Raw genomic sequence first — 72089 nt, 5'->3', positions numbered from 1 at the left:
CAGTGTGTAAGAGAACTTGTTATATAAGAACAAGTACCAGAGTTTGAATCATATTTAAAAGTATGAGCACACTATTTAGAAAAGCTAGAAACTAGATGTCCGTCAACAGAAGAACGGAGAAATGGGGTACATTTCACAATGAAATGTTAGTCATTTTTTAAAAAGTGAAATTCATAAGTAAATGAGTCAAACTAGACAAGCATCTTCTTGAGTTAGGTAACTCTGACTCAGGAAAATGAATATAACATGTATTTGTTTGTATATAGAAGTTAGCTCTTAAGTCACAGATAAGGAAGCTACAGTTCTTATCCAACAAAGGTTAGGGAGAGAATAAGGAATAAGAGGAGAGAGAGAGATCTCCCCAAGAAAAAGAAATAGAATAGTTAGGAGTCCACAAGTAAGAAGAATAGTATGGGAGGATCAAACATAGGGGAGTGAGAACACAGGGGTGAGGGAGAGAGTACAGGGAGAGACAGTTATTTGAAGAGTGGTATGGAAACTTAATAAGAAACTTCCTAATACATTTACATATATGGAAACAATTTAAAACGCTAGGCTCTTTCTTATGGAATGGATCTCAAGCTGGATCAGTCATTGGTTGAATACTCCTTCAATCTCTGCACCATCTTTATTCTTGCAAGTCCTGTAGGCAGGACATATAGTAGGTTGACAGCTTTGTGCCTGGGTTATTGTCCCAATCCCTTCATTAGAAGGCGTGTCAGGTTATGGGAGATGGTTGCTTCAGGCTTCATATTGCTAGGAGTCTTAGCTAGGCCCACTCTTATATATTTCTGGTAGTTTCTATTGCCCTAATGTTTCTAATTTGTCCCCAAGATGCCCCTGATTTCACTTCCTCCCACCTGATCCCTCCTGGTTTTGTCTCCACACCCTTCCTGATACAGCCTGCTTCCCAGTCCACCTACGATGTCTACCCTATTTCCTCTTCTCACTGAGATTCAAGCATCCTTCCTTGGGACCTTCTTGTTAATCAGCTTTATTGGGTCTACAGATTGTAGCTTGGTTATCCTTTACATCTAATATCCACTTATAAGTGAGTACATACCATGTTTGACTTTCTGGGTCTGGGTTACCTCACTCTAGATGATCTTTATAGTTTCATTCATTTGCCTACAAATTTCATTATGTTATTGTTTTTAATATCTGAATAATATTCCACCATGTAACTATACCACATTTTCATTATCTACTCTTCAGTTGAGCAACATGTAGATTATTTTTAGTTTCTGGCTATTTCAATTGTTTAGCAAGGTATGGAGCCTCCTAACAGCAGGTGCAGGGACCTTCTCTGACTTCGTTTGCCTGTCTTTGGGAATCTTTGCTTCTACTGGGCTGTCTCAATATGACAAGATGTTCCTACTCTTACTGCAACTTGATATACCAAGGCAGTTTGATACCCACTAGATGCCTTCCTTTTTCTGAAGAAAAGCCAGAATAGGAAGAGTGGGTATGAGAAGGAGTGAAGGGAGTGGAGAAGAAACTGAGATCAGGGTGCAATGTTAATTAATTAATTAATTAATTAACTTAATTTTAATTAATACAAATTGGTTACTTAATTTTAATTAATTAAAGTTAATTAATTAATTTAATTGATTAAAATTAATTCAATGTTTAGTTAATTAAAATTAATTGTTTTAATTAATTAAAAACAAGAAAATAGAAAAATGATAATTTTCTCCAAAGAAGTCTCACTGGAAAAATAAACTACTCATAAGTGTGGGCCCCATGCCTAAAAGTAAATGAACAACGAAAAACAAACTCAGTTCTATTTTTAATTAAAAAATAATTTTAAAGAAATATATAAGACAAAATATACCAAGGATAACCATAAGCACATTTATCTCCATCCCTACTGGGACTGGAGACTAGGCAACTACTGACCGTTTTCTGGTCACCAGCTTATAGCCAGATTCAGTGAGAGGACCTGTTTCAGAAGAGTAAGGTAGGTAATGATAGATTAAGAAATCTGACATGCTTCTGCCACTTATGCATGCACATGTAGACCCCCCCCACACACACATACACACACACACACAGGTACATATGTTTAGAACACACATGTGTGCATAGAAACATAAAAATTAGTATGCTAATTAATTAATATAAAAACATATTAATGGAAGATGAGATTGGCCAAAGGGCAAAAATTTTGTTTAATAATTTTGCTTTGGGTTAAATCCTCAGTATGTAGCCTATATCGACTGAAAATTCTTGCTATCATTTTGCCTAAGTCCTCCATACCCAACATATTTGGGTTAGTTAAAGATATTTTACGAATTTAAAATAGTTCTAGGGTAGTTATGAATAGACAGACCAGCATTGAAGCTGTACCAGCTATTCACCCTGTCAACACTGAGAGTTTCCTTCAGTTGTCTGTCCAAGAATTCAATAGAATTAGGGCGTCTCTCATGTCTGTGATCACTGTTCATTGAAAGAAAGAAAAAGGCTATCTACTGTTAATGAAATTTTTATAAAGAAAATGACTTAAAGAAACCTACTTCTGTCCTTTGAAGAAACACCCAATTTATAGTTTTTACATTTAATGTTTTACTGAATGTTTTAATCAATTGTTCCAAAAATAAACATTAACTATGGCCTGTCTCAGGATAATTAGAGTCAGCTCATAACCAAGTTCTTAAGATCACAAGTCCTGGGGAAACAACTTAAAAGGCATATTTGAGAATACAGAAGGAAGACTCTTAAACAACAGTGTATTTTCACATTTTATCATTCTTTAACATTCCATTTATTTCTTTCCACTAATTTCCACCCCTATCCTCATCTGCCTGCCTCATGCTGGAGATATGGCACTGAGTGTCAGACAGATGCTCTGCAATGTCAGGTGTCTTCTGTGACCCAGGCTTCATGTGTAGCCCTTGGTGTGCATACTTTCCATCTAAAAATCTATTCTGTGAGGGAAAGATATTGTGAACATATGGAAATTTCTAGAAATTTCAAGTGTTTATTCATATTTAATAGGTACATTATCCATATTGGTTAACTATGGTAATTATTGGTTTACATAGGAGAAAATGTAGCCTGAGAAGAGAAGCCGTTCACCAAATAGCACCTTGCTTCTAAGAATTTGCTTAAGTTATTGCTATTCATTTTTATTGCCAGCTCCTCCTCCAAACAGGGCCATCCTGATAGTCTCACAAACACAAGAACTTTGCAGGAATTAACACCAAAGGGAAAAAGAGGGGAGGTGACAAGAAAAGCTGACACAATTTGAAATTTGTTCCACTCCTGCTTTCTATCTAGTGTATCCCTTCCAAAACGTTCTCCATGTGTACACATGCATGTGCTCACATGCACATATACATGCACGTGTGCATGCACACGCACAAGCGCACACACACACACACACACACACACACACTAGGATTGACAGAACTGGGTTTCCTTTCAATATTCTTAAGTGGATATATATAAAGAGTGTATTATGCAAATTCTGCTTAATTTGTGTGCCTGTCCTTAAATTTATACTCATGAGAGTTTAATTACATTCTGTGCAGGAAACCTAACATCTAAGAAAAGATGTTAAAATATAGTAATTCATTTGTAAGAATTGCGGTAGCCAGAGAGCACTGGTAGGAAAGGCAGAAATATGAAACAACTGTCAAGTTAAAGAGGCAGATGTTCCACAAATGAAACTAAAATTCTTGCAAGACTCAGTGCAATTTTTTACTTATATTATTTTTTCTTAGGCATTCTGACAGACGAACAAGAACTAGTAGCGGAAAGGAAGGGAAGTTATCCAACAACCTCATTACCTGAAGGCACAATTTTCACTTGACTGACAATTAAGAATTTGAATCTAGAAAAAGCTTTGAGCATCTAGAAGGGGGTTGGGCACCTTTAGAAGATGTCAGTCAGCTGGGAGAGGTCCTCATTTGACTGGGTACAGCTGTTAAAAATGGGCATTACTTGGCTAACTGAGAGTCAGTGAAGGGAGCAGCTCAGAGCTCATTGGGAAAATTTCAAATAGATATTTATTTCTTTCACTTAAAAGACATGATATACTTGTGGGCTTAAAAATAAAATCAAGTAACATGAATTAAAGTAAATATGAAAATGAATTAACACAAAGTAACAACAGCAGTAGAGACAGAGCAATCTTCCTGAAGGATAACTGAGATGCCTATAAATGTACACCAAACTATCACTGGCATTTATAACATGTCATATTTTATTTAAGAAACCTGAAAGTTTAAAGATATAAAGTATACATTCACAAGTTGCCACAGGATCTGATACCAGAGTAGTTTCATCGCTAGAGGCAGAGATAAGGTCTCTGCATCCCTGGAAATTATAGAGTTTAGTGAGGTTCTTTCACAATGTGTATATAAAATCAGACACAGGACTTCAGGTGGGATCAGACAAATTATATCTCCTTCCATGCATCACTTCCCTATCGCAGTTCCTCTCCTTCTGATAATACTAAACCTCAGGTCACTTCCCTGTCTGATCTTATCTTTGCCTCTAGCGATGAAACTAATCTTATACAGTCATATTGTCAGGTCTTTCTTTTCCAATGTTTGTGATGCTAAGTCTACCCTCCCTTCCAAAAAAAATAAAGTTGTCTTATGTGCTATTCGTCTGTGTAAACTTTTATGTAGATATTAAAATTGGTTAATATCGTTAGCACTCTATTAAAAATGGTGATGAATAAATAAAATTCATATTGTTCAAAATATTTCAAAATCTCAAATGTCAATTTGACAGTATTGGGCAGAGTTTATGTTTCAAAGATGAACACTACAAGCAGTTGCTATTAAGCTCTAAAACTTGGATTGCAGATCTTTAGAAATGATTTCCAAGATTTGGTCATACTCCATCATCACATCCTATCTCTCTCTTGCTTCTAGTGTTTCTCTTCTGTTTTTTCTTCTTCTTTCTTTTTCTCCTTATTTTGCTATTCTAAGCCCATTTCTGTATGCTTATAGTTCTAGTCTACAATCTATACATTTATATATGTATCCGCCATTTGATAATTCAATTAATCAGTGTATATTAAATATACACGGTAAATAAAAATACACTATAAGTAAATAAATCAATGTAATTAATAGGTGAAGATACATGAATACATGGATGAATCAGACAATGATATAAAGGTGGTTAAGAAATAATTGTAATTATCATGTATTCTAGTAAATAATTGATAACACAGTGGGTATTTATCTCCCATTGTGTTTGGAGCTATCAGAAATACTTATCATGAGTTCTAGACATAGAAAGGAAGACAGACTTTGATGAGAGTAAGAAATTACCTAACTTCAGGCCAGATAACTTGTTAAAAGATTCTGATCTTTGCCTCTTTAACAATGACATAATAAATATTTCTTTAATACTCTAAGCCTAAAATTATTCCTAAAGTAGGGCTTCTTTCAGTGTATCAGTGTTGCTTTATAGCATATCAATTCACCATACCATGATTTAATTTATTGATAGCTTTGGAGCAAAACAAGACTCCCAGGTTGGTTTGATTCCTAAGAAAACACTGTTACATTCTCACTTAACCTAGAAAACCTTTAAAAATGCTACGAGCTATGTGCAATGCTCAGTTTCTTCCCACTGTGATCATTTATTTCTTGAAGCTCTTTTTTGTGTTCTTTACTGCTTTCCAAACGAATACTGTAAAAACAATTCATGGATTATTTGGAAATATATTCCCAAAATAAGTTGCAATAAACAATATTTTGAAATGCAGAATAAAGTGGACCTTAAATAAAAGCTCACACTATATTATTAAATCATTATTATTAAGATACTATTTTTGAAGTTCTGTAATGATTTACTCTCAAAACTTAAAATTCAATTAAGGTACAGTTAAAATGAGTGATAAAGTTCAATAACTTATGAAAAAAGTATGATATAAACTTGAATGCAAAATTGTAAAAAAATCAATAAATAGGTAGATAAGATAAAGACATTACAAAGTAATGTCTTTTATAAAAAGCCACTGAAGAAGAAAAATCTCATATTTGAACTTTTTCATTCATCTCAGAATCAGTGAGGATATAGACAGTTTTGTTTCCTTTCACTCTCACAAATATCAAGATTGAGAGTTAAAACAATTATCCAATACAGCTGCAGGTACTGTTACATTAAATTCTACTCAAACATAAATGCCACAGAAGAAGATGATGAGCCTATTGCCTAATGGAATTATATAATGATTACAACAGTACATTTGAGAAAATGTATATTCTTTCACACCATATTTCGTAGAGACAGTATTCTTGCTTCAGGTTTGTAAAGGGATCTTAATCTAGAAACATGGCTTCTCTTGCAAGGGATCATATTCAAAGACGAAATCTGGCCAGTATGCCATCATTTCCTGTATTACACTATGATTTGGCTATAATGTAGACACACCCTTAGTAAATACCATTAATCCCTCTGGCTGAAATACAGACATACCCTGACTATACATTTTTAATCCCTAACAATAGAGGTAAGATTAGTTTGTAGAAAGAAGCAGCCATGTTTAAAAGTGACATCAAATTGACTGGCAGACAAAGTGACAAATCAGAGAAAGCTTGGCAGAGTGAATTAGGGATAGATTATAGCCAACTCTCAGGAGAACAGGGAGGAAAAAAAGGCACCTTAAGAGAGCAGCTCAGATAGAAAGAGGGAGAGAGGGGAGAGGTAGGTTTACTGGTGTAGTTTTACAGAGAAAGGTTGCAAAGAAGACAGAATGAACCAGAGAATGAAAAGGAGTCAGAATTAGAAAAAATTCCAGTGTTACTTTAAGACTAAGCAGATCAAATCAATCAGAAGCCATGAAAAGCCAGGTTGAGTCAGTGACTTGGAACAGAGCTTGGACCAGAACAATTGAGTTCAAACAGCCAGCCATAGTTCAGAAAGAGCTAGAAAGGGTGAGTTTATTCAGCAGTAAGCCTCTGAGATGAGAATTAAATCTGCCAAATAAAAGTTACTTTTATATTACCTTATTATCTATTGGCCCAGGAACCAGTAATTATAAAATCCAACCTACTATAGCAGGCAAAAGATAAGGTAAGTCCAATATGTCTCTTATTCTTTCTTAATTACTCTCCAGTACCAAATCTCATATCTTTCAAAAACTTTACTTCTACACGTTGCTTACCTTATATGGTCATTTACTTTTTCAAAAACTTCTAGAACACATCTCTCCCAATTTATGCACAGTTTATAATACTTTCAAGCCCCCCACCCTCTGTGTGTGTGTGTGTGTGTGTGTGTGTGTGTGTGTGTGTGTACTCTTGATATAATATTTCTCAGTAGAGTTTGCTTCTTAAAAGCAGGGTCTTAGAGTCATCTAGTTTTTGGAATCTCGCTTTTCAGGCATTGCCAACATGGATTCCCTTTCATGGTTTGGTCCTCAAATTAAACCAGTCGTTCATTTGTCAATTACTCAAGATCTGAACCACCATTGTCCCTGTGCATCTTGCAGGCAGTACTGGCTATGGGTTATAGGTTTTCTTGGCTAGATTGCTGTTCCAGTGCTACTACTAGGAGCCTAGCCTGGTTATAAATTGGATATCCTCCATTACTAGGAGTCCTCACTAGGTTCAACTTCATAGGGTCAGCCTGGGAGTTTCCACTTCACTAGGTTTCCACATTATCTTCTAAATGTCCATCTATTTCAGTTGTGTCTCCAAGTATTGATGTCTTATACCTATCCTTCCTCAACCTGTTCCCTTCTATTCCCATTCCCACCCACTTCAAGTCCTCCCACAAAATCTATTCTGCTTTGTCTTCTCAGGTAGATCCATGTATCTCCTCTATATCTCTCCTATAAAGGGAGGAGCAGTAGATTTGAGGGAGAGGGGAAATAGGAGGGACATGGAGAAGGGGAAGGAGGGGAGGCTGTTGTGAGGATTTATTGAATTAGAGAAAAAAGAGAAAGAAAAAGAAAAGAAAAAAGCATGGTCAACATCTATGGAAAAAATAGTTTGTAATAGAGACAAAGTACTTCCTTCATGCATTAAATATTAGGTAAGATTTATGCATCACCAAGGTATCAAGTTTGGAAATTAGACAGGAGAGATACAAATATCAATTCAGCTATTAATTAATGTGTCAGTGGCCTTAAACAATAATAAAACTTCTTAAAGCCTTACCTCTGAAATGAGACCAAGGCATTGACTTCATGAGGATACTATGAAAATAAGCAATAATTCCTTCATAAATAAGAATGAACACTGACTATGAGGTTCATTTGACATTGACATTTTGACATTGACATTGGCATTTTTTTCTGTCAAGGCACCAAAGTTGCCTCTGTAGCTTACACGTCTCCAGGAAATCAAAGTATTGATGTGCTTAATCTTGAAGTTAAAAGATTGAGAGCCATCTCTCTCCCAGTGATGTATTGCTTAGAAAAAAAAAGCATATGAAAAAATATGGATAGCTTCAGATACATCAGCCTACCTGGTGACTATTAGTATGTATAGTGAAGATTGTTTTGCAAAATCAACAGGGGTAGTCAGATGTACACAAGAGAATTCATTCAGGCTCAAACCTGTGCTACTGTAAAAACTACTGGGAAAAGAAAATTTAAAGTTGAAGGAGAGGTCAGGTTAGAAGTCAAAGATATAGAGGTGTGAATAAAAAGGTCTGAAGAGAAGAAATTATAAACGTACCAGTTCCCTAGGTCCCCAAAGAGAGAGATGATATATACCACACAAAATTTCTACCAATATAAAAAAACAGCAAATAAATAAAGACATTGTAGTAGAAGATCTCTAGTTTATGTATTATGCCTACTATCCATGCAAAATAGTAAAGAAGTAAATTCTTCTTCTGTATCCTTTTCTTTCCTCCATCTTTTCCTCCTATTCTTGAACTATTTCTTTTTACATTCCACTTGAGAATTCCATGTCAGTCAGTAATAGATGTGAATACAGTGTTCATTTGTCAGAATACAGTGTTCATTTGTCAATGAGAAGATCAGCCCATAAATTTTCATTTTCTTAAATCTACAACACGTCTCTGGTTTAAATCATTTCTTCAAAGAAAGAGATTAAGCAAGAAACAACAAATGTGCTGAAGGCAGCAGCTATGTAAAGAATAGAAATACACAGCCAGAACAACTAGTACATAAACCAATAGAAAGTGACCCCTACTCAGGGTGGGTAGATGCAAAGCTACATGAGAGAAATGGGATCAAATCTCCCATAAGGAAAAAAGAAAGTATAAGACAAAGCATGATTAAATATACCCTTATGAAGAGGAGGAAGAATGTGAATTGAATATGAACATGAATTTGCATATGATAAAGTAGAAGCTACAATGTCAAGAAAAGCTATCTTTCTATTTCCAAAAGAAACTTGAAAATCAATAACACATAAGTATACACATAGCTGAGGGGAAATATATTTTGTTGGAAAATCCCTGGAAATGATTTTGTCAGAGACACTTCACTGAATAATGAAAGAAATAGAGAAGGGAAAGGGAGGGGAGGAGGGAAGGAGGGAAGGAAGAAAAAGAGAGAGAGAGAGAGAGAGAGAGAGAGAGAGAGAGAGAAGAGGGAGGAGGAGGAGGAGGAGGCGGAGGAGAGAGGAGAGGAGAGGAGAGGAGAGGAGAGGGAGAGGAAAAATCATGAAACAGGTACTGTGAAAAACTATATAAAGAGTTAGGATCTTATATATCCCTTTCACTGGTTACCATTTCTATGAAAAACCTGAGGCTACATGTGGAGATATCAAAGACTTTGGCCAGACTGAAAGGATTATGGTATCACTGTACTGCAGCTTCATCATTGTTCTGTGGCTCCAAAAAATACAGGTGAGGGTCAGGTTGACAGTAGACTGAGGCTTAAGACATAATTGTAGGAGGAGCTAATGTGGGAGGAGTTAGGTGAGGAAGAGGAAGGGGAGGAGTAAGGAAGAGAGGAAGAAAGGGAAGAGGAAGAGCTAGGAGGAGAGAGAGAGGGGAGATGGAGGCAGATGTTCACATGTCTATAGCAGTCAAAGGTATTTGGTATGTCTAGGTTGGGTATTGGGTTACACTTCTGATTGTATGTGTATCTTGTTACTGATCATTACCAAATATATAAGCCTTTGATTAATCCTTAAGCATTAGAGTCTCATCTTTCTACTGGGCCCACATGGATGGCTGGATGGTCTGGGCAATGCCCAGCCTTGTGGAGACAGCGTGGAAGATTGGCAGAGCCATTTCCCACGCTGGCGTCTCGTGGGTGGCAGGGCTGGTGTTTCTTTCTGACCATTTCTAGCTGTGGTACGCACATGGCCTCCGGCCGAGAAACATGGCGGCTGAGCTAGGCCGATTTTAAATATTTACTTCAACACATAAGATTCTGAGTATAAATCATTGTCTAAGTATGGAGAGACATTTAGTAGAAGGATAACAGAAATGGCATAGTTAGTTAGTAAGCTGATATTCTGAGCACAGAGAACAGGCAGTCAACAAACCATTTATATTCCAAGAATATACTGTTTTTCTTTGGGTATTTGGCATTTGCTCTTCCTAGTGAATAGTTCTTTTTTTTTTCTTTAGTCTCTGTTGAAAACAGAGAAATATGCTAGAGACCTGACTTAAAGAAGCAGTCCAAAAAATTAAGATGCTTCTCATCTTTGCATTCAAAGAGTGCCTGCCTGTTTTCCCCTTCTTTCCTTCCTTCCTTCCTTCCTTCCTTCCTTCCTTCCTTCTTTCCTTCTTTCTTTCTTCCTTTCTTTCTTTCTTTCTTTCTTTCTTTCTTTCTTTCTTTCTTTCTTTCTTTCTTTTTCTCTTTACACAATTCCTTATTCCTCCTTCCCTTTCCCTCCCTACTCATCTCAGCTCCCCCTACCATCTACAAATGTAACACTTCAGAAGCACTTCATGTAATATTTAAATGATATTTAACATCCGGAGTGCTTTTTCGTCTTTAGAGATTCTTGAAAATGAAGTGAATTTAATAAGAAGATTGCAGTGAAGGAGCACGCTCTCATCTAAAGCACCACAACGTGAATAACAAAGATTGAGAAAGTCATTGGACAAGAATACATCTTCCTACATAAATATAGCGACTTAAGTGTCCTCCACATTCAGAAAAACACTGCTTAAATGCTAAATATGTGCAGAATGAGCACAATGCACTGTGTCATTTTCATGTTGAAGGAGTTGCCCAAATGGGGAGTAAGTGGCCAACTGTGAATGCAATTAGATAAATACATAAGGAAAGGAGGGAAGGCTTTGTGTCCTGAAAACTGGAAAGAACTTTTAAATCAACTCTTTCTGTGTCATCTAACATCTTTCCAAGGTCGTGATAAAAGTTTTGATTGTCGTTCTAGGGACTGCCCAGGGGATATATTTAAAAGCCCATGAAATACAAAATCTACTAAGAGGGAGAATGGAAAAAGAGGACTTTTATACTTCAAAGTATCATTTGCCAAGTTGATGATTAATGCATAAACCAGTCACAAAATGTGTGTCTATCTGGGAGAGGACAATCTCCCAATTTAAGCAATTTTCTGAATTAGTGGAATAACCCATAACCTTAAATCTAGTGCATTCATTTTTCACACTTATGTAAAATGAATTCTTCTAGTTATCCCTGGAAAATTATTGATTAATTTTCACTTGGCAATGGGGTCTCCGAAGTTTGAAAATGGTTACATTATAATGTAAAACAAAAACATTATGTATTCCTAGGTACACATAATGATTATTTATAGCATGTAGAACTGTTAATAGCATTAATGACCACCTTGTGACCTTATGTGGTTATATATGCTATCAGTCCTCTACAGAGACTACCAAGATTGAGCAGTTGAAAATGACATCTGTGTTCTTTTCCCCAGGAGCATAAGCAGACTGTAGGGCCAGCTGAGAAGTCCCCCTGATCTCTTCCAGCTCAATGGGATTCAAGTGGGTTTATTTCCAGATCTGGTGGATGAGAAGAGACTAAACTTTTGGACTATGACTCCATGGGGCATTTTCTCTAGGATGGCTCAGGCATACTTTAATAGGGGAGCCAGAACTCTGAAGAACAGAACATGCCAGGACTTTTGAGGCTTATGTTCGAAATGGAACATTTCAAAATAGCATTCTATGTAACAAAACAAGCCTCAAGGGGTGAGGAAAAATCAACTTCTTGATGGAAAGGCTAACAAAGATGCATTTTAAGAGGCATGAATACTCTGAAATGTGAATAATTAGGCACTTTCTACATTTCATTTGCTACATATCCTTATTATACACAAGGAACTATTTGTACATTTTATATTTATAGTACATTGCATAAAATACACTCAAAACAACCCAATTAGATTTTAAAAAGAGGTGTGTAATGATTAAAATGGTTATAATATTAAAAGCCTAGTCCTCACCAAAAATTATTAGAAATAGAAGCCAATTTATATATTTGATGGTGGAAATTTATATACCCTCTACTGCATTTGGGAAATATATGTTGTTTAAGCACAGATCTTTGGTTTTTAGAAAGACAAGGTGAATTTGTAAAATATTACTCTCTAGGAATTCTTCACGTTCATATTTTGCAACTTTATTGTCTCAAAGTAAATAATGATTTATTTCTTCAAAACTCCAGAGTCGAGACAGATTTTCAGAAAGGTTCAAAAGTAGAATCCATCTCAAGAATCTTGCTGAAAGAAATCCATAAAGGGCCACTTGTGGTGGAAAAGTCTTAATGTCAAACAACCAAGCTCCTGGGGCATTTTAGAAAGACTGTGTGTGTTCAAGTTCACCAGCTTAAACAAATTTCCCAGGTCAGCCTAATTTCCTCCACTGAAAATACCCAAAGTATGTAATTTCTCTTTGATTTGTGAAATGTTACGGATTTCTCAATTTCAACTTTTCATTCTTAAACTGTGAAACTTTGAGTAGAAGTTCTCTCTGATAATTTTTGTTGACAATTTTTACATTAAAGATTACCAAAATCTGTAGAAAACAATACTTTAGCTTTGTTTTACCTGTGGTGCTAAAATTGACTACGAGTTACAAAACTCTGAAAGTACAATTTACTAAATAACAAATACTCTCTCTTTCTGTATGTGTGCTTTCCATTCTTTATGTGTTTAACACTTAACAATGATGGTCTGATAAAAGATAGTTAGCACCACATATTTAGTGGCAACAATATTTCCCCAAATTTAATTGTTTATTATGTGAGAATTTTATACATGCATAAATGTGTTTTAGTTGAATTCACATCAATTTCTTCTCTTCCTAATCTTTCCTTATCACCTCCTCCGATATTCTCTTAAACATAATGGCTTTAAACACATTGGAGCAACTTGAAACTACCTGTGTGTTCTTTGTTCTTAGGTGTTAGAACATCCATTTGTGCTGGGTAGCCTGCTCCATAAAATACAAAAGAAACAAACATACCCAAATTCTTTTAAGAAGCCTGCAATACACTGACACTGAAAACAGATAAAAAACCATCAACAAAAAGAGTTATAAACTAATCTCCATTATGAACATAGCACAAAACATCATATTGGTTGTAAATCAAGTTCAAAAATTCATCAACATGATTATCAAGCATTATCAAGTCAGTTATATCCTAGAGACGCTAAGGCAATTCCCATATGTATATCAATAAACATACTTTCTCACATAAGTAGACTCTAAGACAGATCTCTCATAATCATCTCATAAGATATGGAAAAGGTCAGCTCAAGGGAGGTCCCATAGCCTGACACTATTACTGAGGCTATGGAGCACTCATAAAAAGGGACCTATCATGCCTGTGCTCTGAAAGACTTAACAAGCAGCTGAAAGAACCAGATGCAGCTATTTGCACCCAACCAATGAATAGAAGCTGATGACCCCTGTGGTTGAATTAGGGAAAAGCTGGAAGAAAGTGAGGAGGAGGGTTACTCTCTAGGAGGACCAGCAGTCTCAATTAACCTGGACCCCTGAGATTTCTCAAACACTGGACCACCAACCAGGCAGCATACACCAGCTGATATGAGGCCTCCAACACTTATACAGCAGAAGACTGCTGGGTCTGGGACTCAGTTAGAGAAGATGCGCCTAATCCCCAAGAGGCTATAGGTTCCAGGGAGTTTAAAGGTTTGGTGAGGTGGGGGTTGGGGACATCCCTGAGGAGACAGGGGGTAGGGAGGAAGTATGGGATGTGGAACAGTCCAAGGGTAAACTGGGAAGGGAATCAAATTTGGAATTAGAGAGAGAGAGAGAGAGAGAGAGAGAGAGAGAGGAAGAAGGAAAAGAGGAAGAGGAGGAAAAGGGAAGGGAAAGGAAGGAAAGGGAAAGGGGAGGGGAGCAGAGGGAAGGGAAGGGGAGGGAAAAGGAGGGAAAGAGAAAGGGAGGGGAAGGGAAGGAGAAAGGAAAAGGAAAAGGGAAAAGGGAAAGGGTAAGGGTAAGGGTAAGGGAAGTGCGCTGAGGAAATCAAGCATGCCTTTATACTTAAATTTTTGGAGAGTCTAGGGTTGTAGGAGACTTATCTTAGCATTTATATTAAAATCAGGATACTTCTTTCTACTGTGGTGAAATAAAGTGCCTGGTGTCTTAGATAGAGCAGTGAGACAAAAGAAGTTAAAGTAGACACAAATAGGTAAAGAAGAAGTCAAATCATTCTATCTTGCAGATGTTAGAATTATGTACATGAAAGACTTTACCAAGAAACATTGCAAACTAGCAAGGTACAAAATTAACATGCAGAAATCAATAGCTTTCCTTTACTAATCACACTGAAAATGAAATCAGGCAAAAATTTTATTCATCTAGATAGACCTCAAAAATCAAATATCTTAGAAATAATTTCAAGCAAGAAAATGAATAACTTATAAAATACAAACTTTAAGACACTGCAGAAAAATAACTGAAGAAGATCTTCTCATGAAAGATCTATCACGGTTACAGATCAGGAGAAATAATATTGTAAAGTGCCACCTACCAAAAGAAGTCCACAAATTCAATCAAGATTCCAATGAATACTTCAGAAATATTAAGCAAATAAACTTACAGTTTTTTTATAAATCCAAAAAAACCCAGGATTTCCAAAACAATCTTGAACAATAAAAACAGAAGAGGCATTAACTATTACATGTTTCAAGATATACTATAGAGTTACAGTAATAAGACCACTTGTATAAAAGTAGATATACCGATGAGTGAAATAAAAATGAGAGCTCATATACAAGGTCACATCCCTAAAGCCACTTGTCTTTTGGCTATAGAAAGTAGTCATTGGCGAAAACATGCAGCATCTTCAACAACTGGGGCTGGTCAAATCAGACAGTTACATTTAGAAAGAGGAACCTATTTATTTCCCTTGCTTCTTATTGTCCAAGAACTTTATTATATGTTTTCTTAAAAGTGGAAATTCTTATATATCCATGGAATAATTACATATTTTGAAATTACTAGTATTTATTTAATACTATAATGTATAGACCTTGTTAATATTTTGCAATTGTCCCAGGAATGATCTTTATGGGGATAAAGTTAAGAACAGTACTTTAAATAAGACTGTATTTTAGAGAAAAAAAAAGAATGACACTAGATTCTTATCTCTTACTCAACAAAGAACTCTACTCCAAAATATTCATACCTCAGCATGAGACCTGATATCCTAAAACTTTTAGAGGAGAAAGTAGGGGATATACTGAACTCATTGGCACAGGAACTGACTTTCTAAACAGGATCTTACTAAGCAAAGTCAACAAGACCAACAACTGACATGAGAACTCATGGAACTAAAATGCCACACAACAAAATACACCTTGATTTTAGTGAAGACACAGACTACAGAAAGGGAAATCATCTCACAAGGTATATATACATCTGGCAGAAAATAAGTATCTAGCCTATACAAATGAATCAAAAAACTAAACATCAAAAAATTAATAACATAAGTAAGCTACTCAATTAAAAATTCAACTTTGGAACTAATGCATTCAAAGGATAAATTACAAATTGCTGAAAACTATTTTTGAATGTTCCACATCTTAAACCATGAGAGAAATCCAAATTAAAACTACTATGAAATTTCATATTACCCTGTCAGAATGTCTATAGTAAAAACATAAAAAAGAAGGACAACTAATGCTGATATTGATTCTGAGAAAAGGAAACTCTTGTCCAACTGTGGGTGGGACTACAACTGGTAGAGCTATGATGGAAATCAATGTGGAGGTTCCTTAAAAAGCTACTCCACTCCAAGGCATATTTGCAAAGTTGTCTTTGACTTACAGCAGAAATGGTTTCTGATCCATTTTCATTCCTGTTCTTTTCACAATCAACAGGAAATAGAAACAGCCTAGGTGACTAACACTCAGTTTAAATGCACTAAAATTTAGTAATTTTTCTATTCCTAACAAGCATGATCATTTAGAAACAATCTAAAAAAAACTAAATTAGAATAGTCTAACAAGAGTTGAGGAATTCTGAGAATTGTTGTACTTCTGAATGTTTGGCATCCAAATATTTATAATTCAAATAGAAAAAAAAACTGTACTATCTTGAAGATTGCTCAGTTGCTAGATATAGCTGCCTGTTCATTCTAGGATTCCTTGGCATAAAACAATATACTGAATTCTTTTTCTAAAACATACTTCATAAAAGCGTGTGTTTTCGAAATTGTGTTGGCATTTTGATGCCATCACTGTCTAGACAAAGCCAATTTTCTCCTTAGTCACTTAGAAATCCTACAAAGCTAATCAACGTCTCTGCCTCAAGAATTAAAATATATAAGGCAAACATCATAATCCTTGGGACACACGAAAGCAAAACAAACTGCATATTATTATGTGCAACTATGAAACTTAAGTAGCATTTTATCATCTCAAAGGATTTTCTCATAGAATTTATTTATTTTTTGTATGAAAATATTGTGAATATAGGCAGAGGAACCATTATAGATTTCCAAGGGTTTCCACAAGGTTAAGCTTCTTGCACAAGCATAAAGATAACACAAATTCAGAGCTTAAGTTGGAGGGTGGCTTGTAAGTTTAGGTCTGGTACTCTTCCTACTGTGTCAAAAGGTTAGCTTAAACTGCTAATTCATAGTCAATCCATCTGCATGGACTGTTACTCATAGGCCAATCAAAGTTCTCAGGCTATTACCCATAGACCAATCAAAATTCCAAATGCAAGTTTAAAAAATGAATATTAATTCATATTCCAATCTACTGAAATCTTAAGAGACAATATCAAACTCCTTAGGGTGGCATGACTGTAGATCAAAAACACAAACAAATCCAAAATCAAACAAACAAACAAACATCTCAAGAGGAAACAAGGTAATTATAAATAACATGTATTTGAAATGAGTAACCTTTCTGTATTATGTATCATAAAATAAACATAAAAACAGAATTTGACACTATACATATTTTAATTTTTTTTTTATATTTCTAATTAACTTAGATCAGTTGTTCCTTTCTCTTTCATCTCTCCAGCCTTTCCCACGCCTATTCCCTTTCCAACACTATTTCACCCCTTCTATCAAATTGATGGCCTCTGTTTTATTACTGTCTTAATTATTCATGTACACACACACAGAGAGAAAGAGAGAGAGAGAGAGACAGAGAGACAGAGAGACAGAGAGAGACAGAGACAGAGAGAGAGAGAGAGACAGACAGACAGACACACACACACACACAGGAACACACATACACACACATGGATAACAACTTGGGTCTCAAATAGGATTTCATCCAGTAAAAATGCTAATTCTTCCTCTCTTTCTCTGCAGTTATTATTTAACTGTAGTTCTTGTCTGGGTAGGACACTATTAGATTTTCCACCTTCTACATTAGCATGTTTGTTGATACTGACCTCAGAAACCAGGAGAGTATAAATGGACTAGTAGCCTTTAGAGAGAAATAGGGTAATATGAAAGAGGAAATAGAAAAATGGAGCAGGAAGCCCTGATTGGAGTTAGGGAAAATACAATAGAAAAATAGAGAAGAAGGACCTATAATATCAAAATTGTTTAGTAAAGTCTAAATTAAAATAACTGAATGAGCTGAAGTGGCTTGCTGCCCCAAGCAGGCAGCAACAATACCAACCAACCAGAGTTCCCAGGATCTAAACCACCAGTCTGGGAACATATATGGAGGGACCCATGGCTCTTTCTGGACATGTTGTGGTGGATGGTCTTGTTGAGCATCAGTGGGAGAGGAGGTCCTTTGTCCTATGAAGGTTGGATGCCACAATGTGGAAGAATTCGAGGGCAGAGAGGCCAGAGTAGGTGGATAGGTGGGGGTACACCCTCATAGAAGTAGGAGAAGGGGGATATGATAAGGGTTTTCTGGGGTTGTGGAATGGGGAAGGGGAATAACATCTGAAATGTAAATAAATAAAATATCCAGAAAAATTTAAAAAAATAATATATTATTTATTATATTAAATTTGATCTGGAGATTATATGCAGCAGAACCACGAGGACAAACTTTGCACAAGCATGAACTAACACAAATTCAAAGTTGTAGTCAGAGGAAGGTTTGTAAGTATAGGCCAGGCAGTTTTCCAGACCAGGTTCATTAGGTCAAGGTAAATTGTTCTTTCATATATATATATATATAATTTTAATAAAATCCTAAAGGTAGTTTTGCCAATGGAGCTCCCAATATTCCATATAGAGCTAAAGGAAACCCCACCAGTCACAAGAAACCACCTCTGTAGTAGTTGATTAGAGGAGTCCAAATGACTCCCAAAATGATGTAGGCTATTGCTGTTGAGCTTGGCTGCCTGTCAGAAGTTGAATGGAAGGCCTTATTTCTGAAGAGAACACACTATTAGGATATAAGACTTGGGTGATTTAAGTTCTGTCTAACCTATGGTCTATGTTTCATAATATCTGAAAGTATTATGCAAAATTCCAAGGAAAATGAGTAACTAATACACCTACCCAGCTGTAACATATATGAACCACAACAATTAGCAGAATGCATTATATCTGTATAGGTACAATAGATGCTTTGAATAATGGGTGATAAACAACTGTCTGAGCAGACTTTAGGCAATCCCACAGTAGGTGAATCATGCATGGTACTAGAAACCAAGGCATCTGTCTACCCAGGGTTGGTGAAGCCATTGACCTTAGGAAAAAAAAAAAAAAACCTACTACCAAGACTTTGCTAGAATAGTAGAACTCTTTAGTTACATTCTAAATCATAGCCATATACCCGAGATAATTAAGTATAGCTAATGCCCTTCATCAAAGAAACCTCTCTACAATAAATGGAAATTATTACAGAAAAATATAACTGGATGTAATCAGATATCATTAGAATGCATGGCACCCACCCAGGCCTGATGGAAACAAATGCTGCACAGCTCCTGCACCTATAAATCAGGGAACATCACAGAAGAAGGGTAGAAAGATGGCACGAGACAGAATATCAGGAAGTTATAAAGCAGTGTGACTTTTTCTCTTAGAATAATATAAACATTCCTTGAACAATAACAACAGTATATTTTGATAAATAAATTCAATTCTATAATTCTAATAGCTGAATAATATTCCATTGTGTAGATGTACCATATTTTCTTTGTGCATTCTTCAGTTGAGGGACATCTAGGTTGTTTACAGTTTCTGCTGTTACAAACAAAGCTGCTGTGAACAGCAAGTGTTTGTAGGATGGTGGACCATCTTCTATGCATATTCCTAAAAGTGTTATGGCTGGCTCTTGAGGTAGAACTATTCCCAGTTTTCTGAGAAACCACCAAATTGATTTCCAAAGTGGTTGTTCCTCTCTCCCAAGCCAAGGAATCCTAAAAATCCTGCTTCTGTCTGTCCTACCCAGACATTATCTGCTGGCATCTGAGCCAACTGGGGGCAGAGTCCCTCAGTGTCTTAAGTGCAGCTACTCATGTAAGAAGTTTTGGGGACATTATAACACAACATTTTAATACAAACAGCATGAGACTAAACACACTTCAAACTTCAGCTGGAAAATACCTCAATTTATTTTCTGTAGAAGTGAAAAGCATAAGAAATGTCAATATCTCTATGTATATGAATATGTGTATATATGCATGGCCTATCTCATCTGCTACAATTAATATGATCTAAAAATTTAGAAGTATGCGTTTCAAATTTTGAAGAAATAATGTACCATGATCCTCATATTTCAGTAGTGTATTAGAACTGTATCCTTAAAAAATCTCTGTTTCTTTTTAAAGAACAGTCAAAACAAAGTCATAATCTAAAAATTGTTACCACAAGCAACAGATTAAAAAGCCATCAGACAGATGGCTTATCTAAGTGAAATAAAATGTACAAAATATACAATTATAATAATTAAACATATTTTATTTGCTGAAAAGCTCATTAAACAACATTTTAGCAAACTTGCTTGTATTGTTTCTACTGGATTACATGCCAGTTAAATGAATTAAATGAATTAAATGACTTAGCAAACATATTCTTCTATTCAAAAAAAGAGCTAATTTGTTTTAAAATATTAACAGTAGTATTATTTATGAATTTATTTTCAAGAATTTCTGGAAATGATTTTGTTGGCTCATGTAATTGAAATGACTGGGAGGTACTCTCTGATAAATTGACAGAGAAAAATGTCAACACAGTAATTATGCATTCTTGTGCTAATCTTAGGTAGTGTAAACACAAACCCAAAAGTGTTATTGGTGGAGGATAAACAACCAGGTTGACTGTAACCTCAAAAGTAGCAGTTTCCTTTGTAATTAATGTTTATAATTCCCACACCAATTATGAAAAATAATTTAAAATTACTAGCACTCAAGCTATGTGCTAAACAACCAACAGGTCAGCACCCTTAATTTAATAATCTTTAAATTTTAAATATACATAGAAATTAACTTTTTTTGTAGGACTACTAAGAGAGGCTTATTTGTCTATTATTGAAGGTAAAGCTGATTTTGGTATTAAATATAAATTCTACAATTTCTCTCAAACATAGGATAACTAATATTTATTTTTATTTGTTTAGATGAATCTAACAAGCAAAATGATTCTATAAGGTTATAGATATTAACATATTCCATGTATTATTACTTAGAATAAGAGAAACTCCTTACATGTGTTACCACTGGAAACATTCACATCACATTAGCTCAGTCTTAGAGTCAACAAGAAAGCAGTCCAAACATAATATAATTTAAGCAAGACTTACAATAATCAAGTCAAAATGAAATACACAAATTAACATATTTCCTAAAGAGCATTCAGAATGTTAGATGTATCTGATTGCCTCATTCACTGTTGCTTTGGCATATGTAAGAAAACATTAAAACTAAGTTATATCATTTGAGGATTTCTAACACTATGTACAAACCACACCACACCATTACATTTTATTGACAAGTAAGAAATGAACACTTGGGTTACATTTTTTAAATTGTCTTCTTTTAGTTACCATTTATGTATAGATTTGAGATTTTATTGTTCCATTTATTTCTTCTTTTGTTTGGGGATGGACACTAGGTATTGGACCAGAGTCTTTTGTATGCTATCCAAATACTCTGGGATTGTCCTATATCTCCAATCACCTATTTTCATTTGGGGACAGCATCTTGTAAAGTTGGCCAGTTCGGCTTTGGCATCAGCCTTTAGCATGTAATTTGAATTTGTAATCCTCTTGCCTGAGATTACAAGTCTCTGCCATGAGGACTGGCTTGTATGATTTTATTATTTGCTGATTTTCTGGTTTATGTTGTTGTTGACAAAGACTTTAAATAAGCATTCCTGTTTACTTGAAGCTTGATTTTAGTAAGCTGGGTCTCACTATTGCCATTACTTTTGAATTTGTTTTCCCATCTGAACAGAAATGAAACTTCCAGATCTGCTGAGAACCAAAATCATTTTCCACATGCTTCATGGTCTGGCTTCTCTATGCTGCTAAGAGCATGGTGGTCAAGACTGCAGTTACATATTACCGGAGTGCCTATTCTATTAACGACTACTTTAACACTAAGTATCTGAACCTGTCTTAAACTCCCAGGATAAAACTATAAGTAACATTATATAGCAATAAATAACAACAATCTACAAATGTGAAAACTTTCTCTTGTGAACACTGGTCCCTATATTTTCTATGGAGACTCCCAAGTTTTCTTCTGAGTTTCATCTTTAAAGTCAGTATTATATTATCTCCAGTTAATCTTAACCTATCACTAAAGTAGTAAAAATATTGATGCAGAATATCTTAAGTTGTCAGATAAGGTATTAATCAGCTGATCTAATTATCAATGTAGCTAATCAAAATGATATTACTTGAAGTTTTTCTGACTTCTTCCCAATCACAGGACTAATATTCTGAACTGTACTATTACTATTTTAACAGTCCTGTCAAATTAATTTATAATAAAATTTCTGCTACAAGGTATTGGTTTAATGAGTTAAAGTAGATATTCATACTTGGAATAATTAATTTATACCATATTTTATTTCTATGAATTTATCCTTTGTTAAATCAATTATGTAGTTCTTAAAGAGTATAACAACCTATTAATGAATATGGAAAGAATCTTGAAAATATCTTGCAAAATCACTTTTTTACTAACCCTACTTTTATACTTACATTCTGAAAAATGAATGAGATATTTTTCCAGTACTGGGATTAAAATTTAGTATTGGAAGTCTCATCATGGTAAAAAGCACTCTCCCACTGAGAGTTCTATTTAGTCTTGGGCCATATTTACCATTTTTTAGGCTTGCTCCCACTAGATTATCCAGATTAGCATTGACCCTTACTTATTCCTGCCTCAGTCTAATAAGTAGGTGTTATTATAGGCCTGTATCATAGGGCACAGCTAAAAAGAGCTGATTTGAAACATAAGCCTGTATCTGTATTCTTTACTTCTCTTTTCCCTTTTAATTTCAGTTACTAAAATGGAGACTTCTTCTATGGAAGTCATAATGGCTCAAGACATACTGAAAAAAAAAGACCAAAAAATTCTGATCTCTTTATATACACAGAAAGAACAATTTTCATGATAAAGTTCATTAATATTTTATCATATTCCTGGGAAACAACAATATTCTGCTAATAAAAAAGTTAATAAAACAGTTCATAAGTGTTCTCTCTTCTCTGAATATTATCATTATTACATACTATTAATTTGTCCCACTTCAGTAAAGCTCAGGCAAAATGTTTGTATCTTGTGCTACTTTGACTTCTGTGCCTCATAGAACCTCCTCTGATACAACCCTCCTCTTCGATTGCTGTACATTCTCTTCATTTTGCAAAGTGTGTTCATACTGAGAGAAAATCTAGACTTAAATACAGTCATGGTATCAAACTAAAGGTACCCTGTTCAAGGATTTGACATAACTTAGAAAAGGTATCTGAATTTTCATTTTCTCCCACAGATGGTCAGTTGTAGTTATCTATAAAGAAACAGCATATTTTCCTAATTCTTACAAGGTCTCACATATATGTTTTACAGTGATTTCCAGCAAATTGCAACATTCCTTTCAAGAGGGAAACTCACTAAGGCTCAGGAAATATATAAAACCCATATGGCTCAGGAAGTAAAGAAAACTCACAAATCTCAGGAGCTCCTGAAACACAAAGTTTCACATGGTTCTTACATAAGTGTTTTTGTGTTTTAATAGTTGTTGGGAAACAAAGACTCAATCAGACAAGCTGTCCACATGTCTTGTGGGAAATCCAGGAATACAGCTCTTATGGGTCTTTACTCATGTTCAAGTGAATTTTTTGATGATACACTTGCCTTAGAATCTTACATGCTTCTGTAAGTAATTCAATAAACACACAGTCTCACAGACAACACTTTGGTGTAATTATTTCATTGTTCTATTGTTGGTGTCCTGTCTGGAGTGCATAGATTTTTCCCCAAATCTCCCCAGGAAAAATCATAAAACAAAAATTAAGGAATTTGACAAGCAAAATAATTTCACATGAGTTTAAACATTAATGTAAAATGTATTAATTTATAAAACTCATTATTTCTTGGATAGAGAGAGGGAGGGAGGGAAGAAGAGAGGGAGAGAGAAAAAGAGAGAGAGACAGAGAAAGAGACAGAGACAGATAGAGACAGAGACAGAGAGGGATTCCAGACATGTACTACCATGGGAAACATTCAACTCCCATTAGCTTAGACTTAGACTCAGCAAGAAAGTCGTTCAAACATAATATCATGTAAGGAAGCCTTATAATAATCAAGTAAAAATAAATACATTGATATCAATTTAATGAGTTTAATTAGAAATTCATATCAGCATTAAGTTATACCTGACTCTATTCCTGGCTCTCATTATTCACATCCTAACACATTTTTAATGTGTACCCAACTCATTCTATTACAACTTCTCTTTTTTATTGAGGTCCAAATATTTTCTGACTTAAGATACTTTGAGCAACACTGAATTAACCCTTTGCATTAAATTCCTGGATTCTAATAAGCCAGTTTATATTCCTACATTGTACTTAGCATACTATTCTTGCCCTGTTAATTCCTCGCACTCAGTATTGACATGAACATACCATAGTCTCTCTAAGCCTTCATGATCATCTTGGGATGTTCCCTATCAAGGTTTGGCACCCTCTACTTTCATTCTCTGTCCCATGTATTGGCTTTCCAGTCTTAACTCAAATATAATGAGCTTATATTCTGGATTGTATCAATGCTTTGTGCCTCTAAGTTTGTAATACTTCTTTATGTCTCTTTTTAGCATGAGCCACATAGATTTATATTGTTGTATTGATGCTTTTGTCCCATTGAACTGCTTAAAGAAAGGGACTCTTTTAGTTAGATTTCACTAATGCATTCTTCCCAGCTCTCCTCAGGAGTTAGTTTAAGAATCTATACTACATGAATTTTTATATCTTCAACTCCCACTTAGAAAATATTCTGGTATTTGCCTCTAAATTCAGCACATCTTTATCTTAAAATATTTCAATAATTTTCCAATTATTTGCTTTATATACAAAAATGGAAATACTTGTTGTGCACTGTTAAGAAAATAGTCACAAAAATATTTCTACACATTCAGTTCAGATATAATTTCTACAAATATTTGGGTTATTATTTGCCTGCCTGCTCACTTATAGAACTATGTGTTCTCTTGTATGGTGAAACAACTGGGACATGGAAGAATAATGAATAACTTACCATTAGGGAAGATATGTAAGATTTACATAGTTTAAAAACTTACTTAACCCTTGATTATTTCTTTTTCAGTTACGGAAAAGAAAGTTAGATCCTGAAAATTTGACATCAGAAAAATAATTATTACTAAAATCTTCATGTGGTGTTACAGCTGAAGGCTCTCTAATTGATGATTAAAATTCAACATTGTGTTGAGCTTATAAATTCTAGTTATAAAAGCAAACAATCATAAAAAGTAGAAAATATAAACAATATTAATTAATTGAATGCTTACTTCCATGGCAGTACGTCTGCTCTGGTCATTAAGAGACAAGGAGTCCAGAAACTGTTCCATAATAAAAATTAGAATGTTGCATGTGCTCTTCATCATCCATACTCAAATCTTTCCCAGACTCCTTCAATGTTAATATCCCATAAAACAATTCTTTAGTATATATTCTTGCATCTGAACCAGAATCCAGCTATGAACGACTTGATGCTAATATCAAATGAATGAAAAATGTCCCAGATAGGCTCATGTTATATGAATATTTTATCTTCAGTTGGTGGAACTTGACCTTCAGTTAGTGGATTTGGAAGTTATGGAAACTTGAAGATATCCAGCCTTGTTGAAGAAAATTACATAGCAGAAAGTTGACTGAAAGTTCAATAGCCTTGGCCAACTTCCTGTGTATAGACAAAGCTTTGGGCAGACAGCTTACTGTTCTTACCACCATGCTTTTAATGACCGCTGCTTTTCATTTTCTGCTTGGATAGATAGGCTCCCCCTTATTCAGTCACAGCATAAAGTAAACTCTTTTCTCTCTAAGTTGTTTTGTTCACAGTATTTTATGACAGTGACAGAATAAATTACTGGTACAACATCGAGAATATGTGTTGCCTTTTTATGGCCTACCTATCATCTACACTTCAAAACCTTGTCAAATACTATGCAGCTTTCCACGTTGGTAATTTTGTCCTTTAGGAAAACATTAAATAAATGAACCTGAACACTGCAAATGGTTTTTAGATTGGATAATTTTGTTCTGTAAAATTCCCTCAAGATTTATATAAGTTGTTACAGATGTTGAGAGGTACCTCCTATATTTCCTTTTATTGATGAGATTATTCTATGGCATAGCCATCACAATCTGTTCAACTGACCACCCATTTAAAAACATATGATTGTTCCTGGGACATTATGCAAACAATATGCTATAAATATGATCATATGAATTTTGTGTACATGTAAATGATTTCTCAGTGGTAAATACTGCCCAAGAAAGCAGTATTCAGGGTATATAATAAAGACATATTTAGTTTTGTAAGAAACTGCGAGATCAAGTCTTGTATGTACATCAATAGTAGGTCAGTTATGTGTCATGTATGTTCCCTTTGGTTTGATCCCTCATCCACAGATGAAAATGGAAAGAAACAGTTATATAAAGTGACTGTAGAGTTTTAAAATTCAAACCAGCAGTATGTGAATATTTTGCTCTTTCTATTTCTTTGCCTACATTTTATGTTGTCTTGAAGCATTCTGCTGAGCGTGTATGACTATCTCATCTTTGTTTTTAATTGGTAGCTCCCTATGGATAATGAGGATGAACATCTTTTTACATGCCTTCTACTCTCAGTACGTCCTCAAATAAAGTAACATTTTATGAATTTAATTCACTTTCTAAATAGATTGAGTTTTATTACAGAGTTTAAGTCTTCTTGTTCTTCATTATAATTGATCATTTGTCAGATGTATAGCATATGCTATATATCTTTTTTGCTTTTGTTGTTAGGTTTCTTTTTTTTTTCTTTTTTTCTTTTTTTTCTTTGAGACCAGATCTTACTATGTAGCCCTGGCTGTGAGCCTGGCTCTGCTCTCTAGGAATGTGAACTTCCTAATATATAAAACAAGGATGATAATGTTCTCTGCTTTGCATATTTTAAAAGGCACTCCAAAAGGTAGATAGTAGAATCAAGTGACAGAATTTCTAAAGGGCATCATGTGATGGAGAGTGTTCAAGTCTCCTAAGAAGTCATCTGTACATACATGTGCATATTGTATAAGCATTACATTTACATTGTATGGGCCATCCAGATTAAAAATGGATGCTACTAAACATGACGTTTAAGTGCCTAAAATATATTGGGAGGGGGCAACTTATAATTTTACATAATTATCAGCCATATAATATACTAGACTACAATGGAGTTACACAATTTTCCTGTCTAATTAGACGCTTCTAATGTTAAAATTCATCTATTATAAAATAGATCATAATCTAATAACAAAGGGCTGGTTCAAAAGTCTCTGCATGGAATATTCTACTTTTGTTCAAATTGTTTAGATCATCCTTGTCACATGAAGAACCATGAGTTATAAGACAGGCAAAACAATAAACTTAGTTTTAATATGAAACTAATATTTGGAAAGTAACAATGGTACTCCTTGAGAGGCTGACCAATACAGATGCAGATACACACAGCCAACCAAAAGACTGAGCTCAGGAACCCCAATCAAGGAGTTAGGGCAAGGACTGAAGGAGCAGAAGGGGTTTGCAATTCCATAGGAAGAACAACAATAGTAACCAACAAGATCCCCCCAAAGCTCCCATGTACTAAACCAACAATCAAAAAGTACATATGGAGGGACCCATGGCTCTAGCTGCATTTGTAGCAGAGGATGACCTTATCTGGCATTAATGGGAGGGGAGCCCCTTGGTCCTGTGGAGGTTCAATGACCCAACATAGGGGAATACTAGGGTGCTAAGGCAGGAGTGGGTGGGTGGATGAGGGAGCACCCTCATAGAAGCAGGGGGAGGGGAAGAGGATGGGGGTTTCTGGAGGATAAATTGGGAAGGGAGATAATATTTGAAATGTAAGTAAATAAAATAACCAATAAAAAAGGAAAAACAAAACTTAAAAAATCAAGTTGTTTAATGTTATAGCACAAAATATAACATTCCCCAATGTTTTAGGTTTAAATTTCTGTAGTGAACACAGGCTGAAGTTATTAATCTATCATGAGCAATATGCTTTTATAGATCACCTCTACATAAGGCAGAATGTGTCATCTTACTCGTCCTGAAGTGATAAGTCTGAACTGGGTTACTAACTGTTGAAGTCAGAAAAATCCACTGGAATGTCTAGGTTGACTGCCTGCAACTGTTTTAGCATGAATTGTCTGAACACTGAAAGAACAAATCCATCTTTAAAGTTTTACTAGCTAATCCCACTTTGCAACAGTAGAAACATCCCGAACAGCTTTAAGTGAGCAGTGAGCGAGTTTACACCAGTCATGTGTAGATCACGTTGACTTGAAACAAAAATAATACTTGGCTAGAATTTCAAATAAATCTTCAGACATTTTCTTAGAGGAACTGGAACTGCAATTTTAGGAAAACATATTTTTAATTTATTTTATGAATATACTGAAAACACAGAATGGAGCACATTACATTTGAATAACCTGGAATCAAACCTGCAACAGCTTATGCATTGTTGAAATGAGATCTTTCACTCCATGGGACCTTCCACATTCATAGCCAAGGACTAATAGGTGTCAGATGTCACATATTTAATGAAAGTTCTAGGTGATGTACACAGAATTTGTGAAAGATGCTCAAGTCCAGTTTTATAAGGCAGGGGCATTTGAAGTGTCTAAAGTATTATGGGTTGAAAGACTTGTGTTATAAAACCCACCATTGTTGTATTCTAACCTCAAATACAAAAGCTTTTAGACACCTTCAAATTTCTTGAGGAAATTTGACAATGTCTAACTATGTAAGAAATATTCTTTTCTGAAACCATTCTGGTATAGAGTTCTGGAGGATTGTTAGCAATATTTCATGCCAACTGAAATTTTTGAGGCAGTTATAAATTGTGTTAAAAAATGATGAGTGTAGTCTTGAAATTTCAATGCCAAAAGAGGTGCTGGATAAATATTCCCTAGAAGAAGCCAGATTCTGCAAACATTTCTCAAAACCAAAGAAGGTAATAATTTTGAAAGAGCTTTCTGGGAGATGATTCAACTTCCATTCAAGAAAAGTGTTCAGAGGAATGGAGTAATAGCAACAGAAGTGATAGACTTCTAGATTTGCAGGGACAAGTGTTATATTGAGAATCCAGTTAAAAAAAAATAAGAAGCTTCTTAAACCAGTGAAAATGTGGCTAAAAGTTTGGAAAAGACCATCTGAGGAAAGGATGATTCTTTCTGCTCCAATGGGTCATATTATGCAATAATAAACAATTATTTATCCTCACTACTTGAAATCATAAAGATCATTTATTTTACTCATGCAACAGGAATGCTTGGCTTAGTGTTGGTCATAGGAATCTTCATCTCATTGAAAGTTCAGTGACTTCTGCTAAGGAATGGCCATCACTGTGAAAGTCACTGACTGCAATATCAGAAGAAAAAGGAAGAATGTTGAAACCTACCGTTGAATGCTAGTTCACAATTTCTTGGTTAGAACTATTCATACAGTCTCAATGCACACAGGACTTCAGAAAGTTCAATTATACTACAGCCAGATAAATGTGATCTCATTTCTATATACTAACCTGCCCTCAGATAACACAAAGAATCACTTAAGAAAGAGAATTTACCAAAATCAGGGAAAGCAGGTTGCATTTCCATCAAGCCAGACATACTAAAGGTTCACCTTTTCTTGATTTCTGAAGTTCTATACCATAGAAGTCTAGTGAAGAAAGCATGAGAGACAAGTGGGAAGTACACCAGTGGTTGATGAGATTCCCCTTTTCCAAGTACAAATGACAAGCAAAAGACTAAAAAACTAAGCTTGAGGAAGTTGTCTTTATTAAATGATCTTGGGATTTACCAAATGAGTGTTATATAACAGGATACTATAAGAAAACTGGCAAAAATCATATTTTTATGATAAAATTAAATAAAATATTATCTCAAGGATTCATAATCAAGAAAGTATATAGACATATAGTACAGCTTTGAATTAATAGAGGGGCAAACAAGAAAAACCAAGCTTGCCTAACTCAGAAGCATGTGTGGTTGACACAGGAAGACTGCCACCACCAAGTTCAAGGATAGCACTGGACTACTTAGTAAGATATTTTCAAAGTAAGTTTTGAAGCATAAGTATGAGAATTTATAAATGATAAGTTTCAGGAGAATAAAAAGTCAAAACAAAAGTAATTGAGAGAACAATCTTTCAAGACGAATTCAAATCAAAGCAGAGTTATGAGGACAACTTCACAAAAACCAGAGTGAAATAACACAAACAGTCACAAGAGTCTCAGATTCTAAGTAACTATTACTGAAATGGCAAGACATTTCACAATGTCACTAAACAACCCAGGAGTTTACTCAAGACAAAACATAAAATCAAAATGAAAATTAGGAATAAACATACTGGGAGAAACTGATGTAAGTCAGAAACATCTTGGAGAATGAATATATATATATATATATATATATATATATATATATATATATATATATGTATGTATGTATGTATATGTATATATATATATATGAAGAGATCAAATATTCCACGTTTAAAAGTACTGATAACCTTAGCCAAAATGTCCAACAGTGGGAAAATAGAACTTGAAGAGCCACTATCTCCAGACCTCCAGTAGATATACAGGGCCCCAGTGGAGGGATGGGATCACAAATCTACCTTCAAAATTTTTGACCCAGAAATTTTCCTGTCTAAAAGAAATACAGAGATAAAAATAGATCAGAGACTGAGAGACAGGCCATATAGTGTCAGGCCCAACTTGAGATCCATCTCATGGGTGGGCACCAAACCCTGACACTGTTACTGATGGCATGTTGTGCTTGAAGACAGAAGCCTAGCATGCATGTCTTCTCAGAGGCTCTACTAGCAGCTGATTGAGACAAAGGTATCACTGCCAGAAAGTGTACTGAGGTCAGGATTCCTATGGAACAATTTTAGAAGAAGGATTGAAGAAGCTGAAGGAGATGATAATCCCATAGAAAGACAAAGAGTTTCAACTAATCTGGATTCCTAAAACCTCCAGGAGACTAAGCCCCCAACCAAAGAGCATACATGGACTGGTCTGTGACTCTGGCATATATGTAGCAGAGAACTGCCTTGTCTGGTCTCATTGGGAGAGGATGGGCCTAATCCTGAAGAGACTTGATGCCCCGGGGGATGGTAAGGGGAGGGGAGGTAGGGTTTGGGGGTTAGCAGGTAGGATAGGTGGAAGAGTTCCTCATCAGAGGGAAAGGGGAGGCGGAGGGGGTGAAGAACTCTTGGAGTGGGGCCCTGAAAGAAGGGCAACATTTGGAATGTAAATAAATAAACGATTTTTAAAAATCCCTAATTTTTTATGTAGATTTTCTATAATTTAAAAATGAGCAAATCAATCCGGGCGGTGGTGGCACACGCCTTTAATCCCAGCACTTGGGAGGCAGAGGCAGGCAGATTTCTGAGTTCGAGAGTTCGAGGCTAGCCTGGTCTACAGAGTGAGTTCCAGGACAGCCAGGGCTACACAGAGAAACCCTGTCTCGAAAAACCAAACCAAAAAAAAGAGCAAATCAGTAGTAGTACCTTAACCATTTCTAATCCAGGCAGAGACTAATACATGAAAGTTACAACTGTATCTTTACATGCTAAGTGTGAGGTTTATATTGTTATTCTTGTTTCAAAACCAGTAAATTAAAATTTAATCAAAATCTGGAGAAATTATGTTATGAAAATCTACCTGTATAAACATTTTAGGTTTATTGCTTTCCTGATGCTTTTCTTTTCAAGTCTTCCATTTATCTTTACAGAGTGACAAACTTAATTGTACTTAAGATTGTTTTATTATTGCCCTTATTTATGTACTTAATACAGGAACAACTTCATTTATATAAGTACTAAGTATACAGTTGTACTTTATACCAATGCTGTGCCCCAGCACCAGGTACTCTACTTACAGTGTGCAGAGCAGAGAAGCCTATGCTCATTCTACTGTATCTTTGGAAACTAATACCTCTGTAGACTATATTGGGGATGAAGTTCAGTAACTAGCATTCAATTGCAGAGTCAAAATTTGAAATCATATTTTTAATCCTTACCTCTTATATGCTACATTCTTTTGATCAGAAAAAAAAAATCAATGTGGTTTAGACAGAACTTAAAATTCAGTCTTTTCAAGATCACAGGACAGAAATGAGAAATATTTTTAACATTATTTTTTGAATGATAATAAATAAAATGGAATTATTACCTTCCTGTTTCATATACTTTAGAAAGATGTTCAGGACAATTATAATAATTAGTAATAAGAACAGCATTATGTATGAATATATAAAACAAGCTTATAGAAAAGAAATGTTCAGTTGGTTTAAAGCCTCTAAAATGGTTTGCTACTGTCACGAGGCTGGTTTTCAAAGAATGAGTATGAACTTCCAATGCGATCTAGGAACAAGTCTTTTCTACTTGGATGAATGCCAAAGTGCAACGCCTTGGAGATATATGTAAAAAAACAGAAATGAGCGATTTTTATTAACAAGATCTACAGTGTTAATTTTGAATACTGTTTCCTAGTTTAAATCTTAAGTATAAATTATTAATAAAATTAGCTATCACTTTCCTCTCATAAAGCAATCAGTACAATTGGAATATCTATGCTCTTTTTTACTTAAAATAGGCAGAGCTATAGAACAGGCAAATATTCTATCTCTTCTCCCCCAAAATGCAAATAACTTCCATGTTTTCTACCATGACTCTTTTTTTTTTAAAGACTTTATTTATTTATGTATGTGAGTATACTGCTGCTCTCCTCAGACACACCAGAAGAGGGCATCGGATCCCATTACAGATGGTTGTGAGCCACCATGTGGGTGCTGGGAATTGAACTCAGGACCTCTAGAAGAGCAGTCAGTGCTCGTAACCGCTGAGCCATTTCTCCATTCCCTCTACCATGACTCTTGACAAAATATCTGGTTACCATCCATATTCTAAAGGTTTAAATTGTAAACCATTAACTGCTATTGAATCAAACCTCACACATTCCCCTGAGCTTTTTGTCAGTCATTAAAACCTCTTCATTCAGAAAGTAAACAATGCTTTTATCTTTATTCTTCGATTCTCCATAAGATCTAAGCTAGGGTGCTCCAGATGGATGACAGGACCAGAACTACAGACTTTGTAGGACAGTCATTCAATCTGCCTCCTTCTAGCTAGTATTTACTTAAATCTAAGTATTTTATAGGTTATATAATCACCAGAAATTACATTATTTCACATTTATTTCATTCTTATCTATGCCTGGTTGAAGTATAACAGAAAAAAATATCATATTTTTATTATAGTTTCTCACCAGCCTACAGTTCTATTGCAGATTGATGCAGTCTCTTATAAAGGGAAAGTTGAATGCAAAGCTAACAACATATGCAAATATTTTCTTATAACTTGAGCCCATCACTAACATGGAAATATGCTTTAGAATGCCTCTCAATGATTGCAGTCAATAAGTTTGAGAGGAAAAAGAGAAAATATACACACTAATTTATTTAGGCAGGATGAAGTTTTGTTTATAAAAAATTAAAATTAACTACTTAAATAATGTATGAAATACTCTAATATAGGCCTTAACATTTGAAGATAATGTTCAAGATATATCAGACAATTACTAATAAATAATATTTTAGATGAAATGTATTTGCTAGAAGAGTAAAGGTATAAGCAATTAAAGTGAATTATGAAAAAGATTCAACAGGAAGGACCCACATCCAGTATGTTTGCAGTTAGCTATGTCTCTGTGTGTAATATGGATCTCACGTGTTTTTAGTGCTATCGCTAACCTAACAAAAGCAACACGGAAATGCTTTCAGCAATATCTATCAGAAAGCACAGGGGGAGGGACTGAGGAAAAGAGGGAGAGAGGGAGGGAGAGAGAGAGAGAGACTTGGGTGGGAAAGGGGACAGGGAGGGAAATAGGGGAACATGATCAGGTAATGGGTGGGGGGAAAGGACTGATGCATTGAGGGCCAGCAGAAAGAATGAAAACAGGCAAACTTGGGAGGTAGGAGGTGGGGGGACCCTCTAGACACACCAAAGATCTAGGAGGTGAGAGACTCTCAGGACTCAAAGTGAGGAACCTTATATTAAATGCCTTACAATATGGAGAGGGAACTTGTAGAGCCTACCTCCAGCAGAAATACGGGGCATCAAGTGAGAGAGGGGGTTGCAATTCCACAGTCAAAAACACTGACCCAGAATTGTTCCTGTCTGAAGAACTGCAGGGACAAAATGGAAATGAGCCTGAGGAAAAGGAGGTCCAGTGACAGGCACAAAGTGGGATCCAGCTCAAGGGGAGGTCCCAAGGCCCAAGACTATTACTGAAGCTCTGGAGTGCTCACAAAAAGAGACCTATCATGACAGCTCTCTGAAAGACCTAATGCAGCTGAAAAAGTTAGATGCAGATATTGACATCCAACCAATGGATTCAAGCTGCTGACCCCTGTGGTTGAATTAGATAAAAGCTAGAAGACGTTGAGGGAGAGAGCAACCATATAGGAGGACCAACAGTTTTAATCTGCACCCCCTAGATCTCTCAGATACTGGACCACTAACCAGGCAGCATACACCAGCTGATATGAGGCTGACAACACATATACAGCAGAGGACTTCCGGGTCTGGACTCAGTTACAGAAGATGCACCTAATCCTCAAGAGGCTAGAGGTTCCATGGAATGGAGAGGCCTGGTGAGGTGGAGTGAGGACATCCTCGTGGAGACTAGGGCAGGGGAGGAGGTATGGGATGTGGAACAGTCAGACGGTGGACCAGGAGATAAATAAAATATAGAGTATAAAAAAAGAAAGAAACCCAGTCATTCCAATCACACTAACATGTGTGATTTTGATGAGAACACTGCTATTACCTGAGGGTATAACATGAGCTGGTAATTCTCTGTTGGTGGGGAAATCTTATAAGCTACTCCCCCGCCCCCAAATGAATCACTATGGAAAATCAGTTTTCTCTCTGACAAGTTATCCAGTACTAAGTGTTCACTGCTAAACATGCATACATAGGAGCAAAACTATCTTATTTATCATTTCTATTGCTGTGGTAGAACGTCATGACCAAAAGCAACCTGTAGAAGAAAGGATTTACTTCAGTTCATATCCCCACATCATAGTCCCTTACTAAAGGAAGTCAAGGCAGGAACTCAAACAGAAGGAACCTAGAGGCAGGAGCTGATGCAGAAAATAGGGACTAGTGCAGCTTGTTGGCTTGCTCTTCATAGCTTGCTCTGTCTGATGTCTTATAGCACCCAAGAGCACCAGCCTAGAGGTGGGACCACCTACAGTGAACTTGATCTTGTCGCACCAACATTCAATTTAAAATATATACCACAGGATTTCCCAGAGGGAAAATCTAGTGATAAGTTTTTCAACTGAAGTGCTATTTTTCAAAATGACTTTAGCTTGTGATAAATTGAAATAACACTAGCCAACATGCACATTAATTTGATTCAGTAGGTTGTATATATATATATGTGTGTGTGTGTGTGTGTGTGTGTGGTGTGTTTAATCACAATCACTGAAGATGGTTTTTAAGAGGTCATGAGTATGGGGAACACTGGAGAAGCTGGAGTAGAAAGGGGGGTTGTAAATGATGTAAAAACAAAACTATATAAAATTTTCAAAGATAAATATTAAATAATTAAATATTTGAAAAAACAAGAAAATTGTTACTCAGCATCCATCCTCTCTCATCTTTTCTAGCTTCTGTGTCTAGAGGTCATTCTTCCACCTCATAGGCCCCTCCTCTCACATCTGCTATGTTCCTTCTTACCCTGCCCCATGTCTAGGAGTAAGGGAACTCCAGCTGCTTTACTTTATAAGTTGTACATCTTTGTAATATTTGCTTAACATGAAAATCTATACGTAAGAAAAGGGCTTTAATTAAATTAAATGAATTAAAGTTCTAATTTAACCAATGCAAGCTTCTAGTGTGAAGACTAATTTTTCTCTTTCTAATAGGACCTGGAGGATAACGAAAATTCTTTCAAATGAAAAAAAAATGTATAAAAATAGTAGATAATAATTTGATCTGGTAGAAAGTACATCTAAATAATCCTTGGGTTTCTTAGATGTGAGAGGGAACAAGTTGATGGAGAAAAGATAATAGTCTTTTATATAAATAGCTTGCTGTATGGTCATCAGTTATCAGGTATCTCTTTGAGAAATTTTGCTGCAGCTCTCTCAAGCATCATGAATCAGCTCACTTGGTTGAATTTTGTTCCTTTCATTCACCGAACACAAATTTTATTATGTGTTAACTTTCTTTCCATTAGCTTTATTATTGCAATAGCCCATAAGCATGTTTTGTTTTGTTTGCTGTTTTTGTTCGGTTTGGTTTTTGTTTTTGTTTTTTTTTTATCTTGGAGTTTGACACAAATGAATTTCATATTAGATACCTGATGTATTAATACACTTTATATGAATTATGGCTTTAAAACCTTTATGTTTTCATCACAAAATATCTTAGAGATTTCTCCATGATGGCATTTATTGGATATATCATTCATTGTCTCTTAAACTAACTGGCATTGTATGGGTTCTATAAACACTGACTACCCCTGCTGGGCAAGTGAATCATCTCCTTTTCAAGTTTTCATACTGAATTTCGTGATTCTACATTTTCCTTCAATGCACCTGTGTTTTTTGTTCTTTTTTTTCTTCTTACATTATTGCCTATTTCTAAGATCAGAGGAAAGACATTTTTGGATTTGATATAATACTTCAAAGTATTATATTAACTCTACATTTATTTTAAATTTTTAAATCAACTTTAGAAACTCTCTTTACTAGTCTCACTTTGATAAGATATTTCCCGAAACTTAATATTAGAACTGAGGATGTAATCTCAATGGCAGAACACTTGCCTCAGATGAATTAAGTCATGCATTTAATTCCCAGAACACTTAATTAAAGAATTAATTGATTTTCTCAAATACTTTCATAATATATTCATGAAGATTGTATACTGGTTTTTGTTTTATACCTGTCTGTATTGTGAACATTTTATTTTTTCTTTAATGTGATGCCAACATTTCATTTCTGTAATAAATTAACTTGGTAATGACATTTTTATCTCTTTAAATCTTAGTGTAAAAGGTTTGTATTTTTATACCTATACATATTCATGCATTCTTCACCACAATCCAGTGGCAGGATAGATTCAGCTACACTAACATAGCTTTATGCTCAATTCTCTCCCATCTCTCAAGTGACAAACACAACTATCAGTTTATACAGATATATTTTTCTGTATATTTTATATAAACAAAACCATTTAGTAGAATTTAAAAAAAACTTTCTTAAGGTAGTATATTGGATTAACAGTTTTCTAAAACACAAACTGTCTTGACTTTGCTCCTTTTCATTACTGAGTACTTTTCCAAAATATGGATTTTCGCTATATATTTGAGGCCACTTTTGTTTAGTAAGGTGTTATGTAAAACTCAATGTCTTTAGAAATTATGGAGTCATTCAGGCTACTCATTACCACTTGTGTATAAACAATAAATCACAGAAGATTCAAATAAGCATCTCTGAGGATCCTTTGTTCAAAACAAACTTAAAGCCAATATTTAGAAACATTTGTATTTGTATAGATGGTTAAGTAATAATTGTATAAATTGTACTCCAGAGAGTATAGCAGTTCATAATGACATCAATGTATAAACATATATTTCAACTCCAGAACATATATATATATATATATATATATATATATATATATATATATAAAATATATTTCCAATTCTTTAGCCTTATTACTGTGTTTGTTTGCATTTTTAAAATGAGTAGTGAGGCCACAGATTTAAATTATACCCCATACTAGTCTTCTCAATAAACACTCTTTATAAAACTTTTATAGAATACTCTTACTTCATCCTATGCTTAATTGCCTAATGACACAGACTTTTAATTTTTAGTTTGCTCTGTAGATACTTATGAATAACAAATAATTATCAAGCATTTAACAAGCCTATGAATAACAAATACTTAGCAAGTGTTTTCTTAACTTGAAAGAGTAATCTACTTGGTTTTGATCAACTTACGTTTTCTCTATTAAAGAAGATTAAGGTGGAGGCCTGGGTGGGAAAGGGGACAGGATAGGGGGAAGAGGGGGACAGGATCTGGTATTGGGTGGGAGAAAAAGACTGAAGCTCTGAGGACCAGCCGAAAGAATGGAAACAGGGAACATAGGAAGGTAAGAGGTAAGGGGACCTTCTAGAATGTACCAGGGACTTGGGAGGTAAGAGACTCTCAGGACTCAAAGGGAGGAACCTTAGATGAAAGGAGCTACAATGGGGAGTGGGAACTTGGAGAGCCCACCTCTAGCAGAAAGACAGGGCACCAACTGAAGAATGGGGTTGCCATCCCACAGTTAAAACTCTGAATCATAATTGTTCCTGTCTGAAAGAACTGCAGGAATGGAAATGGAGAGGAGCCTGAGGAAAAGAAGGTTTAGTGACAGGCCCAAAGTGGGATCCAGCTCAATGGGAAGCTTCAGGGCCTGACACTATTACTGAGGCTATGGAATGCTCACAGAATGGGACCTATCATGACTGCCTTCTGAAGGACCCAACAAGCAGCTGAAAGAGTCAGATGCAGATATTTGTACCCAACCAGTGGTTAGAAGCTGCTGACCCCTATGGTTGAATTAAAAGCTGAAAGAAGCTGAGGAGGAGGGTGACCCTATAGGAGGACCAGCAGTTACAATTAACCTGAACCCCAGAGATTTCTCAGATACTGGAACACTATCCTGGCAGCATACACCAGTTGATATGAGGCCCCCAACACATGTACAGCAGAGGACTACTGGGTCTTGGTTCAATCAGAGATGATGCACCTAACCCTGAAGGGACTGGAAACCCCAGGGAGTTTAGCAGTCTTGTGGGGTGGAGGTTGGGCATGGAGACATCCTTGATAAGACAGGGGATGGGGAGCAGGTATGGGATGGGGAAGAGTCAGAGGGTAGACAGGGAGGGAGATAAAATCTAGAGTATAATAAAAGATTAAATAAAAGTTTTAAAGAATTAAGAAAAAATTGTGAGAGATACTTGTATGGATGTATGGAAAGAAAGATACTTCTTCAATGTGTTCAGAGTGCAAACTCATATAATCACTATGAAAATCAGTATGGAATTCCCCTAAAGGTAGAAATAAATCTACTACACGATCCAGCTAAACCACACTTGAACATTTCCCTAAAGGTCTTCATATCCTACTTGAGCGATGACTACTCAACCCTGTTTACTGATGCTAAAGAGAATGCAAGTAGCCTAGGAATGTGTCAAAAAATGAGTGGATAAAAAAAAATGTGGTTTAAACAATGAAATATTATTCACCTGTAAAGAAAAATGAAATCATATTAATCATAGTTAAATCAATGGAGCTAGAAATTATTGTGATGCTAATTTTGAATTTGCAGATATGTATATTTATTTTGGCATACCCATAGAAGAGAAGGAACTAACAAGTAACCATGAGGAAGGAATTTCAAAGGGAGGCTAATAGTGTAGGCAGTATGAAGAGTAAAAGAGAATACTAGACCAGGGAAGGTAAAATGTGGTGGTGAGGGCAGGGTAGAGAAAGGAATATGGCAGCTGTAATTAACACTGAAGATTTTGGAAAATGACATTCAGAAACTTACTGCAGAAGCTTCCTATGATACACATGTTTGTCTATAAATTAGATTTAATTGGATTTATTCTATTTAAGGGAGTCAATGCCTCCCCTCCACAACACAGACTTTCATACAAACCAGTATCAGGTAGGATTTATTTATGAACTGTTGAATAGTGTGGTTGAATACCTTCTCAAACACTGAAGATTCTTGCTTTTAGTTATGTCCAGAACATGATGGTAAGACATTATTTTGAATATTCTAAATCCTTTAGCAATAGAACATAGAGAAATCAAGCTGACACTGACCAGGAACTTCATCCCTAAAAACTAGTTGAGGTGTAAACTTAAGGGTTCTTTGGAAAGTCAGTTGGATGGTGTTTTGCTGGGGTAAATTCATGAAGGGATGTTTTGTTAAAGTGGACATAGTTGTGAAAGGCTAAGGCAGACTCCTGAAGGAACATTTCGCTGAAGCAGACACAGGAGAGAGGATGTTCTGCTAAAGCAAGCATGTAACAGAACATGTGATGAAAGATTCTTTTGCTAACCACACACACATATTGGTCTGCTTTACATTTCACAATTGAGCTGTATTTGCCAGGATGCCATAGAGAGAAACAACACCAAAAATCTACTGGTGTACCGCAGTTTGTTGCCACTTCTGAGGACTTAGGCTGATTGGATGCACTTGCTGAGACAAGGCATGTGCTGAGGCAAGGTATATGAAGGACATGATGTTTGGAGGGTATAAATAGGACTCCAAGCAGTGATGAAGACATAGCTTGGCTTGCTGGATCTTCACTGATCTTCACTTCCCAGAGAGAAGTGTTCCTGTTGGTCCCTACTGCTGACTGGAGCCAAAGCTGAAGTCTGCCTCTCTCTGCTAGGTTGAATCACCACTGTTGCTAACCTGACTCTACAGAACTGGACTTCTGGTGTATCCTTGAAGTTTTTTGAGTGGATCAAGCTGCCACTGCCTGCTAACCTGTGAACTGAACTGCTGAATTTCAGACAACACAAACGGGAATTGCTCCAAAGAACCTTACTAAATACGTCCACTTCCTGGTATTCTCTCTTTTCTACTACCTCTGGTGGGTGGTAGGCTACAAGAAGGTTAAAGTATTTAAGAACCATCATTAAAAATAGGATTTCAAAAAATTAAAGTTAAAACTAGTCCATAGATTTTGGGGAGAAAAGTGATATATTCTGATTATCTAGTTTTAAACACCATGAGTAACAATAATGCCAAGTAAGATATGCCTACTTGTCAATACAAACAACACTGTTATGAGAGTAAACAATTGATTTCTGAATGGATGTCAATCTACAAGATGGAACTCATGCCTGGTACCTTTAACTGGGACAAATACTTACAAGAGTATCTAGGTCTGCTATTCACCTAAATGGAAAACAGAGCTAACTCCCCTCCTCCATCACTTCTTATCTTTATGCTTACAAATAACTGCATCTCTAAACCCGCACCGGAGAATTTTCTCTTTGAAGTAGATGGTGATTAATGTAAAAAGTCATAACTGGTCAACATGCAAGGACTAAGAGACTAAAATATCGAACTGTTCATTGGACATCTACATAACATCCTTCTCCAATTCCCAAAAGGCTCAGCGGTCATCTTAGAAGAGGGTACAGAAAGAAAGAAAACACCACGAGATTCAAGATGAGGTTGTTACTTATACAGGGTGTTTCCAAAACCCATCTCCACTCAACCTAAAAGGGGGGAGTTCTGCCCCTAGACCAAGCAGAGTGGGGCCACCCAGAACCCCCTTTGTCAGGCGATCTGAATTCTTGCTTAGGCTGCGAGGCTAAGCACTGCAAGGGAATATAAATAAAAGATAAAAATATCTCTCTGGGTTCCCTGAGGGACAAGCCTGACTGCATAGGGGTTGATGTCAAAAGTATCCCCTCTCCAGGAAAAAGACATCGGGACGGGTATGGCCCTCATGCCTCACTGGACAACAACAGGGGGACCGGAGCCATTACAAGGTCCCCTTCAAATACTGGAGGTCAGGCCTCTATCCCCGCCTTCGCAAGTTTAGAATTGCCACAGCCCTTCTATACTTAGAGAAGGGAGGAGATGTCAGGGGCAGCCCTGCTTACACACTGAAGGCCTAAAATCAGCCATAGGCCTAACATCAGCAATAGGCCTGTCATACATGTATACTAACACCAAGTCTTGGGTCTCAGTTGAAACAGATGGTTATAAGCTAATGTAAACAGGCAGCTTTTGTGGAAATTTACAAGCCTGAGTAGTCGTAGACCTTGTAAATAGGTAGCCTGGGCAGACAATACCAACTTAGATAAGGACAAGCGAGTCATAGGCAGAGTCATAGTGACCTGTCCCCTGAACCTTCACCCAGCCGATACCCGGTTCTGATGATATCTGTATTCCTCCCGATCACCCACACTCCAGTGTCATTCCCTTCCCCACATCCTGCCTTTCTGTGTTTATAACCCTTGTGTGAATGAATTACGATTTGAGAAAAAATAAATTATATTAAAAAAAGAAAAAAAAGAAAACAGTGAAAGGGAATAGATGCTAAGGCAAACCCTCATTTTCTAGACATGGACAAGGACCATTGCACATATGCCTTCATAAAGGCTGAGACTGCTTGCTTAAGACCTGCACTAAATCAAGCATTCTAAAATCCCAAAATGGATTGAAGATGGTCTTATGAAGTCTTACTCCTATGGAGGAGCTATTGACAATCTATGATTTTCAGCTTTTGTTCAGACATGTGGTACTTGAGAGACCAGTTTTGTTCCAGGAGATAGTAGAATACACACACATATAGACAGCATTAAAGAGACTCCACGGATTAAACCAACCAATCAAGGAACATATGAAATTAGAAGGAGAAAAGGAGGCAGATAGGTGTGAAAGAGAGCAGAATGGGCTAGATTTGAGCCAAATACATATTTAAAATTCTCAAACAATAAAAGAACCATAAATAACATTAATTTTCAGATATAAAATAGAAAATACATTAACATCACTAATTGTTTACATATTAATTGACATAAATAAAACCAACCGAGACTAAGCATAGGATTTCATGATTATGTACAAGAGAATATGTATAAAATGAACTATACCTGATGTGATCTATAATCATAAGCAGGTTCTAGTCATTGCATACCTTAATATAAACCAATATCTTTCTGCTCATGTGTGTGTTTGTGTATGAAAAATTATTAGGATGATAAAGGCACTTTCCTTTTGAGCAATGAAATCCACTGTTTCAAAATAAACATTTCCCAAAAGGCACTGTTGTTGCCTCCCAGGATACACCAGGAGCAATACACTTTTTATGCTTATTTCCTTTCATGCTGGCTACTAGATAGATACCTCGCTGCTAACCATAGTTACTTTATATTGAACTGAAACTGTATGAAGACACAAAATCCTCTTATACAGCCCAATTTAGAATCCGTTTCACAAACTCTCTAGTGCCATATCTAGAAGCTAGAATGTGCTAGGAATTGTAAATTTCTGCATATATTTTTGCCATATTGAAATTTGGTTATCAATTTTGAAATGATGATAATTCTCTCTTTACAGATAGATTGATATTATGTTCTATTATTGGAAACAAAATGCAATTTGTTTTGTAGCCTAGAGTCTTAGGCTTTCATTTAGACTTACTCATTTTATAATGAAAATAAACTCATATTGACAGTGAATTCTGAGCTCAAAAGAAGGAAATGATATCTGACTTACAATTACAGCTAGGCTATCCTTAATATTAACAGGTGAATTTGCCTAAGTTACACAATAAATTGTATTTCAGTTACAAATCATAGCATTCTTCATAATTTTCCAACGGACTATATAGTTATTTCAATGAAGTTTCAGAAATTTATTTAAATGTAAAATTCAAAAATACTAGTTTCTTGCTAACTCACTTAATGAAATAAAGACTTAGCACTAACATCTTTGGCACTAAAATCACTAAAATGAAATAGGATAGAAGGGATATTAATTCCCTAAAAACTAAAATGATACATGAGGATCGAGTTTTGTGTTATAGATTAAGCTACTGAATGGAAGTTCATAAGGTAAATACTTCATATGCATATGCAAGTACATCATGCACATCATATACATGTATACATATACCTATATACATATACATGATATACACATACACACACACAAACATATATATATATGTATATATGTATATATGTATATACATATACATATTATATGTACTTGTGAAATTTTCACTCCATCCAAGCGCATTTATACATATGCTATGATGGAACTAAAGTTTCCCAAAAGTTCGGAACAGATGTACTCACTGCCAACTGCCAATAGCAATCTGCTCAGGATGAACAAGGCACATTTAGATTCACTGGCCACTACAATGGATGTAAGTCACCGGAAATAGAAACACACAAGCTCCATAGCAGCCCATTCATGCCCATTGACCATTCATCCTTCTTTGCTTCCCAGAAACAAAACCAAGGGAGTTGATGCCAGATGAGAAAGACATCTAAATGACTAGCACCTTAATCCAAACTGAATTAAGATCTACTTACTGTAAAATATCTAGGAAGTATTTCATTCTGAAGAAAATAATTTTATATATAAAACAGAAGCTTGAGATTACAAAGATGAGTTCAATAGGAAAGGCAAGCCTGAGACCCAGGATTTAACTATCTGTGCTGTTCTACTTTTACTTACTTAATAAACGTCTTTTACAAATTCCATTTTTTTTCTTTTAGGATATATACTGTTTTATGTTTAACTAGATTTTAAAGTTTGCAATGCTGAAGTAAACCCTAAGCCATAAAAGGATGTCACTTGGTGAGGTATCGTCTCACCACTTCATAAACAGGTTAGATTGGGGCCTTTAAAACGAGGCAAATGTTCCTATAAAGTCAGAAAATTGATAGTCCTTTCTATCTAACATTCTGCCTTTGGATAAAAACCGACCAGATTGGGGAATCAGTAACTGACAAGCCTGTCTGCATACAGTAACTGCTTCTCCCTGTACCGCAGGAAAACATTTCCACCTAGAGTCCTTTCCCAGAATATCTGGAGACCAAATGAAATCAACCATAATGACTACCGGAGCCAAATAATAATCAGTTTTTAATTGAAGCATCAAGCCAATTAATTTGTGACAACTTCCTATCAGTTCTTATTCCACATATGAAGTTTTCTAGGACCCAGGCCATTTTCAGCTCCAGAGCATCCCTGGAAGAATTTAGTATTATGTCTTTTCTAAAATCCCCTTTACTAGGGAGAAAGTATTTTAGAGACAGTGCCTTGAGACTTAATTTGATATCACAAAGTAGAATCACCTGTTTGATTCAATAAAATTTTCTGAAACACAAGGCATTTTAAACCTGAAACACATTTCTTATAATTAAAAAAAAAATCTTTTGCTTTTTAGTGTGTTTCAAAACCCTAATTTAACACAAAATTTTAATTTACCTTGGTTAATAATACAGATACATGCTTTGTGGCTGCCTGTGCAGATAACTATATAGACTAGTAATGATAATTGTTTTATCCTCATAAAATTTCTAAGGCAATATATTTTAAGAACTAACCATTTCCCAGCCCCTGGGGACTGTGGTAAGATATTTATTCTTGCTTCCCCTGAAAATCTTTATATAAATGTGCCCCAGATGACAGTGTGTAACAAACACTCCGTAATATAAATCATCAATACATTTTCTAGCTTCCATTGACATTAAATTACAAGTGTTATATAAAAATTAACTTCCATATTTAGATTAATCAATAGGTATATAATGGACACTTTCCACATGAATGATAACCGAACCACTTCATCATCAATAGGCAGTGGCTTCACTTAAGAATCTTAAGGTGAAAATACCTGGCACTCTCCCAACACATATAAGCTGGCTTTCAGCAAGAGCCTCAGTATTGTCTGCCTTACACTTCAGCTGTATTGAAAATAATACAAGGTAATAGAGTTGTTAAGAGCACTCTGAGAAAGTCCTCTATTTTAAATGCTAATCATTGTGGCCCAGTATCTTATATCTGGGTCTTGGCTTGTATTCATTATTCCTAGAATTCAATGATCCATCTTTTCCCCTATTTTTTGAGTATTATTCCATAAGAGGGTTAATATCTCCAGAGTTGTAACGACCACCCTTAGTACACCCTAAAACTGCATTAGTGTAGAAAATGACCACACATGATACACAAAAACTTCACACAGAACCCTGGAAAATGTATTTTCAGCCCTCTGGCAGAAATAGGATATTCTCACCAAGTATGCACAAGATCTTAAATATTTATTTACTTTTTGTGTGGCTTATACGCTACAATCAAATAGATCCAGTGTCCACCATGGCCAAGTGAGTACTCAACAGAGAGATTTGTGTTTTGAGACTACTAGAAAATGTCAAAGGCCCTGTGAAATGTGAAGAATCTTGCTTTCACAAATAATCTGAACTCAAGGCCCTTTCCCAACAACCTGCCCCCACCTCCTCCAGTGCCTTAACTTCACCCTTCTTCTTCCCTTAGATGTTCTGGAGATGAATTCCTATTCATCCTCTACCCTTTCTCCAAGTCCTACAGTAGCTTTCCTTGGCTCAGTCAGTCCCTTGGGCAAGGAGCTCAGTAAAATGCTGAATGGGGCGACTTCACAAGCAGGTGAAGAGGAAAGGGGAGGGAGAGCAGAGGGTGTGGTACTCTCTTTTCTTCACCACACCCCAACCCTGGGATTTTGCACTCTGGTCCACCGCAGCTCAGAGGGAACCTAGTAGATCGCCTTGCTGAGCTCCAAGCAATTAGTGACGGCCAGCCACTGGGCACTCTCTGCCAACAAAATTATATTAAGTAGAAAAAAATATTTTAAAAATACACACAAAACTTGCCTTTAAAGGAAGCAAGTAGCAGGGGGTAAAAGGGAGTAGTTCCAATGTACAATCCCAGAAAGCCACAGAGAAAAGGGAAAGGCACCTTAGACAGGGACCTCACGGATTACCTCCCACCATTCCCTGGTTGCCATCTGTGTACTAGCCTGAGAATTTCCCAAGACCTTGGGTTGGGTTGGAAGGAGAGAGCGGCTTTACCTCCTGGGGCTGCTCTCAGGGCGCTGACTATGGTCGCTTCCGCGAAGTAGCTCTGGCTCCCAGCACAGCCTGGGTTCCGACTCGCCTCCCGGAGACGGGGCGCCCAGCTGGATGGTGCGCGGGGACTCGGGCTCACGTCTCCTACCGAGTCTGGGTTGGACCCCCTATGCCGCGCTGCTTCAGCCACCCGGCTCGCTCTTCGAGCAGCCCCTCCGCCGCCCGGCGCCCCCACACCCACCGGCTCCGCCGCGCCCTCTGGGAGCCTCTAGCGGAGGCCAAGCGAACCGCAGCCTACCCGCTGCGCCCGGGCTCCGACGCCGGCTGCAAGGAGCGGACCCCGGCTCGGAATGCACTTCCTGAGCCCTGCATCTCGCCCGCCTGCTTCATCTTCACCTGCCACACAATTCCCTGCCAAGACCCGGGCCCACAACTCCCCATCGCAAGAATGGGATGAGTTGAGGAGCTAGAGAAACACCTCACCAGAATAGAAAATAAAAAACAAAACAAGAGCCTAGATGTACATCAGCCTGGACCAAAGACCCAGTTCCAGATGCAGTTCCCAATAGGTATCCAGAAGTGTGCGGATAGGACACTCCCTTTTGCCGACTGGGTTCTCAACCATCTGCACCCCGCTGGTCTTCCACTTGCCAGCCCGGAGCCGTTCACACGGGTTGTGCTGCTGAGTGACAGCAGCCGGGGGGAAGGGGGGTCCGTGTAACTTACCTTAACCCCCACCGCATCTCAGCATCTATTTTAAGTTATTCTCTCTGGAGATTCAAGCAGCTGGGTTGCGGTCTCTTACCTTGACATGTTGTTCATGCCCCTTCGTGTCCTTAAAATCCAAAGCCAAGGAGGATGAAGCTCACGGGAGTCCCGGGGCTTCTTTCAGGCGTCCTCCTGCCTCAGCTCTGCCAGCTTTTCCTTTAAAAGGGGTCAGGAAGGGAATGACGGTTCTAAAGCGCCAGCAGCCTAGATGTCTCCAAACCCTCTAGCCTGTGGCGACTGATACAGGGACAACCTTGGATGGCCGTGGAAACCTCCCCTGTCCCCGCTCAGGCAACTTGGCTGCGGATCCAGTTTTCTTCAGTGACCCCACAAATGCGCTGGGTAGGCAAGCTGTGTCTGCCGTCAGGAGCCGGGGCTCCTCTCTGATTCTCGCCACCGCACCCCTCCCCCTGCTCCCGCCAAGTGGGGAGAAAACCTGCGCTCAGGCGGGTTCTGTGCGGAGCAGGTGCTGGCAGCAGAGCCACGCCGAGGATCGCCCTCCTCCCCGGCGTCTTGGCTCCAGCCTTTGCGCCTAAGCGTCTGCGCCAAGGAAACTTTGAGTGGAGGCCGCAAAGCCAAGGGATGGGTGATAGAAGGCCCGGTGAGGCGGCTGAGGAGCTGAGAAAGAGGGGCACTGGGCGGGCGGCTGGCTGCTGGGTCCCGGCGGCCACACTCAGCGCGTGGACTGCGCGCACACACGCCCGGCTCACACGCACCGCTCACACGCACACCCCCGCGCGCGCGCACCAACACGCAAGCCCAGCCTCGCGATCACGGCCCCAGGCCACGGGCGAGAGTCAGAAGAGAGCCTTCACCAGGGGTTCCCAGAATGGGAAGGTTGGCGACATTGTTCCTCCTCTCCAGTTAAAGGAGTACTCTAGTCCGTTTCGTCACCTCCAATCTCCCCGCCCTGTCTCGGGTCTCCACTTCTAGCTGTTCCCTGTTGTCAGCTCTTCTCCAGGTACCCTGAACCCGGAGATAGCAGGACTTCAGATACTTCCCATCACCACCCTTCCGGGGCACCAGCGTCCCTTCTTCAGTGGAGAATTGAAGTGCCTGCAGCACCTTATTAAGGAGCAAGGGGCTCCTTGACATCTTTTTTAATGGAGGCGACTGGACATCATTTCTTGAAAAGAATCTTGCGACATTCCCTTGTGCCCATTCCCTGGTGTAACTTTGTCTCAAAGAGCTCCCGAAGTTCACTTAGATGCTTTTGCAAAGAACTGCTCAGGGTCTTGTGTTGGGCAGCTTTTGGATTAGTACTAATTCCATGTTCTATGCTTTTATTGAAAACTGGATGGTAGCGAGCAAAAGATTCATCTGGAGACCGGGGTTGGGGTCGGGGGAAGCATGGCTGGAGATTCAGCCCATTTAGTTTCTTTTCCAATATTTTGGCAAGAGAGGTTGTGGCGTAGGTCTCCTGGTACCTCCTACTGCAACTTACTCTATCTTTAAAGCAGGGATCCCTGGTTACTGCACAGCTGGGCCCGCTAAACCAGATAGTCTTTACTCTGTGAAGAAGTCAGAGATCCGCCAAAAGTCCCTGCGTAGAATCCATCCTGTGGAAGTTTGTCTTGTTTGGACTGAAGAGCAGGAAAACATTACGAACCGAAAAAAAAAAAAAACGGAAAGTAAAGTTTTGCCACGACGGTGGTTTCTTGATTGTTTTATTTTGTTCTTTTATTTGGAACCCTGATTTTCTTTATACTCCACGCTCAAGTTCAGCAAAGCTTTGCTGCAATTATTCCGCTTCCCGAGTACTGGAAAGGCTGGGTGGCTGCAGGTTTCTCTTTCAACGTCTTTCCGAAATCTCTGTGGATAGAGACAGAAGAAAAATGAAAAGTGATATGCCACAGAGATGGCGCTAGGACCCTTTGCAGGAGGGATGTGCGCCACTCCCCCACTGTTTCTTCAAGAGCATCTTCTCTCAAGATCCAGGGTATTTTGAGTGGTCCTTTCCCAGTTGAGTTAGAAGCTGGCTGGCTTAGAATAAGAAAATACAGTATTTGAGTGCTTGGAGGAGGAACTGTAGTTTGCGATAGTGGAAGGGATGAGGATTTTGAGCAAAAGAAGAAATTTGTGTTGGTAAGAGCTGAACAACGCTATTCACTGCCTGAGTAGCAAAGCATGTCCAGGTAAGCATGAAGTGACAACCATGCAGTATGCAGGGCCGATCGTCATTCAGAAAGCATGGGTGAAGTCTGAGTTTCTTGAGTGAGTCAGCGTTGAATCCTGTGTGAGACAACCAGGCAGAATCACTTCCTGAGATTCTTCCTGAGTGTGGGGATGATGGATCCACGGAAATTGCCCCTCGGAAGGAACAAACCACAAGCTATTTGCTCTGCTGCTTAAGGAACAGCACCTACAGAGTCTGCCTGTTTCAGTTCATTGCTGACTTTCCTTCCTACGCAGTGAAGGGAAGAGCTAGAAGTTAACCCACCCGGGGAGCCTAGGTGAAGGAAGCAAGAAATCGGGAGCAATGCTAAGCAGTTGAAAATAAGAATGCAACTAATTTAGGTTTGATATGCTAGGGTGTGTTTTGGACACCAACATTTCAGCAGCGTTTTAAGTGGGGGGTGTTAAGATGGTTTTGAACTTGGTGTAATCTATGCATTGTATTCTTGTCATAAGGTTTTGTACTTTTCTGAACTGTAATTGTTTTCTTTCTTTAATAAGTGACTGTTGTGGATACTGAATTGAGGCTAAGGATTATAATGAACAGTTTCCAACAAAAGGCAATCCTTTCATTGTATAGCTCTTTCAGTTAACAAAACTGAAAGTGGACTACAAAGATCAAATGATTCCTTTGTTGGGCACACAGCTCTCCAGAAAGCTTCTGGATTGGGGTGGTCTTCCTGGCTACTGTTGACATGCAAACTGTTACTAATACCTTTTTTCAAAAATAAAGTAGGTCATTTACATGCACACTAAGTGGATTGTTCCAAGGGTGACACATAGTGCCTGAGACTCCAAGGAGAGGAGTATTTTTATTTGTCTTGAGTTTGGGATTGCAGGATGAGTGAGCAGTGATAATCAAAGAGCAGAGTATTCTTGACAAACATTTAAGCACCTGCAGCCACTTGAAAAACCTGCATCTTTACTGCCTGCCTCCAATAAACATTCGTTCATCCCTCCTCTGAAAATAAAATTTCTGCAATAGCCTGGATTGTTGAAAACTAAGCACACCTGTTATTCTTTATGCAAAATGAAAGGAAATAAAAGTTACACCTTTTATTTTCCCCCATCGACTTTCGCATTTCACTTTAATGGGAGAAAGAACAAACAAAAAAAGCTGACCTCTGGTTTAGAAGTTATACTAACTCTTATATACTATGTTAAACATCTAAATATCTATCTGCAGAATTGAGGAATGTGCTGAAAGTCAAAAGTACCATCGGATTCTACAGAATCCAACTCCAGATTATAGCTACGACATCCTTCCAGTGTATGTGTATTTCTTTACATTCTTTGAAAAGTGAAAGTAGTGTTCTGCATAGATGTGTGTGTTTCAATGTAGCCAGACTTGTAATTTTTATTCTTCAAGATTACTGTACTTCGTAAGTGTTTACTCCTCCAGGAGCAGAGCAGTTATCCTATTAAGATATGACTTTGTTACATATTAAAAATATTCCTTGATTACTAATATATCCTACACCATTGTGTACAAGGAAAGCAAGGATCCTGGACTGTGTGTTATGGTTTGGGCTCCTTGACACCTGGTAATGAATCTCATTCAGAACAAACCTGGTGATAATGGAGTGACAAGCAACCTTTTGCCATGTGATTTGCGTACATTAATTCACTGATGCTCTGTGTTCTCACATGACAAAGATATTGATGGTTATGCAAATTTGCCAAAGGTATGGAAACTATTTTGCCATAAATAAGTAAGCACGAAACCTAAACTCGCTCTATTATGAAGCCTGCACTTTTAAGTGTCTTGCTCATTTCAATCATTGAGGAACAAACATTTTTGGTTATTTGAGATTAAAGGGGACCACTGCATTATATTTATGTTTAGACTATGGAGCTACAAAAGATGAATGCAGAATACAATGGTATGATCATTTACAATAAGCTTCATTTTAGGCAATTTCCTTGGTTCCTATTTGTGCCATAAGATTATTGAAAGAGTTAACATTTTCCTATTCCAACTACAAACATGATCCTGTTTTCTTACCGTTATTTCCCACAGAATATCAGGTGCTGAGCTGTAAATTGAAGAGATTAGGGCTCAGGCTACAATAGGTTTACAGTTATGAGTAACTTTTCATTGTTTCTTTTAATCTTGTTATCCATATGTAAAAATGTAGAAGGGAATTCTATTATACATTTTCAGTTATGGAAATAAATTATAAAAGTGTGGGTATAATGATGGCTCAGTGGTTAACTAAAGACTCAGAGAATTCGAGGCCCTCTTCTGGCATCCATGCATAACTGAAATCACTTGGTGATACACACACACACACACACACACACACACACAAACACACACACACACACAAACACAACACTTAAACAAATAATAAACTTTTTTAGAAAGAAAAATCTAGAAATGTATTATTTGGTGCATATAGTTGGAAGCATTGTACTTTACCCTGAAATTTTTATTGAAGATCAATCTCATGTAAAGTATTGCTACCACAATAATTAAATGATAAAGTTTGAGAGATTCAAACACATATGGCATTGAATTTAAACTGACATGTGAACATTCTACAAAAAAAAGTGTAGTTGTCATTTCCAGGGGCACATATTATGAACTATTCTTTAAATATATATTACTATAGTATCATTGCATTACATTTATATTTAGGCTATGCTGCTACAGGCAAAAAATGAACAAGTTGTCATATTTATTAATGTATTTGTGGAATATTTAGGTGAAAATAGACAGATACAGAAAGGTGTTTTTCTCAAATCTTAATAAAAACCTGCTGGAACTGTAGAATAAGAAGACAAAAAAAAATGTGTAGGCAGAGGTGAGATGTTTACTTAATTTGAGTATGTTTGGAAGTTTTACCATATATATGAGAATGAGATAAATGCAAACTGTCCTACAGATGTCTATCTGCCTGTCTGTTTGTCTATCTATCTAATTGTTGATATATATCTACAATATCTTGCATTTATCTCATCTTGCTTCTTTAAGAAGATCTTGCAATTATTTCATACTTTATAATTAAGGGTACATCTTAAAATAATGAGTAGAAGCTTTTCATTGTGGCTTGTAATATATTTTTATTTACTCTTTTAATATTTATAAATATATATAACTTTGGGACAAGTGAGTGAAATATCCAGGCTTGGGCTACTATAATAAATTGTTATGCCTTGGGTACCCTTGACATCAGAAAATTATTTCTCACAATTCTAAAAGCTAGACATCTAAGATCAGTGTTCTAGTTTTATTACTGGTAAAGGCTGTCTTTTTGGCTTAAAAACTGTGCTTCTGAAAGTGTGTCCCTGAATGCTCTTCCTTCAGTGTGTTTAAACAGAGTTCTTTATTTGTCCTAAGAGAACCAATTGGATCATGGGATATAACCCTTTTTACTTCCCAAAGGCTTCATTTCCAAGTACCATGATATTAGAGGCTAGGTTTTAAATGTGCTTGTTTAAGGAGGGCAAACTTCAGCATTTCTGAGAAAGGAACATTCAGTCCTTAAAGTCAGGCAAGCCTAACCCTTGCTAGTTAGACTTTCTCTGAGAAAAGAGACTGATCATGTTTACTGAGAGGAAGAGCTCTGTCATTGCAGTGTCTTTAACAGGGTGTCTCTGTTTTAGGATTATAATAATGCATGACTTCCTGGGAAATGACAGCATAGTATCACTGTCTACCTCTGGGTTATCAAATAAAGATGTGTTCACTCTGTGTGGAGTATGCACACCTTACTTGGAAACATATTGTAGGCAAAATTATATTCTGTTCTTAGCCTCTTGTCCATATCCTTGAAGTTATTTTGTTTGCATTTGGTGCTGCTTATGGTGTCCTGATGAATTTAAGTCTCATTTGAATATTTCAAACTTACATAAAAGCTCAGGATTTGTTGATTTCATTCACATAATAGCCACTCATTAGTGAACACCTATACATTCCAAAAATTTAAGAAAATAGGGCTTGGTTCTTTTAATTTATAATAAACATATTATCTTCATTTGATAAGTGAAAAAACAGTTTCAGACAAATCAAATAATTCTGTCAAGGAAATATAACTGCTTACATAGTCCTGAAGGTTTGAACTTTCACTAAATCAGTTGAGAGCCCAGAGCTTTAACCATCACAAAGATCTGTATTACGTAGAAGACTGGTAGAATGAAAACTTGTATTTTGGAATAAAAAACAGCACATAGCTCCTGACAAACATGCAGAGGAGTAGATATAAATGTCAGTAATAGTAACTGTCTCCCCTCTGTGCCTCCCACTGTGCTAATTGTAGAGTATGCATTGTTCTATTTGATTTCACTAAAGCCTCCTAAATTGGTCAGTATTATTACTGTTCCAATTATCAAGACTGATAAAAATCATTCCTAAATGTCCCATTGCTTTTCAACATAGACAATTCAAACACCACACCTACTGATTTTATCCCTATGGCTACACTCACTTAAGTTTAAACTATTACCTTACACCACAATGTTGTGTTTACATCTAAATCCTTTGCTTAAAATTCAGTTCCCTTGGCACTCTGCACCGCTCTCCTACATCTTTCCGCACCTGATCCTGCTCCCTCTTCCGTTCCTCCTCCTCACTCCCAGTCATGTACCTTTCTCCCTCTGCCTCCCAAGACTATTTTGTTCCCCCTTCTAAGTGGTATTCAGGCATCCTCACTTGGGCCTTCTTTCTTGTTTAACTCCTTTGTATTTTTGGGCTGTATCATGGGTATTCTGTAATTTATGGCTAATATTCACTTACAAGTGAGTACATACCATGCCTGTCCTTTTGGGTCTGGGTTACCTCACTTAGGATGATATTTTCTAGTTCCGACCATTTGCCTGTAAAATTCACGATGCCCTTGTTTTTAATAGCTGAATAGTATCCCAGTGTATAAATGAACCACGTTTTCTTTATCTATTCTTCATTTGAGGGACATCTGGGTTGTATATAGTTTCTGGCTATTGTGAATAAAGCTTCTATGAACTAAGTGGAGCACATGTCCTTGTGGTATGGTAGAGCATCTTTTGGGTATATGCTCAGGAGCAGTATAACTGAGTCTTAAGGTAGAACTATTTTCAATTTTCTGAGACACTACCAGATTGATTAACAGAGTGGTTGTACAAGTTTACACTCCCACCAGCAACACCAATCTCCACACCCTCACCAATATGTGCTGTCATCTTTATTTCTTTAAATTGGATAATTTATATTATTTATATTTCAGATGTTATCCTCTTACCCTATCCCCTCCCCGACAGAAAACTCCTATCCCTCTTCCTGCTTCTATGAGGGTATGCCCCCACCCATCTTGATCTTAGCAATTCTACTCAGTGTAAGGTAGAATCTCAGGGACCTTTTGATTTGCATTTCCTTGATGACTAAGGATGTTCAGTATTTCTTTAAGTGTTTCTCAGCCATTGTAGATTCCTCTGTTGAGAATTCTCTGTTTAGGTCTGTATTTTAATTGGGTTATTTGGTTTGTTGGAGTCTAACTTCTTGAGTTCTTTGTATATTTTGGATATTAACCCTCTGTGGGGTATAAAGTTAGCGAAGACATTTTCCCAATCTGCATGCAGCTGATTTCTTCTAATGACAGTGTATGTTCTTTGCCTTACAGAAGTTCTTCACTTTCAAGAGGTCCCATTTATCAGTTGTTGATCTTAGAGTCAGAGCCATTGGTTCTGTTCAGGAAACTGTCTTTTGTACCAGTGAGCTCAAGGTTACTTCCCACTTGCTTTTCCAGAACCTCTAGGAAGTCCCAGAAACTGGGATGGGAGAGTCTCCCAGGAGTCTGTGTGGGTGACTTTAGCCTAAATGCTAAACAGTTTATGTGGAATCTGAAGTTTATGTATGTGGAATCTGAAGAGGCTACCTCCTACAGCAAGGCAGGACCTCCAGTGGCAGGTTAAGGACATCAACACACCCACAAAACTGTCTAAAAGAAATACAGGTACAAAGAAGGACCAGATACTGAAGGAATGGTCAACCAATAACCATCCCAACTTGAGACCTATCCCATGGGCAAAGCCCAGTCCTTGACACTATTAAAGATACCCTGTTATGCTTACAGACAATTATGCCATGATTATTCTCTACCCAGAGGCTCTACCCAGCAGCTGATTAAAACAGATACAAACATTGGACAGAGGTCAGTTACTCTTATGGAAGTGTTTGGGGATAGATTAAAGGCCATGAAAGGGATAGGAACACCACAGGAAAACCAAAGCTTTAATTAATCTCCACTCCTGGGAGCTCTCAGAGACTGAGCTACCAACCAAAGACCATATACAAAGTTGCCCTAGGCCTCTGGCAAATATGTAGCAGAGTGCTTCTTTCTCTGGCCTCAATGAGAGAGGATGTGCCTAATGCTACAGACACCTCATGTGGTAAAACTAAGACAGCCAGGGTGTGGGAGATACCAGGGAGAGTGTCACCCTCTCAGAAGCAAAGAATAGAAGAGATGACAGGAGGACTCTTTGAGAGGGGATGGGTAAGGGGAGTGTTTTGGGATATAAATAAGTAACAAAAAATTTTAGTTCCCATTCTACTATTTCAATACAGAGGACATTCTATAACAAAGTAAATACAAGCCAATTGGAAAGTTGGAACAAATACTTTTTGTACAGTTGAAACACTTGCTTAAGAAACCATTCATATACCTGTGATTTGTTGCTTGACATCCTCTTATGGTGCCCTGGTGACTGTTTTGTGCCTTTATTTATTTATTTATTTATTTATTTATTTATTTACTTACTTACTTAGTTTTACATATGTGAGTACACTGTAGCTGTCTTCAGACAGACTAGAAGAGGGGATCAGATCCCATTTCAGATGGTGTTAAGCCACCATATGGTTGTTGGGAATTGATTTCAGGACCTCCAGAAGAGCAGTCAGTGCTCTTAACTGCTGAGCCATCTCTTCAGCCCCTGCCATTTTTTAAAAAGGAAAGAAATTAGACAAGATAGTATGGTCAGAAAAAATATGAATGTTCCTTTTCTTTCATGATGACTTCAGATTTGATTTCTTATTCTGAAGTCAGGCTTCTTGTCTTCAACCATCAGTCAGTCAGTGGAATCTTAAGTCATCACATAAAATTTTAAGATACCATTCTCTAGCACAGATTAGTGAAATGTAATAACCTATAGAGGGACTTTACTTCTAACTCTGGTGTAGCAACAATAATCATAAAAAAACCAACCATGAGTTTGAAAACGATTATGAGGGTGCACTCAGGAGAGGTCAAAGGTGAAGGCTATACAAGGAGCTAAAGGGGGAAATGAAGGAATGATATAATCGTATTTTAGCTGATAAAACTGAAATGAAAACATTTTTTCTTAAGTCTCCATTAGTGTTTATGACACTAGAGATGTCATGGTAGGGCACTATTAATCAACTGACATGCCAGACTAGAAATTTAAAAACTCATCCTAAGTGTGTCCCTGTGTAATGGTTAGCCTGGAGAATATATAACTAAATATCCTTGGTGTGAATCCTGGCCCCAGTTTTTTTAGATTTTCAAACTCAAAAAAATGATAATCAAGAATGACATAAAAATAAATATAAGACCACTTATTAGGGGTTGGTTGTGTCATCTGAAGGTCCAGTTGTGGCAGTCTGGAGCACCAGCCTCTGCTTTTGTCATGAAGTGGTTGTATCCTTTACATATGGTATTCAGTAAAAAGAAGCAACTTAAATTCTTGGGTAATATATCTTTAATGGAAATATGAAACCTCCATCTCTCTTTTCATTCTTTTTGCTTGATAGCTAACAGGAAGAGTCATCTTTGGTTACATACTCCCACTATGATATGCTATGTGTTAATGTACTGGAATCAAGTCAAGTAAAATAATCAGCTTGTTTAACTCATTGTCATAGTGAAGAAAAGTTGAACCATACAGCTCTGTAAGTCATCTGATCATTCACTTTAATAGACATAAAAATAGGGCTAGGTTTCAAGAAGGGAAATATAAAAATTGTAATCAAGATAAATATCTTCTAATAAGAATAATGGAAAAATGACAGAATTATAAATATATAAAAATAAACAATGAAACTTGTTCAACTTATTTTAAAAAGCGGGACTAGGGAAGAGGGGAGAGCAGCCAGCCAGCCAGACACACACACACACACACACAGAAAGAGAGAGAGAGAGAGAGAGACAGAGACAGAGACAGAGACAGAGAGACAGAGACAGAGAGAGACAGAGAGAGACAAACAGAGAGACAAAGAAAGAATATTGCTAATGTTTATATAAAAGCAGACAGGTATAAATCTGAAGTGTAATTAAGCAATGACTAATCTGCAGTATCTCAGGGTTTGACTGTCATTAGAGACAAGGTTTAGAACAGTAGAAAAAGAAAAGAGGCCTTTAGCATAGAGACAAATCTAATCAGATGTATCTTTATGAATAAGGAATTTTATATATGCAAAGGTTATATTTTCTCACATATATAAAAAAAAGATTAAGCCTTGTAAAGGTACAGAGAGTGGGCAGCTCTTTTCCACTAAGAAGAGAAGCATCAGAAGAAAGCATTTTGCTGGAGTCTTAATCTTGTAGAAATGTGAGAAATGAATTCTGTTGTTTAATTCACCCCTGTGGTGTTTTGACATCTCCAACAAGTTGACACATAAGGAAATAAAGAATCCATGGTCCTGGAGAAGTCATCTACAAGCTGGCTTGACAAGCTGGTGTAGGGTCATGATGTGGGAAGAATACTAACAGAACAAATCAGGCCAGTTAGTGAAGAAAGACTTCACTGGAAATATAGCAGCCAATACAGATGAAGGAAAGTGTTGAAATTCCAGAGAAAAGGCAAGGTGGAAATAATAGGACCTCTAATTCTTACAGAATCTAGGGACTGACCACACATGTGTAGTTTATTTAGGAAAGGATAGAAACTTCTTTCTGAGATAAAAGGGATAAAAGGGACTTTCCTGTTTAGTTTCTTATTTTGGAATTGTGGTAAGTGATTTAGGTAGCATTGTATACAAGCATAACTGTATACAAGGTCACATAAGCATTGGAAAAGAGTACATTCTAAGTACAAGTATAAATATGGAGAATAGAGATTCTCAAAACTGAACTTATTCCTGAAAGTTGGAGCTGAGTTCTCAAGGATACAGTATTTGAGAATTTATTATTGAGTAGTAAAAGAGAAAATGAGCAAAAATGAAGTGAGTCAAGCTTTCTGGGATGATTTCAAGGTGTACTCATTCACAGAGAGAAAACAACATGGGTGGTGACTGTGAAAGCATACAAAACCGAGTCCATGAGGAAACTCAATATTAATGAAATGGCAAAAGATATAAATTTGGGAATATTATGGAATTGTGTTGATCTGATTACATCAGGAATCCAAATATTCTGTGTGTCACAGGTTGGTGACAATTAGGTTCCACTGTGAGAAAGTCATGACTTACATTACATTATACATGGTCTCCTAAGGATCTGGAGTGAGAGACTCAGAGCTTGTATACAAACGTTGTTGTTTATCCATGGGACATTGTGGATATGAAATGTGTGTCTATCCTTCCCCAGGTCTTTTGTGGTGGAAAAAGCATATGGACAGGCCCTACTCAAGATTATGTTATCCAAAATCCCCAAAAAGATGAGGTGTATGACGTTAGACTCCACCCCTGGCTGGGGAACTCTACACAGGAGGTAGCTCCTGGGAAAGGAAAAGTTATTTTTATTTTTTTATTTATTTACTTTTGAGCATATAGCCACTGTAGGATTCCCATGTCCCAGCGAATTCGGTGCCCACATGCCTATGCCAATATGGCCTCAGTAACTGGAATCAGTAGGTTTAAAAAAATTAACTTAGGAAGAATCATGTTGAGGGGATATAGGGAAATTTGGGAGTGGTACATTTGATCATCGTTCATGAAATACACAAATAACATTTTCAAAAATTAAAAATTTCAAAACCAAAAATAAGTGTGCGGAGATTTCAGTCACCAAAGAGAGAATAGCCTGAAAAGGAAACTTCAACAATGTCCCACTCAACACTTGTGCCAGCAGCATATCTTCACCCAGACGTTAGTCATTTGGTCACTAGAACTAAAAGACAGGATGAAGGAACTGCTCTTTTAGTCATATGGCAAACTTCCCAGATTATAATTAGAGATTCAGTTTTGTGATCTAAGGAAAATATAAATGTAAAGCTAGAAGCTGTACATGTTCGTGCTTAGCTTACTTAAATTCATTTTCTCAAAATTGTTTCATTCTTATTTTGTCCTTAAATTTCGATAGAAATGTATACATTTTGTATTTATTTGTTGTTATAAACATTTTCTTTTCACTAAAATCTGATCTTGGCTAAATATGTCAAACGTTAACATGAGACTATGTATTATTGTGTTTATTTAGTTTTGTACACACATAAATGTAAAGACATGGATTTTGAAATATTTCATAAAATACTTTATACTAATAATGTAGCCTCACATGTAAATTATGAAATTGTCATGCAACAAAGCCCTATGATATATTTGATGACAATATAAAATATCCCCAAAATAAATTTGAAAGTTATAGCTCTTAAATATTTTAATCAGTCAAGGATTTTACAATTTTTCTAATGTTCTTATATGCATGGAATTATCTCCCTTAATAGAATATACTTCTGTATAAATGTTTGCAAACTGTTAATGCAAATTCAACAATAAAGAATCAAACATCATAAAAAAAATTTCATGGTAAATTCAAATGTTGTATAACATATCTCAGCTCTCTGCCAAAGGACATTAGGTTTTCTAAAGCATCACAAATATCAAGAAGACAAAGTATAGTTTCTATTCCAATAAGTGCACTGACAGTCAGATGAATGTGCATCTTTCTGAATGAATGTCAACTCACAAGTTCTCTAAGGGTAGAGATGAAACAATATAGTACTAGACTCTGTTTTAAAGTATGCTGACACATTACAAGACAGTAATGACCCACTTTTCCAAATAACTTACTGAAAGAAAAATAACACCTGGTGAAATGCTTGTAAATGTTTTATACATATCATTCCAGATGTAAATTGTTTGATTGATTAATGGTTAGTTAATATCGTTAAATGAATACTGAATAATTTCATGTGTAAATGTAATCGATGCATAGAAGGTAATACTGAACTCCTATGCTCATTGCTCAAGTTATAATCAGAGAAAAATATCTTTTGTGCATCATAGTTAATTTGTTAAATTACTAAAGATCAATAAGTTATTAAATTGTAGGTGAACTATTAATGAAAGAGACTGGGATTTGCTTTTTTTCTTCTATTAAAATATTAACAATAAAAGAACTTAACAGCTTTAAGAGGACTGAGTTTTTCTACTAAGAACTATTTTTGACATAGAAGAAAGTGCATGAGTACGATCGGCTATTTAAAATACAGAATAGTCTTAAGTATCCAGAATCAATGAACCATTATTGTATTTAGGTTTTTTAATCAGCTATACTTAAGGAATACAATTTAGTACTTTGCTATACATGGACATGAATGAATTCTGTACCAAAACAAATTAATATATCCATACATAGCCATACATTAAATAATTAATATTTTATGGCAAGAATGTCCAGAAACTTTTATTACGATTATACATTTCTATTCGTATCAGAGAAGTTGGCAGCCATGAGGAGATGAAAAGCTCAATTTTTGAAAGTACAAAGTTTGGATGTTGTGCGGCTCAGAGCATAGTGCTGGTGCAGAAGATATCGTGATCTACATTTGATCCTCAGCCCTACAAAAACTTTGTAAGTGTGCAAAGTTGTAATTATATCGGATGAACATATATTTAATGTATGTAATAGTATAACCTGCATTTAATATGATTCAATTGTATTAGTCATGCTTCTTTAAAAAATACAGTAGAATGGTCAAATGATTCAGAGGCTAAAAGAACTTTTCTCTAAACTTGACAACCTGAGTTTAGTCTCATGAATCACACGGTACAAAGAGAGAGCTGGATTCCACAATTTGTCCTTTGTTTTCCTCATACTTTGATAACACACACACTCACACACACAAAAACACATACACACCACTGTAATAAAATACTTACACTGCACGCTGCTTCTCTGACAGCTGTATAAATTATGTGGCAAAATCATATACATTTATATTTGATATAAACTTATATTTTCATTAATATAGAATTATACATATATATAGGACCATAGGTTTTAAAAAGTGTTATTAATATTATTTATTAGTAATATTCATTAATAATTAAGTAGCTCATTTTTCTTTTTTTTCTTTTTTTTCTTTTAACCTTTTTTTATTATAATTTATTTTTTTTTGAACATGAAATGCTTTTTTATAGCATGTTTTACAAGGGGAGGGGGTAAGAGGGGCCAGGTGGTGGAAAAGTATAAAATCTTCTTGGCCTGTGCCTTGAAACATGTCATGGTCTATACGGTACACTGCCTTGAATTATGATCTACCTGGTGTTCTTCAGAAGATATGGTACACTGCTTGAATTATGGTCTCCCTTCTATTCTTAAGAAGATATGGTACTCTGCTTTGAGTCTATCTGCAGTTGCTAAGCAGGATCTTGCAGTTGCCAAGCTTCAGAGGACATTGCGCAGGTGGGGAAAGGTAGGGGGTGAGGGTAAGGGCAAGGGTCCTGGCTTCTGGCATCTCCCCCTTCTCTGTTTAGTTAGAGAAGGCGTCTTATGATCAATCCCAACTATGTGAATGTAGCTCATTTTTCTATGCATGGATTATTTTAGTATATCTAACATTTAAGTAATTTCCTAAGGATGCAATGACCATTCATAAATATATTTTTCCATAACAAACAATCTAGAATATAATTTATAACTAAATACTTACATTTCTATTCTGTGATAAAACCATCTTATTTTCGTGAACACTATTTAACTAGTATGTTGATAATTTTTGTATCAACATACAATAATAATTTTCTTTTTCCTTTGCTCACTCCTTGTGAATATGCCTAATCTGTCATTTTCCCTATGGTAGGTGTGGCTGTTTGCTTGTTTTTATGTAATTGATGCATTTCATGCACAAGTAGAATTGTTAGGTCAGTTTCAATTCCTTTTCAAACTGTTTGTAAAAATACACTTGACTAGAAACAACACATGAACTTTTATGTGGTTATACATCATCTCCAATATAAAATTACAGTCTGACTTTTTATATTGTGTAAGAAGATATAAACAGGATTTTAGAAGGTACTTACCTTTTCAATATCTGTACTCAGCTATTATTCTTAGTATCTAAGTACATTCTTGTTTTCTCCTTTGAGAAATGCCTGCATATAGTTCTTGTCTGATTTTAATGAGCTGTTGGTATTCATGTTAAGATTTGTATAATTTCTTTACATATCATCAGCATTGTTTGCCTGCACAAACGGAAAAAATCTTATTTATAAACATTTCAATGTTTTTCTTATTTCCATCTATGTTTAATTTTTGTTACCCTGAAAAGAGCTGTATAAAATGATGCACTAAACACTAAATGTGGCAGATTCTCCTCCAACCATTCTTAGAAGAAACCAGTGCAACATCAAATAATCTGATATTGTATATTTCATCTACCAGAGAGATAATAAAAGAAAGATCAGTACCAGAATAGCCAAAAATCAATCATTTCCAATTGGCAGCTCCAGAAAGAAATATGCATACAAGCAAAATGTCAATGATTGGATCTGTAGTTTCAGAATAGAGTTAATACTATATTAACTCATACAATAACTATTTTGATAAAAACATTCTTAGAAAAGAGATATTTATGTTATAACACAGCAGAATACTGCTAATGTTATTGCTTGCTAAACTAATTATATTCCCTGAGTACTGTTATCACCTACAGTAAAATTCGAAGATAGCATTGGTGTATTTGTGCTGTGTAAACACACAAACATTAGGATGTTGCATATTTTAACTCTTTTGAAACATGCAATGTGTCTGTCTCATGACAATTACTTTGCTCAATAGTGTTGTAGAATTCTCTTTACTAAGCAGTGGTTGTTCATATTCTATGCAAATATTGAACCTTTGTGTACATCTACATGCTCAATGTTAGTTTCATTGTTAACTAGATGTTCAAATAACTTATAAACTTATAAATTAAGCATTGCATTCTAGATTTTTAAAATATGTTCTTGAAAGTTCTCATTATTTTATTTTTCTTTTTAATTGCAATAATATAATATCTATCCCACTTCTTGAAAACTATTTAGTAGAATTCAACTGCTTCTTTTTAAATTTTATTTTTAAAAGACAAGGATCTCACTATTTAGTCCCTGGAAGCAATTTTCCTGCCTTTGTGTCCCCAGTGCTGGGCTGTCATGTAGGCATAACCATGATCAGTTTGCTTTATCTAAAGATAATATGCATCTCTACAGAATAGTTTCCATAAAAATTCTTATAACATATTAAGTGCTTATTGAATATTTAAATATCTTCTGATTTTACAACTCAAAGTTATATTTATTTTTTTTGTGTTCTAGTATGTATGAATTATATTTTATTCAGTTTAACATAAAATGTTTACGAAAATTTTATGATCATTTTTCTCACTATTGTCTCCAATTATACAATCAGCTTCTATTGATAGGATAAATCTGACCCTTGGTTGGTGATGTCCCATGCCACGATTCATGTGACTAATTTGTATGTGGATATAATATTTTATGATCCACCCAGGCTGGAAAGACCTTCAATTTTCATGTTTTATCATTTTAACCCCTGAGTATCTTAAGTCAGAAAAAAATAAGTTTTTTTCGTTTTGTTTTGTTTTTGTTTTATAAATTTCTATACATTTAAGTATACTGGTGGAGCTTTTACATGGTTGGGAAGGGAAAGTGGAATTCTTTTTTTATGGCTCAATTTATTTTTAAATAAGAGGCTTTTTTTTTATCAGAGAAGAACAAAAACAATAGAAATTCTATTTCTCTCTCCCTTCCAAAGCACTTCATTAGGTTGAGAAGATGAAATTGTTTGCCAGGAAAAGTTTGTGAACCCCCAAAAAACCACCAAGGAGCCGATTCTGATGCAATCACAAGTTTGACCTTGGGCTCCACCACCATCTCTGATGCAGGAGAACAGAAACGGGCCCCAACCTAGTTTTAGGAAAGCATTTATAAAGACCAGAAGAGGGTATCTAGGCTGATATACACTGATTTGGGAGCCACTAAGGATTTTACCATAATTGGATGGTACTGGAAGCCAAACCATAAACTTCTGCTTTCCTCCTGATTGGTGATTGTTAGGAAGTGAAGTGCAGGAGCAGGGTTGTAACCTGAAGGTGCAGATTTGTTGGGGAATAATTTAGAAACTAGTGCTCGACACAGATCTTGTTGGGCATGGTAGCCAGGAAACTAGTGCTACATACTGGTCTGTTAAGTTCAACCTTAGGTCATGTTCTCTAAGATGGAGTCTTAACCCAAAAAATTTAGTCCCTCAAAATATTACTTTTATTCAAAGTTTTCACAGTACTGCACCCAACCTGTTTGTTTACAACAAAGCATTAAGCCAATAGAAGGTCTCTACTAAACTAAATTATGATTCTGATTTTTGGCCTTCTTTATTAATATTTCATTAAGGACTGTGATGAAAACTGATGAAGGATACAGGTGTCAGGTCTCTTAAATCTGGGAACCACTGACAAGACAACCAGTAAATCAAAAATAAAAGTAATCTGCTAACCTCTTTGATCCTGTTAAAAATCAACAATAATCCTAAATCAGCCATAAAGACCACAAATAGAGAAGTGCCACTGCAATTCTTTCACTGGAGGAAACATATGTGTTTACTTTGGTTTATGATTTGAAATGGTTACAACACATTTAACGTAGGCTTGAATTGTTCCAAAGAAATAGATTCAGGTTTGTATGAAAAAGTATCCAAATAAAATATGTTGGTAATCTGACCAGATCAGGATTGTTTTGTTAGATCATTGATCATATTTTGAGGCTTATATGTCAATACAAATCTGTGCACAGGAACCTAGCCAACCTTGCATGAGTATTAACATACCATGCCATATATAGCAGTGTTGAGGAGGCCCAACGTTATCAAGAATAGGACTAATGCACAATGTAAATAAAATATGGCCATAACTCATGTTCTAAAACTCATTATGTTTCCTTGGAACATATAGTTTTAGTATCATAGTGTTAACCACCATGAAATGTTTCTTAAATTTATTTTCTTCTAAGGTGTTTGGTCACTTTAAATGATTTACTTACACTCCTTTAAGGCCTTCACACCAAACACACAAAAACGAGTATAAGACGAGATGATTATAGAGAGAGTAATAAGTGGCCTATGCTCTCTTCCAAAGGGAGAATCCAGTCGCCAATTTTAGATGTCACCTGCAAAGAAGTCTCCATATCCTACACTCCAGATTTAAAGAGGCCTTGAGATCAGTTAAATACGTCTTGAAAAAAATGCACACTTGCTTTCATTCTAATCCTAGACTATGATGTCATCACTAAGTTATCACACTCAGGACTCATTTTCTTCCTGCTGTATTCCACTCATTCACATAAACATATATCTAGATAAAATGTAAAAGCTCGAAACCATATTACACCATGTCTACACCTATTTCATTAACTTATAGCTATGGTGACCTTCATTTTATCCACCAGTATTGCTAGGTTCTTATTCCACAGCCTGGTGTAATTATCCCAAAATCTTTTTGTCTCAATGCCTTACTTATCTGCCCTAAGTAGAAAACTTTCCCTTTGCAAATGACACTTCTATTAGCAACCCCACATCATTCTATATAACTTTCAAATTAAATGATTTTTCTAATATGTATTTGATGATCTTGATCTATTCCACACAATAGAATCTAAGATCCAAAGTCCAGAGACTTTGATTCTTGTTTATTATTTATTATAAATTTTAATTTATTCTATAGAATTAACTAAGTAAGAAATCATTTCTTCAAAACTGTAATGTCACACTGATGACACTGTTACTGCTAGTTGATATGTTTCAGAAACAAAAACATGCAAATATGGTTCTCCATGTCATCATAAGCAGTCAATATGACATGGTCTCTTAAAAATAGAATGTAAAACAAACAAACACACAAAGAAACAAACAAACAAAGCCCAGGTGTTTACAATTCACACTGCAACAAATTGCCAAGGTACAGATGCAGTATTTCAGTACTTTGGTAATTGTATAGATCCTCAGTAAGCAGCACAGAAAACATAGTAACATGTAGCTTCATTGCATCATTACTTTAGTCCAGGAACCAAGCTGCATAGTATATACTGACCAGATGCTTTCCAAGCTCATTATCTAGGATGGGAGACTGAATCTGCCTAAATATTGATAAATATGCCACTAATTGTACAAAGTCATGATGGAAACCTCATCCATACAGTTTCTCAAACAGAACAATGTACAAATTAATAATTTGATACAGAAATTTGACTAATGCATTATATCAAGAGTAAAAGCCCTAAAAAATTATACTGTGGGTGGTTTAGATTTTCTCAAAGATAAAAAAGAGCTTTGCATATTTTATTACCAAATATGGTTGGCTATGTGATTAGCCATACTTTGTATAAAAGAGGAAAAGGCAGCAAAGAAGGCAGCCTCCAATATTTTGTGCATAGAACCCTATTGTTTCATAGTGAAATGCAAAACAATACTCATGGGTTTCTACCCCAAACGCTGTGCTTTAAATTGCTATATTGAGCAGTTTCTCTGTGTAGGGTTTTGATGTTGTTTTGTTTGTTTTGCCTGAGGGGCATGCAAACTCTATAGCATATAAATTGTTAGAGTGGTTAGAACTTGGTAAAATGTAAATCCAAGGGAGCTCTCATTTTGATGAGATAGACAGCATAAGAACAAGAAAGAAGGAAAAAAGAAGGTCAAAGGAATCTCAGTAGTCTAGCAATCTAGTGGTGCCTTATGATATTAGACTCCACTAGAGTCAGGCCATTTGAATGTCTGAGTTGTGTATCTCACTGTCATTTGGTAATTTATTTGATAGACAGCAAGTAAGTCTTCTAGATCCTAAAAAACATGCATTGTTGATATCAGTGATCATTCAGAAAAAAGATTGGGAAGTATATGTATTAATGGGTCTCCCATCATCATATACAGATAATAATTAAGTTGTGCTGTTTGTTTCTCTATCCAAGAATCCCTAGTTACTTGTTTTGAGTTAATAGATGCTCAAAAACTCTGGGAACAATCAACTGAGAAGCTTGTGCAAGGGGCCAGGCTCATCCATTTTCCATTCTAATTTCTTTTCAAATAACTCATTAAAAATCCCACACAAACAACAACAGCATTTGTATTATTCATGGAACCTAACTGCAAGATTTGGATAAATGTGATATTTATGTACCTGGGTACAAGGGATGAAATTTCTTAAAGAGACAACTGATTGTCATCCTTCTTTTCTGCTTTGTTGCAAATGATAAATTGATTTCTCAGCCATACTTCACTGTTTTTCTAAAAGTCTAAAGGGAACATAAGTATTTAATCTTTATTTCAGGAAGAGGGGCTTTACAATTCCCTTGTAGAAGAAATGTATGTTTTGTAATATCCCGGGAGCCTCCCGGCATGGTGAGGGTAGCGGCAGAGGCACAGAGTAGGACTCTGGTGATGGCTTTAATGTCTGAGGGTCTCAGAGCTTTCTGGCTTTCTGACCTGTACTGAAATCCTGATGATAACCTCTAAAAAGTCCTAAAAACTTCTTCTGAGGTTAAAAGACTGCAGGCTTAGGTAATTAACACCTGTAGCCTAACAGCAGAAGATTAGGCAATATGGCCTTTGTTCTGTCTCAGCAGGAACTGCTGGGCTCTAACTTATGCTGGCTAGTCAGAAGTCACAAGAAGAAAAGACACTTAAAGTAGTTATTATGAAGTTTATTAAGTTTCCTATGAAAGCTATCTAAGGGGAAAGATAGAAAGGTCCTAAGTGGGGAAAAGGAAAGAATTCTAACAAAGGAAAAATTCTAAGGGAAAAAATCTAGGCGAAGGAAAAGGAAAGGAAGGGATGAACGAGTACTACAATGATGAGGAGGACGAGGATGACAATGACTACAACTACTACAAAGACTACCTTACTACTTACTCTCTTTGTCTTTGCCTTCAGTACTTATGCATCTCTCAGAGTACATGGTCACATGTTACAAAGTTCATCACAAGTTCACAACAAAAATCAAATCATAAATTGAAATAGAAGTTTGCAACAGAGAATGATTACATGCATATCCATTAGGAGCGATTATCTGGCTAAACATCCATCGCCTCACTTGTCTAGCTCCACAGGTTCACTGAAGGTTTAAAACTGTAACTAAGAAATTAGTGAAGTTTTGTATAGATAAACCCAGGCATTATTTTATCTTCTGTCCTAGCACCTATAATAAATCATGAATTCTCTTTTAGTGACCTTTGGTTAATTGTTTTACAAACGCTTGGAATGTGCTCAGAGTAGGAGAAAGTCTGGTTACTATCTAAGGGCAATTAGCTGATGACATTTGGGAGACTGGCAGAGCTCTCATTGCAATTTTGACTATCAGAAAGGGACCTAATAGCAGTCCCAGTATAAAAGAGCTTAATAATCATTGATAAAATTTTAGGAATTCTTATAGGATCACTTTAAGACTTAAGAAGTCATCTATTTGTATATATAGCATCACTACAAGACAGTACATCTTTGTGGATCTGCAGACATATGCTCCAAAGGGGTGTGCTATTGCTTAGTGATTGTTACATATGTTTAATAATAATAATAATAATAATAATAATAATAGGAAAAGCATGTTAATTGCAGGAATCTTTCCTTAAATAAGTTCCTTACAGCCTTGCTGAATAAGGCCTCACTTGTCACAGATTATATAATAATCCAAGGCAAGCATTTTCAGGATGATCACCTGCTAATTATTAGCTTGTCCCATTATGGCTCCTGACAGTAATAGTTAATTTTTTATGATATCTGATATGCCTACTTAAAAATATTTTAATTACTCTTTTGTTTACATATCACATGGCAGTGTTTCACCACAATAATGCATGTATTCTGTATTAGTCTCCCTGTATAAAAAATCAGAAACAAAATTTGTTAAGCAATATATAATTATGTTATTGTTTTGTCAAACTGATGTAGGAAGAATGAGATAAGTGCATTTTTTTCTTCATTATACCTGTGGTCAACTTCTCATCTACAGAAAGCCATGGGGAAATCTAGAATATATACAAATTCAACTGTGATATCATCCGTCTTTCCTGGGAAACCTGGAAAACTCCATTTTCCATTACAGGGGCTGTTTTTTAAACAACCCTAGGAAAGTGAGGTGTTAAAGATATCCGGGTTTTGAAAAATAAAGCTCTACTGACTATCTCTGTGGGTTAAACTTTAACCCAGTCCAGACATGTCAGAATTACTTTTTAATAAGTCCTTTCCTTGCTAGGAGTTATACTTTGTGTCTTTTGAGATCAGTTTCAATTGGGTTTCTGTAACATTGTGTACAGTCTAGTAAACAGACTAACTAAGACTTTGCTTAGAGAAGTCAAGATTGAGTACAGATTTCCTGATTGCTACACTGATTTGTCTCTATGATTGCACTATAATTTTGAACACAAATTGTCACTTAGCAATTCTCTATGGGACAGAGAAGTCATCTGACTTAAGTGACTACTTAGAAGTCAATGTGTATGTGCTTGTTATAGAGTGTATATGATAAGTATGACAGCTCTCACGTTCAATAAGTTGACTGTGGTGCTAAGACAACTTGGATGTAGTGTTAGTCATTAAATTTTGCTGTTCTCTGTCATCAATGGTCTGAGTTATCCCCATTGTAATAAATGAAGAGAAAAAAAGGTACTTCCATAATTATTAATGAACTGTTTTTAACACTATGCAATTATTCTTCATAACATGAACTCAAGAACATATTTTTACCAAATAAATTACTTTTAATCAGGTATGATAAAAAAATCTACTGAACACTAGCTTCCAACTTTGACTTTTGCAAATCTCTCTTTTGTATTGTAATTCTTTTCTCTCAGAATTCCAATTTTGTGTCATAGCGGGAGTACCTTTGTGGTATGAGGTCAACAGATGCCTAGATTCTGTGGTTGTTCTGTGAATTAAATTTAATATTTTCTTAGAATATGGTAAACTATTTTGATTACAGTAGAGCCCTAACAGATAACAGAGCTTTGAAATTTGTCTAAAGACTTTGACATATTTAATTCCTTGAGGAATAAAAAAATAGCTTGCAAGCACTCTTACCCCAACACAGAGATTTTAATTATGTTTAATTCATCTTGATTATGCCAATATTTGTAATGAAAATTAGAAGCAAACATTCATGCAGACTTGGGGAAAGAGGTAGTTAATTTTTAAATTTGTTCTGTTCTATAGCATCGTTACTTTTCAGAAAAGATAGTACTGGCAAATATTTTAGATTCAGAATCACTAATCTTAAAACAATGTATGAAAACAATATTAGGTTTAGTGGTAAGAATTCAGGACATAGTGAGGGAAATCCTGAGTTTTTGGTCATGGATAACTTAAATAATGGTTAATGAAATATTCTTTAACTTTTATTTAATTGCATATAGTACCATACAATTTATAAGGCTGTGCCAAGGGGAAAGTAGGAACAATGTGTACCAATTCTTAAAAAATAAAACAACAACAACAACAAAAAACCCAACAGAGTTACTGGGTTACTGGGTGATATTTTTGATGTGGTTAAGTAGATTCAAAGAGGACACAAGGATGTTATTTAAAAGCTTCTTGGATATGAAAGCAAATGCAAATTAAACATTCTTGGTCATCATCAATATCCTTTATAAAATACAGTATTCTAATGATAAGATTATAAATAAATAAATATGGAACAGTCATTTTTCTTTTATAAACTAAAGTAAGTAAGTTGATTATTAAAAAGTATTTTGACCAATGTTTTTTAGTTAGTATTTGACATTCCTGACTAGCAGAAATTATCATCTGGAGAAAGAAAATAACCATCATATTGGAAGAGCATCATTCTATTTGGGATGCTTGCTAGAACACTAGTCAAAGTGTTCTACTGCTACCAATTTTGGTTTTGATGCAGCCACTGATTTACTTCAGAATTACATTATGACCTTGTCTGGCTATGCCTCCCTTTCTCCTGCAGAAAATTGCAGGATGGGAACTTAATACATTCAAGTGTGATTTCTAATTCAATGTTTCGTCAATTTATGAGTCATGGCATTTACTGAAATCTCATAACTTGCAGTTAGTTTTAAATATGTGCATGTATAAGTAAAGCTTTTTAAGCTCTTGTTCTTTTCAGTGTTCCAACTTTATAATGTTTGAATGTATAGAAACATATAAAGTACATGCTAAGACTGAATTATATTACAGAGATCTGGCTGAAAGATAATGTTGCCATGAATATCGTAATCTTCTTAGAACCA

The sequence above is a fragment of the Grammomys surdaster genome, unplaced genomic scaffold (assembly GCF_004785775.1).
Source record: "Grammomys surdaster isolate TR1022 unplaced genomic scaffold, NIH_TR_1.0 347, whole genome shotgun sequence".
In the NCBI taxonomy this organism is placed as follows: domain Eukaryota; kingdom Metazoa; phylum Chordata; class Mammalia; order Rodentia; family Muridae; genus Grammomys; species Grammomys surdaster.
This window is presented reverse-complemented; position numbering follows the sequence as displayed.